Here is a 51,922-nt window from a genome sequence, read left to right as displayed (position 1 = left end):
TTGTACAGCCCCCTTGGGGTGAGACTTTTTATACTCATGCTTTAAGGCAGAGTATCACTTTAACTCGTAAAAATGGATCAGCGTTCGAAGGTTTTCACCCGACAGTTGCAGCGACAAGATATTCATTTGTCAGCTGTTCATTATGTGGCACAATGTGACCTCAGTTGCATGTTTGTGTGTGTTGCTGCTGAGCCCGCGGTGGCAGGATGACACTGGCTAAATGTTTGCAGATGAAGGCTCCCAATATTTAATCACCACAGTAACAAGGGTCACCAGGGTAGGCCAGCGGGCCAAGCAGCCCAAGGCACTGTGGGTATTAATGGGGCAAGAGGTTTGCTTCAGAATCAACCGCTTGTGGGTATGTGAGTGTGTGCATGAGGTTGTGTGTGTGAGTGTGTGTGTGTGTGTGTGTGAGTGTGTATATGTAGGCCCTCAATTGTCCCTTGACCACTTGCCTGAGGGGAAAGTGTGTTTGGCCGCTGCTCCACCAAACTCCACTGAACACAACCTTCTCCCCCTTCTCAGCTTAATCCACACAGTCACAGTGTGACAGGAGGAGAGTGGACACTTCCTGGTGAAAAACGACTGTGTCATTGTAGCGCTGTGTGCACATCCCTGTGGTCACATACTAACCGCTGACGCACCTGCACAACATAAGCTGGATAGTTTACCGGCCTTGTGGGGAACATGTTTTTCAGTGAATAACATTTGGAACGACATTGCACAAAGAGAGATAAACTCGAACCACAACGCATTATAAAAGTGAGAGGAAAAAGTAACAAGAAGTACAACGCATAGAAGGACTTTAAAGGACCTTCATTTAATTTGTTAGCTATGAAAGAGGTCTGGCATTCAGCGCTTTTATGCAAGAGTATTCAAAGCAACTTTAGATATATTGCCTTCATCTACAGAGCCATTTAAACCAGAATAGAACAAAGCAAGTCTCTCATCCACCCATAGGTACACAGGAAAGGTTTAAGGTTCACTGTTTTGCTCAAGGATGATTTGACATGCAAATAGGAGGAGCTGGGGATCAAAATCAAGTATGATTAATGGATGAGATGCCCTACCACCTGAGCCTCAGACACTCATAGATTACAGGTATATCAGTCACAAATATCACGTGGGACAAGAATATGCCTATCGAGCCCAACTTGCATGTAACCAAATATATAACCAATCATCGTAGCAGTGTTTGCAATGACAATTTAGTTCCTTCAATGTTTTTTCATGGACTTTTTACATTATTTCATCCAGCTCATTTGATCGATTTAAACTTCTGCTCAACAAGACAATAAAATGGATGGATAAATGTACTAAAACTGGTAACGGTAGAAATGTCCTTCTATATGCAAGTTGCGTTATCAATCCAACAAATGATTGCAAATAAAATGTGTTGTCACATGGTGAGCATGGACTGTCAAAGTGCATGTTGATTCTAATGGGGTTAAAACAATGAAAGTACAAACAGCATGTTGTGATTAATATCACTAGAATATTAAATAATAATAAAAAACTTTTGGTAGTCTCAGTTTCATCACATGGGTCCCACATCAGTTTATAGTCAAGAAAAATAAAAACAAATGTCTCACATTATGTGTCAGCTGGTTGGTTTTATTGTTTGTTCACTCTATTCTCATAAAACCAGCACAAAATTGTTCTTTTTATTCTCCCCCTCAGCCTTTTCGCAGTTGGGTTTATACAGTAAAAGAATACAGCCGTGGAGAGATAAGAAAGATTTATATTTCACTTTTCAAAAGAGTTTAAATAAACCTGCTTTTCATCCATTTAGGAAATTCCACAAAGCGTTGTGGGGATACTGTGGGCAGGAATACCGCAGGTCTTCAGGGAACACCACAGGAGAATATTTCCCGGAATTTGGGGCCTGTGCAACCACAGCAGCAGCAGCAGCTCGTTTTGAGTCTGAACGCAGCTCAGTTTGAGATAACGCAGGTAGCAGAGCTTTTTGTCTCCTTGACTGTTCCTCTCTGGAGGACCTTAAATGAAAACAGTGGAGTAGAGGCGGAGGAGGAAAATATCGGAGGGGAGAAAAAGGTGCATTTTTCAAATGGTGAATAATTAATCTGCCCTGACATGATGCTGCGCAGGACCACTTCCTGTGGCTCGGGTTTCAGTGTGTGAGTGTAAATGTGCTATGGGGGGAGGGTTCACTTCCTGCACCAACCCCTGATTTCGGGGGCCTTACATTTGTGGCATACTTGGAAAGAAGATGAGGTGAAAGCAGGACTTCGTGAGATATAAAAGTAAATCAAATCACTTTGGCTTTAGAGATTTGTATGTAGGGTTAGTGAGTGTAAAAATGCACAGAGAAGTTATGGATTTGGGGGTTGAGAATCCAGACACAACAGAAATACAGGTAATAAATGCAACGCAGTGGATGATCTTATAAAGCAGGATTTTAAATGATGAAGGTAATGAAGGTTTGAATAGCACAATGTTGGCATTTTACTCACTCTGCAATGCAACCTGTATTATTTCAGTGCAAAACCTTCCCCATGCCCACCTTCCCCTGTGTGCATTTATGCATTAATGCATTAATGCAGGTGCTGTTCATGCGTGTGGCCTCAGGAAGTGGTGACCGGCCAGCTGTAAGCGAAACAACCTTGTTCGGACATTATGTTTCCCCTCCCTATAAAGTTACGTCAAGCCCACCATTTAATAGCAGAGTTGATACCCCCTGTGGTTTCCAATCAAAGCTGTGGAGATTCACCACGGTCAGGTTGTGTTCTCATGTGAGGCACTTCCTCTCAGACGTCTGTCTGTTCAGCACTTTGCACTAAATTAATAAATAATCTCTCTGTGTGTGTGAGACCGGCTTGGGGCTTGGCAGTTACTGTTCTGAGGTTTAGTGGCTGCAGGTATAGCGGACCTGTTCACTTATACACTATAATGTACTCCAGATGATCCAACTATTTATAACTTTCCCAAATGCATGTGCTCACACACACACACACACACACACACACACACACACACACACACCACTCTATCATGTTGTAATCCTGGCACCTGGCTTTTAACTACGCCATCATTTCTTGAAACTAGTTTGCTGGAAACACAGACAGACACACACACACACACACACACACACACTCTTCTCACTCTCTCTCTCACCATGTCTGGGTTTATGTGTCCTTCATTGCATTTATATGTGCTTTTGGTCTCAACAAGACCTTTTGCCTCTTTTTTTAAATAGGTGGTGTTACTTTACACTTTTCCTGTTAGTTGTATGTGTGTGTATGAGAGAGACTTTGGAAGTTGGCACTAACCATCACCAAGCAGCCAGGGGAAGAGAGTTATGAGGCATTTAGGCCTGTTTTACAGGACCAGAAAAAAAACAAGCTGATGGTTCATGTGACACCAAACGCCAGACTTATAAAATCACACAACCAACACCTTCTGAGAGAGAAGAAAGGGAGAAACAGGCAGAAAAAAACAGTCAGAAGAGCAATTACAATGTTATAATTTTGAACTTTTTGCCAAGTAAAGAAAAACACACCCACACACACTGATTCGGAGGCTTTAAAAATACAGGCCAGCGATAATCACAGCATCAGCAAGACTTTGTTTTCTTACAGTCCCGGCATCTTTCTTTTCGTCTCGGCTTGGTTTTCCTCCAAGAACACTCACACTTTGTGGCGCTGCACACACACACTTTTGGCGAACGGCACTGAGTAAATAGTGAGGCATGATGAGTGTTTTTGTATTTGTGTGTGGAGGTAAACAAAAAGGGTAAAAGGGGAGGGAGTTTGAAGAAGAGGAGGAAATGAGAGAGGGGAGATATTAAACAAAGTAAAGGAGATTATAGGATAGATAAGAGGAGGAGGTACGATGAAGAGGGAGATTTGGGATGATGGAAAGACAGAACCAAGACAGACCACCTCAAAGTCATGGGAGAAATACTGAAGACGGAGAAATAAAGAAGGTGGCGAAAGAAAGAGAGAGACCACCCCACAGTAAACACCAGAGGGAAGGCTGAAGATTTCAACGTATTTCTCTCCCAGCACAGCTCCCCTTAGACCAACACTAAGACTGGAGTCGCTTTTACTGCCAAGTCATCCCTAACTTTACCCTTGTGTGTGTGTGTGTGTGTGTGTGTGTGTGTGTGTGTGTGTGTGTGTGTGTGTGTGTGTGTGTGTGTGTGTGTGTGTGTGTCTCAGAACACCAGTAAACTACGGCTCTGCTCTGGTTATTGCTTTCAACAGGGAAAAACTCAAACTTTATATAATCCAGGATGATGCAACACTGAGTGTGTGTGTGTGTGTGTGTGTGTGTGTGTGTGTGTGTGTGTGTGTGTGTGTGTGTGTGTGTGTGTGTGTGTGTGTTTGGGCAGAGTCAGGACAATTCTCTCTGCTGTTAACACAACAAGGAAACATACATTTCCCGACTGACAGCCACACTCCCATCATTGTGAATGGACCTGTGTTCAGTCAAACAATGGCCTCTCTCTCCAGAAAAAAACACACAGTGTGTTGTGCGTGACCTCAGCCTTTTCCACACTGATAGTCCACAGACGTATGCATGATAAGAGACCACTGTGGTTTTATAAGGTAAACATGGAGAAAACCGACTCAATCTCCATTGACAGACCCCCTAAAGTTCTCCATTTAAAGCCAGAATTAGAAAACTCCAAATCCAATAAAGGAACTTTGTACAAGGCGAGGTTAATTAAGTTAGGAGAAAGAGCTGATCTGTTTGAATGAGCCGTGCTGGTCTTTGATAAAGCGCGTATGTTTATATTCGTAAAACGGGGTCACTGTGATATTGTCTGGTATGTGGAGAGTTATAAGAGGCTTGCGCTTAACTCAATCTGCAAGATAAACAACCTCGGGCAGGAGCGCTGAGAGGATTCATATACCGTAAGTTTGGTCCCTCCTTCCTGCCCCCTTTTCTTGAGCTGCTTCCTCTTTTTCTCGCTTAGTACGTTCATTTCGAAATGCCGCCGCCATGTTTCTCCCCACCCGTGTTCTCCACCGTCCGTACCCCGTCTCTCTGTACTCTTCTGTCCATCCATCTGAGAGGTATTAGTGAACTGAGTGGATGCTTTGTCGACGTGAATGTGGTGGCTCGTGGTCCAGCTGGGGGTCCCTGTTGTCTGGGGACGGGGTCAGTTTGAGAGGTCACAGGTCAGGAGCGATAGGTGCAGTTGGCACCGACCTCAGGGAATGTGTGAGCGCTCATTATGTTACTGCGCCGCTTTGCCCTCACTTCCTATCTGTCACTCCTCTGTCACTCTATTCCTTCCTGCTTGCTTGCTTTCGCATAGCTCCCTGAAAAATGCTCCCCTTATTATTTCACTGCAAAGTATTAACTAAGGAGGCTGTGTGCCATTGAAGGGATAGTCCAGTGAGTTCCATTTGTTTATTTTATTCATTGTATTTCATAAGAAAATTGTGCTTTGGCGACACATATCAAATGTCATGCCAATAAAGTCTGTTGAATTAAATCGAGTGTTTACACTAGATATTAAAACGTATCCAACTGATAAACCCAGCCCAGTGTTGCCAACTCTTTTCAAATTAAAGCAGCACTTGATCCAAAAGTTGCTAAATCTAGCTGCCAACTTGGCAACACTGACAGTCACTCCTTTCAGTCCTCCATCCAAGACCACTCCGACAAAATTATTATTATTAACATCAACATAATAAACAATGAACATTTCTACTGAGTGCAAGGGCAGAATAGATGCAGGAAGACAGGCAGGTAGTCTTTAAGCTTTTGCGACAGCCACAGATACCCTGCTTTTCTTCTTTTTCTGACAAAGCATTCTTCTCATTGATTGCTGCCAGGAAGTAATGAGTATTTCAACAAAATATTATTTTGAAGATTACCAACCTTGAGCAAGACATTTTGGACTCATCAACGAAACCAAACTTGTTACTTGTTTCTATACAGCATCACATCAAGCGTATTAGATGCCTCAACTAAAAGACAGAAAAGATTGGAAAAAGGAGAATTAAATGTTTAAGATCTCACATGCTCACACACACACACACACACACACACACACACACACACACACACACACACACACACACACACACACACACACACACTAACTGCTTCAGGTTGAGATGATAATTAGCACTAATGGAAACCAGGCTCGCAAATCTAGTCTCTCTCTCTCTCCTCTTGTGTGTGTGTGTGCGTGTGTGTGTGTGTGTGTGTGTGTGTGTGTGTGTGTGTGTGTGTGCGTGTGTCTCAGTCCAGCTTCCTCTCCCCCTGTCTTTTTGTGTTGTCAACCAGCTCTTGTTACCCTGTAAAGGTGGAACTGTAGAGAGAAATGGAAATGAGGGAGACATCAAGCTGAAATAGGTCAAATGACAGGTAAGACAGGAGGGTCTCTGCTAGTTTAAACGAGCAAACAAACAACATGATGGACCAACTGTCTATATGTAGAGGAGTGAGGAACCCATCCTCACAAAGATTTACAGCTCCTGGTTTTACTAAAACACACACGGGCCTGCACCTTTGACTCTGAGATCAGTGTAAAGACTGCAAGCCCATCGCAAGGAGATATAAACTGTGATTAATGAGCGGGAGAGAGAGAGAGAGAGTGCCAGTCATCAAAGAGTTTATCATAGCACACTTATAACCAGAGACCCAGATGCCTTCACGCTGATAACAAGCGGTCATCCCATTACCTTAAACATCAAAGTGGGGCAGGAGCTGAGTCAATCTTCCCCCTCTCTCTCTCTCTCTCTCTCTCTCTGTGGAATGTATTTCCCTGTTTGGTAGGCGTGAGAAATCTCCATCGGTGTGTGTATAACATGTATATATATATGTGTATGTGTGTGTGTGTGTTTGTGTGAGTGTGTGCTTCGGAGCCTCAGAGGTGACATTCCTCCGTGTCAGAGCAACAGACTCAAGTTTAAGATAACATGGGGTGATCTAAGGGTGGGAATCGATTCCCCCCGATGGCAGGCGAGGACCTCGGGTCAGAGCTGATGGCTTTACCTTCCGCACGCAACCCGTGAAGCAAAAACACAGTAATGCTCCCATAATCATCGCTCAACAACCCTATGGAGAGATACGGAACGCACTATGAGGGGTTTCTCGGTATCTTTCATCTATGACAGTTCCAAGTGCTCCTGTAATAGCCTATTCCTGCAGGAACTGTGTCGTCTTTAAGCATTTATCGTGGGACATTTACGGGAGGGAAACTTTTGGCAAGTAAAGGCAATGGGGCCCCATAGTCCTAGTCCTGTGCTAGTCCTACATTCCCTGAATACATCTAAGGATCTATTTCAGTCCAGAAAATGCATTGATATTTGCATTTATACATTTTATAGAGATGTTTTTGGCAGGAAGGGTGCAAATGCTCAATTAGTGATTACGCTTTTGTTGAAATCAGAAGACTTATTTTCTGCAGATTGATATTTGGTTCACGAGCCTGTCTTTAAGAGAGGAGTGATTGTTGATTGATTGTATGAAATTGTTATATTTGCTCAGTTTCTGGGGATAGTTTTTATGCATATTGTTTCAGGGGGAAAAGTATTTCTGTGGCACAACCTGAACGCATCATCATTTCAATTCAACAATTTCAAATATCTAGGAAAGATTTAATATTAAAAGACAGTTTTGAGTTTAAAACCATACCCTTTAAGATGATTGTATTTCCCATTTGTCTTTGTTGTTTTAATCATGGTGTTCATAGGTTAATAATTTATTTTTCATCAGTTATGTAACCACAAAGGCTATTCAGTTTGCTTTATGACCCGCATCCACCCTTTATATCTGTTAGAGCTCTTGGGGTAGCTGCTGTACAGCACCTGCAGGAGACTCCCATGCTGACCTGTGACTTGGAGGACATCTGGGAATATCATGCATGCCTCCCACAGCTCTACATTCACGCTGTTCAAACAGACCACCGGCTAATTATGGCTTCCCCAGATCCCTGAGCTGAAGAAATCACTACAGACTAAACCCCGGGTATGACATGTTTTCTTTTGCCCCCTCTACTGTGGTTTAGTAGTTAGATTCAGCAACAAACAATGAAAATAAACTCGGCTCAAAGTACTGAGAGTACGGGACATGAGTTTGTTGCCAAAAATGCCAGGTATTTAAAAAAAGATTGTGTCAAATAACCACCCTTGTTTTATTAGTTTCTGACTCAGCCTCTTGTTATAGAGCTGAAATTTAAGCCTATAATGAATATCTAGACAATTGAGAGGTAAGAATGATACTTTCATATCTTTTATTCAAGATATTACCAAATATTTACAACACTCAAAATGTGCAGACTCCTGATCCATTCAGCATTCTGTGACATCCCAAAAATAAATAACTTTTATTTGAGGGGGGGGGAGAAGGAAAATCGAGTCTGTGTAGAAAAATAAATACGAAATACTTCATTTGCTGTGAAACATTGTCACAGGGAATGTGGAATGAATTGTCATTTTTTTCTCTCATGTTTCAAAACAGAGCAGTTCCTCAGAGCTCATTTTGTTTTTGCAACATTCATAGTCGCAGTGGTCTTTCTTTCTTCATATCCGTCCTGTCTGTCCTAAGTGCTCCCCTGCAAACATTACAGTCCTTGCAACGGGAAATATGCTGCTCTCCTCTGAGGCCTGAAGCACAGTCGCTGGCTCCTCATCTGGTCCACTGGTTCTGCAGGCTGGATGATCTGTGAAAGAAATATAAATGTGATTTAGAAAAGAAAAATGACAATGATGTAATCTGGTTGTGACTATGAGGTAGCCATAAGCAATGCAAACATCTCTATATATATTCACAAAAAATGCATATTTCCCACTTTGTAAGCAGCAGTTTAAGTTTAAAGTAGCTGGTGAAATGTTGTGGCTGTCTCACAAATCATGTGGCAAATATTTTTATATTTGTATTCAGTCTAGAGCGACCCACACCCCTTTCATTACGAAATGAAACATACTTAATGCCTTTTAGGAGTGGTTTATGCCATACAGATATTTCAGCTAAAGTATATTGGAACATTACAACTACTTTTCATCCTGGTGGTTGTGCGTAAAATGTGCATTTTGGCACAGCTCGTCTCCCTGCAGGATGTATGTGAAAGTCACTCATCTTACCTTTCTTTACCATCCACAGCAGCCCTGTTAGTGGGTAGTTGTAGACAAGGACCACGAGCCCCCCATTCTCCAGACCGAGAACGCGTAGCTCAGGCGCTCGTTCGCCACGTAGCTGCAGCTGGTCCCCCGCGCGTCCAGCTCATCGCTCTGCAGAACTTGGCACAGGAAGTCGATGTACCGGGCCGCCAGCTTCAGCGTCTGGATCTTGCTGAGTTTGTCCGACGGGAGGGTGGGAATGATCTTACGTAACGACGTGAATGCCTCGTTGAGGGACTGCGTCCGTTGCCGCTCGCGGACGTTGGCCATCACGCGCTGTGTCTGTAGGTCATCGAAGGAGGGCGCGGGGCTGCTGCTGGCTTCGCTGTCGCCGCTTCCTGCGCTGCCGCCTCCGCCCTCGCAGCTCTTTCTGCATTTCTTCTTTCCGGGGCTCGGACTCTCAATGTCTCCCTCCTCCTCTTCGTCCGCGCGCCTCCGTGTCACCCGCCGCTTCCTCGCGCCCCTCCGCGGCAGCTGACGGTCGGTCTCCTCCTCGCTGTTCCCCGCACTGTCCATTGGGGAGGAGTCCTCTTCCCGCATAGTCTCTTCCAAACCGTTTCTATAGTCTGTAGGAGCGTAATAACTCCTGACCAAAATTCAACGAACTGGATACAACATCAGCAAACACGACAGGTAATAAGAAGTGTGGCCTGTAAAGGGGAGTGGGCGCCACAGAGAGGGAGAGGTGTCTGCAAGACTGGGACGACCGGGGCTCTTATAGCGGGTATAGCGGGCAGGAGGATTTTGGGGAGCGCTGTGATTGGGTGAGGAGGGGTGTAACACAATACTGCAGGGGAAGGAGAGTTCTAGCTATAATATCAAAAATGGTGTAAAGCTGCTTTACGCCAGATTGCGTAAGGGAAAGTGTACAGAGGCGGTATAATTGAATCACAGGTGTAGATTTGTGCAAGAACAGGAAATGTTTTTTTTTCCCCCAAATGAATAATGATGTTTCTCTACAAAGCAAATCTCTGTTCAATGTCTATAAAAAAACGTTTGACAACAGGGCTAATTTGTGCCATTTTTCAACTTATTTTTAAACGATGCTTCTATACGTGGAAATGCGTGCTGGACTTCCTTTTACCTTCTCCTATCGCAAATAAATGAAAGCAACAGAGAACATAACAGAAATCCCCCACATGCCTGCTGTATGTTGTACAGGTCTAGACATGGGAGCAGTGGTGGCGGTGAAAGATATCAAACCTACTGAAACACAGGAGGTTGTCACAGCAGGAGGTCTCTGCTCATATAAGCAGAGCGAGGTGTTTATTTTCCCGTCAGCGGCCCCGCGTTGAGGTATGCGCTTAAATGGGTCTGACTCCCGCAGGGATCTGCACCGCGGCTCAGGTTTAAAAGACGGGCCGTCCCATGGTGCTCTCAGGGCGGATCCGTGCTCACAGCGGGGTCGCTGAAGGCGGTGTACGGCTGGAGCGCAATGCAAACACTGGAGGTGATAAAGATGGACTAGGTAGAGAGAGGGAGAGGCAGAGCGAGAGAGAGTTATACACTCGCACACAGAGTCTAAACACGCACACATGACCACCCAGCTCTGGGGTTTACCACGATACAATATCAAAATCCAGCAGGGATTCCTCTACATGTGGCTGAAACTAGATATGGCAACTTTTGGAGGTGGTCTGTGGTGTGAATTTTCTAAAGGGAGGCCTCGCCTCTGTTCGGAGGTTGACACACGAGGAGGTCCGCAGCAGAGGCGGTCTGGTCCCTTAACCTCCGCCAGCGCCTTTCGGGCCTGGATCTCCCTGAACAGACTCAATTAACACCTCAGTGCCAAAGATAACATCCAGCGTCACGCAGTGAGCTTTGGGTTTGCCATTCAAATCCGCCGGATCTTTACTCATTTGCACATGACACGGTTGCTAAAGGCTTTAATAAGGGGCCAATACAAATTTCAGATTTGTTCTCACTTTCTTTTGAGGTAAAGCTGCACTCAATCACACCTGATCCACGTTTGACATCAGGCCAGGTGAGACTGTGCCGCTCTCCAAGGTGCTGAAATAACACCTGGAGCTTCAGTCTTGCATAGAAATCGCCCTGTACATATAGCATATCCTCTAGAAAGTTATATTCAACGTTACTGTTTTAAATATTTACACTTTTAACATATTTGAATGCAGCCATATAATACAAAAAAAGATTTGGGGGTCATAAAACTGTCAGGGCATTGACTGAGCATGATCGTATGATCCTGTCCTATAGTTCAAATTAAATGTAGAGCAAAGAACACATACATTATTGTAGTATATAGATTTATTTTAAGGCGCAACATATATTAAGTCAAATATTTAGAGGAGGTGCTCTCGGCTTGTTTAGGTCACGCCTAATAATTTATGTCGTTGGCAAAATAATATTCTGATGTAATTGCTTTACTTTTCTGTATGATAGGAATATTCTAACCGTTGTCAAGAAAACGTCTGTGTAGTTTAAAATATGTGTTGGTTTTCTTGATTTCAGAAATTGACCCATGCACATCACAGTTTGGGTAAAGATGACATGAATGTAAATTTTGAACAGTTCATCAGATCGAACAGTTCATTAATCTAATAAACGCAATACAATCTCCAAGGAATAAAGTTCACATTGGACTAATCTGACTCAGGTGTTCTCCAGCAGGTCCGTCATGAAGGAGATGTAGACGATGGCCAGACGGAGAGTGTCGATACGGGACAGTCTCTTCTCGTAGGCGAATGTCGGAACTTTCCTCCTCAGTTCATCAAATGCCTCGTTCAGGCTAAACATCCGCTTCCTTTCCCGCACATTGGCCGCCTGCCGCTGGACCACGGAGATGATCCTCCTCCGTTTGGACTTGCTGTGATGCCCGTGCGCTCCGTGGCTGTAGTACTTCGGCGCGCCCATCACGGCGCAGATATCCGCAGTGCGCACGTCGCTTTCCAAGTCGCTCCAGGGCGAATCGCTCAGCCGCGGGCTGGGTGCGTCATTATCCACCTGCTGTTTAGCTCCCAAACTGCACTTTTGCGGAAACTCCATCAGGTTCATGTCGTTGACAAAATCTATTAACGTGGAGTCGACTAAGCGGTCTTGCATCTCCACATTCAGTCACATACAGCAGTCTCACAGAGAATAAGTCACTTTTAGCCTGCTATTCTGTCAAGCGCAAAAGTGACGCCAATCAAAGCTTTCAGGTCTGACTGACCTCATTCAGCAGACGGAGAAACCAAAACAGAGGAGCATCTCAACGAGTCCAAATGGCTCCAAATCCGGTCAGAGCACTACAGGGTGAGATCCTATTTGGCTTAAATCCAAGGACCTTTCCTGCTGTTTTAATAAGTCGCCTATGCCTCCTCACAGTGCGACATCTTTCATGTCCCCTCTACCTCTAAATCGCGTCCATTTCTAACTTTAGTCGGCCGGTGAGTGAGGGTGAATCCAAGGAGAGAAGCTTAAAAAGGTCAAGAGGAAGCCGGAGGACCCTGCCAATTGATGCGCTGTCCTCCTGGAAGCCCTTAATGAGCTTCTGAAGAACGGAGGCTCTTGACAGAGGGTCATACAGTCTTGTTTGCACTCTCCCCTCTGCTTCAGAGGCTAAATAATGACACTTTTATCACTTAAACAGGCCGGGAGAAGACCAAATAGAACATTCCCTAACAGTCGCTATACACCACGTGCTATTCTGTTGCAAATTAAAGCAAATAACTGTCCGTTTCCATGGCAGGACAGAGTCCACACTGTAGGGACTGCTGAGAGAGCCACTGCTCGGACACAATAACGAGCTTTGCACTACAGAGACCAAACTTGTTATTGTTGCTGATGATGACAGTGGAAGATGTTGAGTCTGATCATTTAAATCTGACTTGAATACTATGTTCCTTCAGGTTAAAGCTCAGTCACCCATTTCCATTGTTCACACTTCTCTGAAAACCAATAATGACAAAAATTGAGACACAATTCCCCAGAACTTCACATGCTTCATTTATGCAGTATACAGCGCATTTTTGCCGCAGATGACAGACAGGGAGACATTAACAGTGTTTGTAGTACTTAAATTAGGTAATTAGGTGATGACAAACACAAACTCTGATTTACCTAATAATTGAATAGCAGTGAGAAAGGTCACATTTGGTACATAAACAGGTTCTGTCCTGAACAAAAACAGTCTCCAGACATTTCGTCTCTTGGGGTTAAATAAGTTACTCAAGGGCAACTCAAGTGGTTTAAGGAGGAGAGACTGTGCTGTTCTAACAGTTTCTGAATTCAGCTTTTGTAGTGCTGGTGGTTTTAAAGCCCACTCATGATGATGGATTGTTCCAGAGGCATTGGAAAATCCTCACTTTTAGCTTCGCAGAACTGAGTAACTGAGTAAGTAACTGATCATGTTAATACTGTCAAAATGAACTGATCTGTATGTTTATGATCAATTAACAAACGCTCCAGGCTGTTCGCATACACTGCGCACAGCTACGAAAGTAATGCACTTTCATTTTCATACATCTCAATCAATTCATATGTAATCCACGTCATTGTGCAGCCAGGACAGGCGATATAGTATAATGGCAACTCAAACTGCTTTATATTTAAAGACAAAATGTAAAAATATTGGAGAGCCATAATCATAAGAACATAGGTAGCAAAAACAACATGCGTGCACACACACACACAAATTAGGTCTGGGAGGAAAGGCTGCTTTTGAAAGTGGACACAGTTGTGGTGGACCGCCACTCATTAGTCAGCTCATTCCAGAGAGCAGGACCACAGTATCTGAAGACACCCTCACCAGACCTGGACCTCTGCCTGATGACCTCTCAGCTCTAGAACCACCAGACATTCATCCAGGAGACCGTGTGAAACCAGATGTCAATGTTGACTTATTTGTCGTGCAACTTCCGTACTTAAAAAACAAAAACCACATCGGTAGTTATTTTAACCCAAACCCCGATCTTATACGAAACCTTACCAGGTAGTTTTGTTGCCTAAACAGGTTTTGCACTGCAGAGCCCTGTGCAGGCGCACTGATCACTCGATTCATTTAGAAATATATCATATGAACCGTTGTACATGTGAATACTTCAGTGAAAGAATTTGTCATCATATATGAATAAAACTATGTTACACTTTGTTGACAAGTATTCATTGACTCGTTTTGGATGCTACATTGATATCATTGCACCCAAACATATCAACAAACATTTAGAAATGCCTTAATATCATAGTTTGCTTTGAACAATGAAGTGATTGTATTCTGCATATAGTGAACAAGCTCTAACCGCAGTCACATCAGCACCAACATAACTTTGTGCCTCATGCATTCTTGTGTGGTTATTCCATATACACAAGAGTGTGAGAGCACAAGTGTGTGCCTTGTATACACACTCTCAACCTAAGTGTATCTTCTCCATCTCCCCGCGCTGCCTCCTCTTCCTCTCGCTCTCTGTTTTTCCCGGCAGGCAGATAAACACGATGGGACATTCCGCCCGTTGTCATGGAAATGCTGAGAAAGCACAGCTGGGCGGGAGAATATGAGGTAATCTCACCCTGGGGCTGCTGGGTAAATATTGGTCTTAAATAAGGAGTAAAACCCCAAAAGAGGCACACAAACACACACACACAGAGACACACACACACACACACCTACAGGGGTTCATCGTCAGAGTGGAAACACACAGGACAGACCTTTGCTTAGAGACTCATAATGGCCCGTTTCCTGCTCTGCTCTGTTATTATTGGTTGCACAGAGTGAAATTAATAATAGTTTGTGGGGTGACTAAATGGTTGTGGAAGTAAACAGAAAAAGGTTTTGACAGCAACAACCTCAGTGTTGAACCACAAATGTTGTCAAGATGTCTGGATGTGAAGTGGAATTTCTTCATCTTAGAACAAGACTTAATGTTGTGTCTCAAATTATATACTTTTGTAAAACTTGCTGTTTTTTTCAGCTTCAGTGAACTGGACTAACCAAGTAACTGATCATATTAACACTGTACAAATGAACTGATCCACGAGGATAAGTTCTCCTTTGGCTTGTCCCTTCTGGGAGGTCAGAAGAGGTTATGGTCGGACCAAGAACAATACATCTCTGGAGCTTTGCAGAGATTTGCATTTCAACTGAAGTTGCCATTCACTCATGATGGTTGACAGGTCACTGATATTGGCTACTAGTTGTTGCTTTGGTTGCCCGTTATGAAGTTAGACCGCTTCATCAACAATACTAATAGCTAGTTTTGGTGACACTTCTTTAATCCGCCATTCGTTTTTAAAGTGCATATGTGCATAAGTAGCTATGCAGTGCACAATGAGTACCTGGATGGTGTACTCGTGACGTTCTAAAACTTGAGTGTAGAACGCTGAACACCTCTCACCTTCAATGCTCGCTATCTTGGTGATGTAGCGAAAGGATTGAGGAACCACCAAACTGGCAAGGAAATGGCAGAGATGGCTCCTCCTTGTAGAAAACAGGGGGCACACACACAATAAATCAAATGTTAAATCATGTTAATTACTATCAGTTTTAATACAATTGTCAAGTTAGCAAACAATAACCGCCGCCAAATATTGGTGGTAATGCTCCGTCCGATTGCAATATGCCAATTAAAAGAAGAAGCAATCAAATGTTGCAATTTTCGGTAAGTGCACAACAGGCGTGTTCGACTTGAAACAACACTACTCCGTTTAAATTCACGCACTACTTTATCATCTTCGGGGCCATGATGCTAGCGTAGCTGATAAATTCTACACATTTCTGGTCAGGTTGTTGTGTCATTGCTATATTTCAAATGCAAAGTAGCACTTCAGTCCATGAATTGTAAATGCATAATCTTACAGCACACAGCAGAAAGACAATCTTGACACTAAATCGCAATTGTACGTTGCGTCCATATATCATCTTAATACCACGGTAAAATGTAAGCACCGGTAGGCGGCTTGGGAAGAACGGCTGTTGGGAAACATGATTTCATTACACTCACAGGATCACAGAGGCTGGAAAAAAGTGTGGATTATTAATATAAGTATTGTGTTTATCACACTGCTGGAGAAATTGTCATTTAATCGTTTTTTTTTTTAATATAGAGATCACTGGAGAACAGTATGTGTGCTGCTCCAGAGCAGCCAGAGTTGTTCTCACCATGTAAATCTGTCTTCCTCCTCTGGCTCCTTCCTCAGTGTGCTGTAAGAGCACTGCCAAATCTCTCCCACCGCCACTGTAAATCTGAAACGAGACACTCCTCTCTCGTTCTCTTTCATTCTTTCTCTTTCTTTCTCCTTGACACTTTTCTCCCTCTTTTTTATCTCTTGTTTTCATATACATACAGAACAACATTGGCGTAAGAGTGGAGGAACAACTGGTGTGACAAACGCTAAGCAGAGGCAGATTAATGTAGTTGTACAGTAACTGCATATGCAGACTTATATTTGCACTGTAAGCATTGTGTACATTGGCAATTCTGTCCTTTATCAGGGTCTCGCCAATTAGGCAAATTTGTAGTTGACAATGTGAGAGGGAGGGAGTCAGTGGGAAGCAGAGGGAGTGAGGGGGATGAGTTTAACTCCTGACCCATCTTCCTCTCCTTCATTGTGTCACTGGGACTCTCTTGGCTTTTCTTTCCTTCTCTCTCCAACCCAGAAGCTGACTCATTGGTTCACTTGTCCCACCTTCCTCTAGGTCACTTTAACCCTAACCCTTTAACTGCTCTTGTGAAGGTTTTCAATGACATCCACTTAAACATAGACAATGGCAGAAGTTCAGTCTTAGTGTTACTGGAACTCAGTGCTGCATTCGACACGGTCGACCATGCCATACTCCTAGAAAGACGAAACATCTGGGTGGGACTCTCTGGCACAGCACTTAACTGGTTTGAATCCTACTTGAAGGACCGATAATACTTTGTGTCTGTAGCTGATTACACATCAGAGCTGACTAAAATGACATGTGGTGTTCCCCAAGGTTCAATACTGGGGCCTCTTCTGTTCAACATCTACATGCTTCCACTAGCTCAGATTATGGAAAGCAACAAAGTGTGTTATCATAATTATGCAGACGACACACAAATCTACATAACTATGTCACCAGGGGACTATAATCCCATACAAGGGCTGGGTAACTGCATTGAACAAACCAACAACTGGATGTGCCAGAATTTTCTTCAATTAAACAAAGATAAAACAGAAGTAATTGTTTTTGGTACCAATGACGAACAATTGAAAATCACCGCTCAGCTTCAATCACTGATGTTAAAACCCACAAACCAAGCCAGAAATCTAGGTGTAGTTATGGATTCAGACCTCAACCTGAACAGCCATATCAAGACAATTACAAAATCAGCCGACTATCACCTGAAGAATATATCAAGGATTAGAGGATTTATGTCTCAACAGGATTTGGAAATACTTGTCCATGCATTTATCTTCAGCAGACTGGACTACTGTAACGGTGTGTTTACAGGTCTCTGTAAAAAGTCTGTCAGAAAGCTGCAGCTGATTCAGAACGCTGCAGCTCGAGTCCTCACTAAGACCAGGAGGGTGGATCACATCACTCCAGTTCTGAGGTCTTTGCACTGGCTTCCTGTCCAACAAATAATTGACTTTAAAATCCTACTGTTGGTTTACAAAGCACTGAATGGTTTAGGGCCAAAATACATCTCTGATCTGCTGCTACCTTATGAACCATCCCGACCCCTCAGGTCTTCTGGGACCGGTCTACTTTCTGTTCCCAGAGTCAGAACTAAACATGGAGAAGCAGCGTTCAGTTTTTCTGCTCCACATATCTGGAACAAAGTCCCAGAAAGCTGCAGGTCTGCTGAGACCCTCAGCTCATTTAAATCAAGATTGAAGACTTTTCTGTTTGCTGCTGCCTTTAATTGAACCACATTCAATTAATATATTAATCAATTTCCTGCATTTCTGCATTTTACTACTGTATTTTATTTCTTACACTGTTCTTAATTGCTGTTCAATCTCCTTTTCTTTTGCCTTATGTTTTGATGCTTTTAATGGTTTTAAAAGGACTGCACAATATATCGCCATTTCCTCCGGGACCGAGTTCGTGCAAGGCGTACACTATAAAACGCAGATCGGCAGAGATCTTTTCCAGACGTGGTTTGTGTGTGAGTAATTGCAGAATTGCGGCAGTGTGTGGTTGATTGCGTGCAGCGTAATGTCTCAGGGAGACATCGATTATTGTTTCAATGTATGTTTTAAATCTCCTTTACTTTTGCCTTTATGCTTTTAATGGTTTCATGTGAAGCACTTTGAATTACCTTGTTGTTGAAATGTGCTATACAAATAAACTTGCCTTGCCTTGCCTTTAACAGCCAGTCACTGGGGTGTTTACATGGCCGGGTTGCCTGAGAAAGGTAGGGTTCATGTGTGTGGAAGTCGGGTAAACCCCAATACCACATCATATATCGCCCTGCTCTCCCTTGCTCCCCCCCTCTCCCAATTCCCCCCCCCTTTCTCCAAAGCTTCACCTCCTACTCGCCAAACTGCTGCAAGCCCTCAGCCCCTCCTTTCCGAATTACCCTTGTTCTCTTAACGCAACCTCTTTGCTCTCCCTCTCCAGTGCCAAACTGAAAACCTCATTGCGCTGCTCCCCCACCCACCATCACCCATGTCAGCACCTTGCCTCAGCTCTCACACCTCCTCCTCCCACTCCTGGAGTCTGAGTAATGTCTGTGTTTATTTTCTGAAAGAAGGTCACCCACTCTCTGCTGTGTATTTTCAGGGTGCCATGTTTCATTTGTTTTGAAGCTCATATTTTGAACCCTGGTGTATGCCGAGAAGTCTGAAAGAACGAGGAGACTGACTGAGCTGACAACAGTATTTTGGTCACCTGTAAGTGGAGCTCCACTGTTTACGGTAAAGTCATGATTCAGTAGAATCAATTCAGTCTGGATTTCTTGGTGTTCGTACTCATCTGTACTGAGTGGATATCCAGCAAATGGAAATGTTTTTCTCTATCTGTGAATGGATCCAGGAGCCTGAAGGCTGAATTACAATTTTACAGTTTCCCAAAACCTTGAGAAACACCTGTTGGAATCATATCATGTTTAAATGCTCACTTCTCTCACAGCTTCAAAACGAAAGTGAGCAACGAGCTACAGAGGAGCCGTTTTAGATAATAGCAAGACTTAGGAAAACCCCACTCAGCATATGCAGATGATTATAGTTGATATTAGAGATAAAGTATTCATAGTTGCTTATGAGGAACCTGCGGCACAGGTTGATTTTTAGCGGCTATCATTTAAAGCCTATACCCGTTACTCCTATTTTACCACCATGACAAAGTTGTTACTGCACCTGTGTTGGATCCTTCCAACTCAGTTTCAACATGAAGAATTTCTTGAGCTCTCAAAGTCGGCTTCTGCGAGAGCTGCTCTCTCCAGCATGCATCTCCAAACTCATTGGAAGAGTCTTTCTTTTTATGCTAAACACATTTGTCACATGTAGTCTTTTGTAATTAGCGTCATCCTGCTAGCCAGAGTTGGCAGATGGTTCACTGATCAGGGGAGTTTCTTTCATCTTCACGTCAATGACTTTATAAGTGCTTTTCCAGCAATCAGCTCTAACGTACACTTCATAAGCAGCACTTTGGCCACCCAGGTTTTCCTCCCTCTCTCGCTCGCTCGCTCTCTCTCTCTCTCTCTCTCTCTCTCTCTCTCTCTCTCTCTCTCTCTCTCTCTCTCTCTCTCTCTCTCTCTCTCTCTCTCTCTCTCTCCAATATGGACCGTTAGCTCTGCAAGTTTGTCATAAAATTGAAATAATAAAATATTTAGTCGTGTCCTGGGTATTCTTCTATAAAGCTACATGACTAAATATGAGATCATTCTTTCCACACGCATACATTTTTTCTCTCCCACTTTTGGCTTATTTATTTTTCTGTGGTTTTGGGAGGTTGTGACTGAAAGTCTGATGATATACTGTGTGTGTTCCTCTTCTTACCCCTCCGCTCATTGCTCCCCTCCACATTTCTGCCCTCTTCTCGATTTATACTCAAAAGGGAGTGATGAAAAATTAATTTCTTTTACGTTAGCTTGTTGTTCCAAAGTAAATCACTGTGTTGACTTTCACACTTATGTGCATGCTCTTATGATTTGGCCTCATTCTTTCAATATTAGCTTTGTCTCTGTGGATGATGTTACTATCATAATAGCTGCATACAGTTAAGATTAAAACTATTTTCCCCACCTTTTGTCCTTTCCATATTTCCCCAGTGTTTTGGGTGTAGGAGTTACACTGTCTAGACATCTCTGAGCCTCCCATTAACTCCTGATTACAGTGAGCCCGATTAATCTCACTGGCCAGGGCAGTTCCACTCACTATTTTGACAAGTAAGGAGGGACACTTGGAAGGGAGGAACACACCCACACACACACACACACACACACACACACACACACACACACACACACACACACACACACACACACACACACACACACACACACACACACACACACACACACACACACACACACACACACACACACACACACAAATGGGCAGACAGAAAATAAGACAGAAAATCAAATAAACTGAAAAGATATGAGGACCATTATGAATTGCAATGTTATTTCTGTCTTGTGACAAATGAAGCTGGTTTTGTTCCCCCGCTTCCAGTCATCATGCTGAACTCAGCTAATCGGCCGTATAGCTTCGTATTCAAGGCACCAGTATGCTTCATCCGAACTGCTTGTCAAATGGTTAAAAAGCTTCGGGAAGCCACTGCACACACACACCTTCCATACGTCATAATTCGGGACGCTCTGTGCAACAATTTCTGCAACTTTCCAAAACAGCAATCCTACATTCACGCCCCAAACGGTGCATCGATTATCCAGCTGTGAGGAGGGGAGAAAGTCAGCAGGGTTTAAACTTCTCTCTCTAGTCGCCTCTTTTCATTCTTTACACAACTAGTTCTTTCACTTTTCACTTCCAGCTATACACACTTTGTGATTTACGACATGGTGGGACGACAAACCTCCTCTCTTCTAGCATGAACCAGCCCTAAAAAATATTGAACAATTGTTTTTACTTTAAAATGATGCAGGCTCGCAATTAAGGAAAGCTCAACGGAAGGGCAGTACCTGACACTGAAAAGAAAATATTTTGTGTTTCCACCTCTGTCCAACTGGAGAATGCGAAACACACACACACACACACACACACACACACACACACACACACACACACACACAAACAAGTAAAATGATGTCACAAGAAACACCCGTCTGTCGTTGCCAGGGTTACTGAGGGCAGGACGGTGGGTGTCGGGTACCATGGAAACAAACTAACTATGGGAATCCAACTCACCGACCAAAAGCAATGTTTACTTTTGGGGTTAACCGTGTGTGTGCATGAGCCCGTGTATACATGTGTGTGTGTGAACTCTGATCCCTTGGGAAAAAGTTTAATGCCGGAGCCCGTCTGACTGTGTGAGCTCACCTGAGGGAGCGTTTAAAAAAGAGACGCAAAGCAGAAGTGCCAAAAATCTCTTTGAAAATGTCATAAAGAGATTTCATGGATGTCAGTGGGCCTGTGAGAGATGGGCCTTGAAACGACTCAGCCCTGGCTGGGCCGTGATGGAGGATATATGGCCACAGTTGCACGGCTCTGACTGGTGGAACACTTAAGGTTTTATGACCTGCTGCCATTTGGGGCTCAGGGACAGAGCAGAGTGCCGACCACATAACTAATTAGGCCTGGCCAACGGGGGTGTGCATGGATGGGGATTTGTGGATTGTGGGTTGAGGATGTGGTGTGTCTTCATGGGTGAGCCAGTGAGTGTGTGGCATGGGTTGTTGTGTACGAGAGTGTGTGTGTGTGTGTCCTGAACCTGAAGCATTGCGTCAGGGAGCCGTTTGTTCTCCAGAAAGACTTCAGGGGTTCTCTCATGTATGAGCCGCCGGGCCTGGAAACTTTGACGCAGGAGATAGACGCACACACAGCCATTAACACTAACACACATCAGAGACCACTCCTTGAGCGGCAGACAGAGGTGAATGAAAAGATAGTCTGGGCCGCTTAACAAAAACAACACTCCTCCTATTGTCCCATATCTCTCGCCCTCCCTCGTCTCCTTCTTCTTCTCTCCAGTGGAGGATCATGAAGATAAACGACCGAGCCTAGATATGAGAGTCCAGTGGCAGGAGGAGGAGGAGGAGGAGGGGGGGGGGGTGTCAGGAGTGGAATGTGTGTGAACTGCACACCGCCTTCTATAAATCAGGGAGACAAGTAGGAGGAAGAGAGAAAGCAGGATAGGGGAAGAGGGGGGGAGTCACAGGGAGTGATAGGAGGAATGACAAGATAAAGGAGTGGTGATGGAGGGAGGGGGTACAGGTGCACACGGGCTGGGGATGCATTTGGGCAAAAGAGTGATAAAGGCAGGGGGGGGGTCATGGGAGGACAAATGACGATTAACCATTTAAAGTCCACTTGAACTTTTCAGACCACCGTCTTTAAATCTCTACAGTTGAAAGTTGAGGTCATTCAGAGCCTTCTGGGAGCGACATGTAATGACTTTGTAGTCACAAGTACGTTGGAATGTCCAAAAAAAGTTTTGAAAGCTGTTAAACATCTTCTGCTGAAGTCTAAAATCTTGGTAACCATGAACTTTTATTTATTTTGTGTGTGAGGAAGTTCATTAAGAGCTCAAATGTTATTTCAGCACCACTTTATGAAGTATGTATAGTTTGTAACTATGCCTTTATGAATGGTAAATGAGTAATTTACGATTAAAGATTAGCCATACGGCATAGGAACAACTTTTGGGTTGCAAAGTGGTAAAAATACTTTGGTAATAATGCAGATATAAATATTGGCAATCTATTAAAATGGAGCGACATGCTTTCTTGATTATGAGTTCGATGGGAAGTTTGACACCACTCATGTCTAAAAATATAAACAGTTTCTTGGCTGTGATCAGTTTGTAGGTCAGCAGAGACTCAAGGAAGTTAGTCCAGTATAGACAACAGCAGTTACGAGATGTAACGTGTCAATTAGCTAGCTTTAGAGGTGCTAGTGGGCATATTTATTCAACATTGGACAGAGCCAAGAAGCTGTTTCCGGTCTTTATGCTGCGCTAAGCAGCTGCACATTTACTGTACAGACATGTGATATCTTCACATCAAACACTTAATCTAATTAAATAAATACTTGTGGGCATCTCAACTTACTGTAAGCTCTTAAGTCTGCAGTTAAGTCAAGTCATTATTTAAGGTTTTAAACTGTAAGGTACACGATCAGGTGTGAAAGATGAAGATGAGCCATGTTAATTGCAGCTCCTTATCTGTCCTCTTTAGGAGGCTCCCGATAAGCTCCCCAACTCCTAGCACCTTACATCTAATGAGACTCCCCACTGAAGGCTCCGTGTGTGTGTCTGTGTGTGTGTGTGTGTGTGTGGGGGGGGGGGGGGTGCAAAGAAAACACTAAGATCTTTAGGCCATCTCTCAGCACTTTATCACCTGACACCAACCGGTCAGCACGAAAGAGTTTGTTACATGCCACGAAAAACAGGAAATATTTGTATTAATAATCGTCAGGGATAAGTTCTAACAAATGCCGCAATGTTGTGGATTTATAAAGTGGAGATGTTTGCAGACCCACTTTGCCGTCAGTTATTTTGAATAAACAATCAAGAATCATGAGCATTTCAAATGATTCTGAATGAAAAATGGAAGCAGGGTCAACGTTTCAAATATATAGAGCGCTTTAATTGGGATAAGAACTGAATACTTAATGTTCATTTCTGTTGGTTTTCATTCAAAGACAGACAACCCACCTTCACCACACGAGAAAAGAAGTTTCTTAACCTGAGCTCATTGTCCAGCCTTCCTTCTTCGGTATACAAGCAGGAGAAAATGCACGTGGATACAGAGCAGTAATATCAACTTCAGCATTTCCAATTTGGCTCTAAACTCAATGCTAAACCCTGGCCTACTTACTCTCAGCAGTGTTTAACATACGACCAGGTTTCTCTCCTGTGTTTTAATGTCTTTGAAGAAGTTTTGCTCCCCCCACAGGCTGTGTGAGAGAGTTGCAATCCAACGAGGACCGATCTGTTGAGTCTGCTTCCATCCTTTCCCCACAAGCGACAACATGCGACCGTCAAAAGGCTTCTTCTGCAAGCCTGACCCTCCGATCAAATGATTTCGGAAGAACCCACCAGAAATCCGGCTTGCTAAAAAAAGTGTGTAATTGTTAAGACACGTCTGTATATTCCTCCAGAGCCATTGTTGTCATTACTGTTGTATCACCTTTGAATCTCACACACAACTGAACCAATTTCCAAACAGAATATATATATATTTTAGCTGCTAAACGTCACTTTTCCTCTTCTTCTTGGACTTCAGGGGTTCAGAAACTTCACTAACACTAGATGTGACATCTGAACCAGTTTCGTGTCTCCTCTTTTTGCTTGGTTTGTCACTGAGGTAACCGCTGGAGTCACTGCCGTGGACCTCCACGGTAGAGAGCTCAACCACCTCCTCCTCTTCTTTCACATGTTTCTTCTTCTTCTTTTTCTCAACAGTTTCATTGCTATTTTCTTCAATGATTGTTCCGTTCAGCTCTGGCGTTGTGCTGCCATCCACTCGGCAGGAAGGTGTACTCGTCACCTCCTCCCCTCTGACTTTGTCTCTCTTCTTTTTCTTCTTCTTCTTGGGGGTGTCTTCAGGAGACTCCTCGATGGGTTCTGGGTTCGGTTCTGCCTCTGGTGGTTCTCGCTGGTCTGCAGGGACGCCCGACCCGGAGCGCTCACTCACAGCCAGCAGCTCTTGCACCCTGAAACACACACAGACAAAACACAGTAATCAATAAAGGGTTCAACCACACCTTTGAAAATATGATGTACCGGTAACCAGTTCGCACAGCAAAAAATGGTGAGACGAAGAAAAGTGTTACCTGGTCCTGTCCAGCCGCCCTCTGATCAGCAGCACCCCCGCAGTGTCAGCGTCAAGAGCAGTCACCTCGAACTCCATCTCTGCACCGATTCTCGGCCCCGCATCCCGCCAGGTCTCCACAGACACCAGCTTGGGTTTGGGGATGCTGGCGTTGAAGCAGCCGTGCACCAGGCAGCCCACATGGCTCACTCCTAGTTTATTCACTTCACCCTGGGAATAGACACAACATATAACTACATGCATGAAAGTGGACCACAGATAAACAATCTTCTTAGGTCATTTTCACAAGCCAAAGTCCATTTGGCTTGTCTAGTTTAGAGTGAAATTTATGCTTTTGGTTAGTTTTCTCTTTAGTCTGGTTTGGTTCATAAATTAAAGCACGCCAAATAATAAAATGAATTTGCTGAAGGGTGTGTATGAAGTAGCAGGGCTAAAGTTTTTGCACTTTGACTTGGCACGGCTCTACCGTGCACATGAATCCCTTCTCCAGTTTATCTCAAATTACTTAATAAATGTTTCTACTTTTGTGGGCTTTATTTAGCATATTCTGTACGTGCTTCTCGGGCCACATGTCAAGCAAAAAGTGCCGCACTGGGTTTCTCTTAGAAACAGTTTGAGACCACGTCTTGTAAGTGGCCTCGGACTAGTTGTTTTGGTTCGCACCAGAGTACGATTATTGATTGTAAGATATTTTGGGGCGACCGTGGCTCACTGGGTTAAGAGGGTCGTCTGGGAACCGGAAGGTCAACGGTTCGATCCCTGACTGGGACGTGTCGAAGTGTACCTGAGCAATACACTGAGCCCCCGGCTCCCGATCAATGGCAGCCTACTGCTCCCTATATACAGGGATTTTGTGTATGTGTATGTGTAAATGTATATGACAATAAAAATAGTTTCTTCTTTTCTTTAAGCCCTGTTCCTAGAGAGCAACACAACAAGGCCAAGACACATGTCAACACTACGAATGGCTGTAAGCCACTCTGGATAACAGCATCTGCCCGAGTTCTAGATGTAAATCTCACCAGCAGTTTCTGTCCTTTTTCGGGCTGAAAGACAATAAAGTTGGCCTCTACGTCCATGTGGATGTAGCCGCTGTCGTCGTAGATGTTTCCATGCTGATCCACTATACTGATGTTTTCATAAGCGAGGGGTACTCCCTTTAGACTGAAAAGGTCAAACAGGCCAAGGTGAATTAGTTTGATACAGAACAATACAATATATTATACATATATAAATTGTTGTCACACCAGTTCCATTTAAAAGGAAAAAAAAGCAACTCACACTGGCCATTTAAGGCCACCTTATTACATTAGATCACTTTACATTAGACATTAAATCAGGTGTGTTTATCTGATAAAACCAATAGAGATCAGATGGTAAAGTGGTGGGAGCAGGACAGACGACCACCTTCTCTTGTGTGTATTTACAGTCAAGGCTGACATCCCGGACCAAGTAGTGGAATGTAACTAAACACATTAACTTCCTACTCTATTACATTTATTAGACTGTTTTAGTGTGTAACTAGATAGTTAACAGATTAAAATTTACGTAAGAAGTGTGATGCAATTACATAAATACACTATATAGTAGTACAATTAGCTTCACTTCCACGGCTGCGATGATAAATGTTGCAAACACAGTAATGCATCAATAATAATCCACATATATAGTATTACACTTACAGGGGGCAGTCTGCTGCACCATTAATACTTTTACTTTTGATACTTTTAATGCATTTGGCTTGTAGTGAATGAGAAAATAAAAATAGTTGTTACCTTCGGGAGAACTTGAGCAGCTCGGCCTCCAGCTCCTCCTGTATACCGGTCCTCTTCTTGTTCAGGTACATGGGCGGCAGGGCGATGTGTCTCCGGTGCGTGTTCATGACCAGACACGAGTACGGCGCTGACAGCAGCTCGGAGGCGGCTGCGAACGACGGGACAGAGCACGCGACGGCGCCCGCGTGTCTGCCCTGTACGAAGGACTCTTCTGTCGGTTGGGCTTCAGCACTGGCGGCGGTTATTTCACCGGACATATTCACGTGTTTTGGGTCGTCTTTTGCATGCTTAAAGTTCGCCATGCCGTTTAGAAAGACCGGAAGACCGGAAAATACGCTATTTCCGGTTTGGAGAAGGCTCAATAGCTGTCAAGATATTTCTTTATATTGCCGCCTGCTGGTCAGGAGGCGGAATTTCAGTTGAAAAATAATTAAAATAGTGACTATTAAAAAAATGAATCTAGTGACCTAATAAATAACAGTTATATCTGCATATTTAAACAAGACGACTTAAATTAAATGTTAAATAAATAGTTGTATGTAATAATCATTGCATTCTTTTTTTTAAATAAATAAGGCATGATAGTAACCGAACATATTTATAACTCATCTCGTTAGTAGGCCTGTATGCATACATCAAAATACCAGCAATGGTTACATTATTTACTAATAAACATGGAGCTGCATTTAAATATTGTTTGTTGTTGTAGATGTTTTTACAAACCTGTTTGATATGTCATATCTTAATCCATCATACTGTTTTCAAATGCTGTGAAATGAAAGTACCAATGTCTCAGAATTGTATTTACTTACTATAAGTTAGCATAAAGGCACAAAAACAGTTCCCACCCAGCCAACAAGGCAAAGCAGGCGAATGACTCTTAGACCCCCAGAGGCCGCTGAATGCCCCAGGTTCAAAGTATGGCAATTGGTTTGTGGTAATGTGATTAAGTGTTAATAAATCTAGATTTAAGCTAATTATTTTAGGTGATGCTTATATTACTGGGTGCATGTAATCAAATTTAATTTGGTTAAATCAGACAGAAACGCTGGTGGCATGTAATATTCCATCATAGTGATATTGCACACACTGCACAGGGAATATGAGGAAGAGAGAGAGAGTGAAACGTGCCCCAGCAGGGCACACCCAGCAGGTAAATCCGGTGACTCTTCCAGTACAGTCACTCCTTTAATGAACATTCACAGACAAAAAGCGTCACATACTCTTCAGGACTACGTTTTAACCAAATGTGTTTTTGAAGTGAAATGCTTGGGACAGTATTTTCATAACTGACATGGATCTTTCCTGTTTTGGAAGCCACTAAAAAATTAGGCGTTTCCTCACCAACATGCCCTTTGTTAACTGCGGGGTCACCAAGGATTCTGTAAAGCTGTTCATCTGATAAGAGACGGTCATTGATTCTGTATCCCGTTCTCATCTGTGATGGCACATTAAGATCATTAGGGTGACCTACGGTGTCAATTAGAGCAACTACTGCACGCAGGCACGCACACACTCTCACACAGTCCAATATAGTGTTACTGTATTCTGACAGAGCAGCACCACAGGAGGTCACATGATTCAGCATGTCACACACACACACACACACAAAGACACACACTGTGCAGATCTGGTGCTCTTTGGCGCCATCGCCCCACTCCATACTGTTGTCACAGTGATAAATTGTGATGTGGTTTCTGAGTCAGCAAGACCAGTTAACACACACACGCGCACACACACACACACACACACACACACACACACACACACACACACACACACAGCAGGGCTTTCTGGAGTAGGCAAACACCATAAGGAGGAAGGTTATTGAGCAGCATGATGTTGCCAGAGCAATGGTATATCTTCATTAGACGTCACAGCTGTGTGTCTGTCCGTGTGCATGCATGTGAGTGTGGGTAATCGTGTTTATTGTTGGTTGAGAGGTGGTTTGATAGGTGCTGTCAAACTGATTTACTCCATCACTTAACTTTACAATGAACCTTGAGCAGAGCCAAAGGTATCCCTGAGTTAAACTGTGGTCGCATAGGAATGCAGTGCTTCCTAAATATTGCTTCATATTGATTATGTTGACAGCGTGCTCTGCAGGTTTTCAATGTGTGATATTGGACACTTGGTTTTTAAGATTTACAAGCATTTATCAAAAAATAAAACGTTGAGTGTTTTGGTTAGAATGCTGTGAGTAATAACTCACAACACTTGCTACAACATGTAACGTATTTTTCTTTAAGGCCTAATCTGCATATGTTGGGACGATAACACCAAACTCATCTTGCTGCTCTCTGTGTACAAATGAGTCAGTCAAACATTGCTGAACTAAAAATATTGCACTAAATTCCACCGAAATAGTCCATCACTCAGATTTGTCATACGTTTAATTAAATTCACTTTATAAGAAGCATTTATAAAAATATCTTTGCTTTATAGGTAAGGCTAGATTCCTGATATACAAGCATGGATATACAATACAGTACATTGCGCATCACTGCATTTCATATCAAACCATTCCATTATTGGACAATACATACAGTTATTAACTTCAGGCTACCTCAATATCTGCATTCCATAAACCCATAACATGACACAGAGAGAGAGAGAGAGAGAATAAAGACACTGAAATAACAGTAGCTCTTCAAGTGAATCAGCTGCATGCTCGGTTTGTGCTCATCCCTTTGAGGCATCTCATTGGATACAATCTATCCTTCCTGCTCAGTAGCTTTAAGGTCAGATGAGACCACGCAGATGTTTGCCACCTGAATTACGACCCAAGCGGCTGCTCTCCGTCCCGGCTTTGGTTTGAGTTTATCTGGGGGGGGGGTTTGAACCCGTGTTTGCATAATCATTCAGAAGCATAAACGCATCCATCTTGTTGTCAAAATGTCCTTCTTTCACTCCGGCGGCAGAGGAAAAGGGTTCCAAGTTGAGAGACCTGGCTTCACCCCCTGCACTCAGGATATAGTTACAGCGTATGTCGCAGGATGTTTAGAACGAAGTACATGCTGTATTACAGCAAGCGATTCATGAACTCTATGTGGTTCAGTGTGTGCAAATCGCCATTGGTGATACATTGTCATGGTGATGCTGTGGTGTGTCCGTTGTAAGAGATCTGAGGAATGCCGTTGCTGGAGTTGTCCAGGATCTCCTGTGAGGGGACACACAAACACACCTAACTTAGCACACACTGCCCAAACACAATCTTTCACGAAACATACATTTTCCTACAACTGTTAGAGCCTAAGGCCATACTGTTGACAAGCTGAGCAACAAGAAGCTCTCTTCTGCCGTCACCTCCTACCTTCTCGGTCATCTCGTGCGAGTGGTGTAGCGAGTGTTCCCTCTCAAGGAACATCCTCTGCTGCTCGGAGCTCGCCAGGCGACAGGTGAGCCACGTGGATAAGGTACAGGAGGAGATCCCTGGACAAGACAGGAGAAGGGGAACCAGCTGAAGGAATAAGGGATGGTTCTTTATTTTAAGGGAAGAGTGGGCTGTCCTGGCTTTAGCATCTTATACTATCTTAGCCATGCTAGTGTCGTGCCTCTAGAACGCCAATGTCTCTCTATTGGTTTGTCCATCATTTGGGTCCAAACTGAAATATCTCAACAACTATTGGATGGATTGAGCTGGAATATTGCACAGGTCACAAATAAAGAGCTGCTTTACTTTTAATTGAAACCTTTGAAGATAACTATTCTCTTTGAACACTTGAACAAAGATATATTCCAACACCATTGATAGCATACACATGGCACATACAGTATTAACATGTGTGTTCAGCTGCGTTGCATTGCATCACATGGTGTCATGTTTTGTTTACCCAGGCAGGCCAGAGTCATGGCAGCCAGATGGATCGAGTGCATGGAGTCTGGTCGTTTTTTCAGCGCCCGGACAAACTGGAAGTTGAGGATCCCACCAATCAGACCACAGATACAGCATGCCGTAAACAGGATCATCTGAGGGAAGAGAGACGGAGAGAATGGTTTATGTTGATGCAAACGGAAGACTTGATATCTCATCAACACAACTGTAAGCAAACTGACAAAATGTGATGAGTTGGGAGATATATAAACTACCATTGAGCTTCCAGCTCCATCATTCTGCTGTTTTGGATGACAGATGCTCTGATGAGGAATGCGTATCAGTCAAAATCAATCAAATTTCCTTTTCGAAAATTGGATCGCTCTCAAAGCACATGTCTCTTCCAGGAATATTGCACCGCTTGGAAATCTGCTTGCGTACTCACTTGTTTTTGTACTCGTGTGTGTGTGTGTGTGTTAGATGGTTGGTGAGATTTTCCTTTCAGTATTTAATTAATCACATTTTACAGATTACCTCCTTAGAATAGGAAAGCAGCTGGAAAACTCCAACCCAGTATGAAAATCTAATTTTCCCCAGCAGGATCTGATGGGAAAATGACCGCAGTTCCGTTACTTTGTAATCAAAATAACAATATCCAATCGATTTATTTCTATTCTCCGTTGATTTTGCAAGCATGCGTGTGTGTGTGTATTGTGTCAAGAGTTCAGGTTATCTTTCATTGCTCCCAGTACAGATGCCTTCAGTGCCTTTAACCGCATGGAAAAGGGCTTCTCCAATTTCATTCATTACCCGGTGAAGTGTGGAAAGTGGCTGGCAGGACTCCGGCGCCAAACTAACCCAATGCAATCATCACCCCGCAGGCAAACAAGGAAAGAGGGAATGGAAAGAGATGAGGAGAGGAAGACGGAGAGAGTCAGAGCATCGAAACGACTGGGGAGAATTTGATTGAACAGAGAAGGTGGATGAGAAGGTGGATGAGAGCGATGAAAAAGGGAAAGACACGAGGTTAAAGATGGCGACGCAGACAATAGGCGGGGATGGATAGGGTGAGACAGAGGGAGAGAAAGGTTGAGGGACGTCTCTGTTACAGCAGATTGTGCTGACATTGATCCATCGTTAGCGCCCTCCCCGCCGGAGACAGAGAGTTAGAGAGAAACACGAGGAGTCGGACACAAAGGGACTGCGACGCGATCGCTGAGCAAAGAAAGACGGAGAGAACGACAGAGAGAGAAGAGGAGAGGTGACTGCTCGTCTCCTCTGGTTTCCTCAGACGACTTTTTCAGAGCACACTGTACGCACCTGCAGGCCTGAAAACACACACACACACACACACACACACACACACACACACACACACACACACACACACACACACACACAAGCACTTTTGGGTGACAGGTGTTAGGCTGTCTAACCCTGGACGCTTACAAGTAAAGACTATGTGTAAATGTGCACGACACAGACAGTACTTATATACTAGCATTCTCCACAGTGCACATTCACAAGAGTTCATGTGTACGGATTCATATTCTATGAATGATGGGTGACAGCACACGATATCATCGCGTCATCTCATTGAATTGGACGCGTATTTGATGTTGAAAAAAAAAGATCTTTCAAAAGAAAGACACCTTTAAATACACAATAATAAATACCGATTCATCTTCATCATCGCTCAAAGACTCGTTTGCCTGCGCTAAATGCCAACCATCTCAAAAATGGTGTGTCTGGATCCACTTTGAATTTTGTCTGCAAAGGACACGCTGTTAACATGATTACAGTCTATAATAATGTATGTGACTCAAAAGTCACCGATCTATGAGAATCTTACTTCCTAATAAGGTCAAAACTCCAGCAACACAAAATGTGGAATTATTCTTTTACAACACTTTGACTCCCCAATGTGTCACATCACTATAGCGCCTGTTCTGTTTGCTGCAGCAGGAAAATACAGTTTATAGAAAGACACCACGAACTAATATGAAAGGACAACAAAAGAGGCTCGTGGGAAACAGAGGAACTAAATATGTACATGTACTTACAATAAGACCTGTCCTCTTGCGAGCACACAGCACTCCGCACATCCCACAGACCAGAAACTGGAAAGAGAGAAAGAACAACAAATGAGTAAATCAGCAGTTTCAGAAGTTGTTGTCTGATAAAAATGGCTGGTTAAGAAATCTATTTTTATGACTCCATCCTCCCCATGCTGACAACAGGAAAGGGGTGAATGTATTGTGTACACTCGGTGATTCAGATGCAACTTTCTCCCTCTAAAAATAGAGTGTGTTGTTCATCTAGCAGGAAGTCACGTTGTCCTGGATGCCAATGATTGAGACTGAACAGGAACAGCACGGTGGCGTATTACGCTGACATAGTACGCTTACAAATGGGACAGCTCAATGAGAAGCAAGGGGGAGGGGGAGGGGGAGGGGGGGGGGGGGTTACATTCCTTGACTTCTTCTCATTTTCAATCTTTAAGTTACAGTATGAATGTTGAAGTTGTGAATACATTTATTGAATATTTGGAAGCAATCTAAAATCATTTTCAGTTAAAGTTGAAGGTTTTGACCTTTGACATTATTAAGAGTAACTCAAGGTGCTTTCAGCCCTATCTTGTTGACTTCTTCAGTGGATGAAGTCTGCTATATTGACAACTCTAGGAATGTGCCTCTAAAGACAAAGGACTGGTTGGATTCAACAAAGGTCGAGGCGTTTGATTTTGAAATTACACACTCAAAAATCTTTGAGAGTTAACAGATGACCTTCCAGTTATCAAACGGTTGCCCAATAACTTGGGAAAATATTTGAAGTAATTCATTTAAGTTATCTGACGTAGAAAGAAACATAACTCTAAATGTCCGGACACATATAAGGAATGAAGGAGGATCACTTTCCAGCAGAACACTTGGACATCGGATGTACTTTGAGAACAGCGGTCAGTCGGTCTTAATGCCTGTCACTTCCTGATATGAGATATTTGGATAATCACGAGTCACAGCTGCTGACTCAGCAGAGAGATTTCAACAGCTGTGAGGTTGAACACAAACGCTGGACAACAACTTTGCAGCAACTTTATACACACACAAACACTCAAGCCTACAACCTATTTAATATCCCCAATTTCTTTCTCGCCACATATTTCCACATACATTACATTACATTACATTACAGTCATTTAGCAGACGCTTTTATCCAAAGCGACTTACATAGCGCAGGGGGCTTTGACTACACTTTGCAGAAGTACAGGTACATTTCTCTATGACTTATATTTTCCCGAGCTCCAGGCACTTAGGAGGAGCGAGGGTATGATTGTGCGTAAAAGCTTTCACCCTCCACGCAACAACTCAAGCATGAATGAATGAAAATAATATTTAACCGGCACCAGAGGAATCTAGGAGGCCAAATTACTCTGTGCTTAACATCTAATGGACAAACACATTTAGTTACATAAAAGACCAACAGAACCAAAACATTGAGTCTTCACCATCCTGGGTCTTAATACATGGGAGCCGAGCCACAACTCAGTTAGTGATTCATATTCGATAAACAACCACAGTATGAACAAAAATCTATGTAATAGTCTAATTTTAACTAAGGCTTTTTACTGTGCTCTCACACAAACAATATATATATGTAGCGTCACAGAGTCTTGAACCATAGAAAAGCCTGGAAGACTTTTAAAGAAGTCATATTTTTAAAGTGTTTTTAAATGATATGTTGTTGAATTGTGAGGTTAGTTAGTTATAATTGTTACAGTTTTATATGTATTAGTATAGCAGTTACATGAAACTCACTTTATTAAAGGAATTAATTACAACCCAACTTCTGCTAACATCTTCCAGTCAAAAACATAACAAAACAGCAATAAATCTGAGCCAACAGATATTACAGAGGGAAGTTTTTGAGATACATTCAAATGTGTATAAGGAAGATAGTTCCCCTGAGTTTTATCTGTACCACTATACCCTTCACATCACCCCTGGAGACTCATCCTCTCTGGAAGTAAATGAAGAAAAGTAAGGACAAAAGTTGTTCCCAGAACGTACACAGAGTCCGCTCCACACCGGGGACGCGTCGCCCTGCTGCGGCTTATGATGGCCCCGGACCCAGCTAATGCCAACGGCTCCCAGGACGATGCTCGCCACACCGAGGCCCACCTCCACCACGGACAGCAGGAGCAGGCTCCACAGGATCTTGCGGCTGGAGCACATCCTGCCCCGGGCATCGCTCCAGCTCCAGCAGGAGGCGGACAGGGGGCGAGACGGGAGTCCGCTTCCTGGTGCTCCGAGGGCGGCGCGGCTCTACTGCTTCATATGCCCGGCTGGAAAAAGAGGGATTATCCAAACAAGTAGGTCCGAAGAAGAACGGTTAAAGTACACAAAACTGGAGGAGGAAAGCTGGCTCTGCGGTTGGATGTTGTTTGTAAAGAGAAAGCGCTTTGCTGAAGTTCCTCCGCTTGCTCAAGTGCGTCTGTGTCGCCTGGCGCTGTCCAAGGTAGCACCACTGCAAACATACACACACACACACACACACACACACACACCACAAACTCACGCACGCACTCACGCATCCGAATTCGCGCGCACGCATATACACTTTGGCGATCCAGGGCGAAAACGAATGTAAAACCTACACAGGGTTTAAAGGAGAATCAAATGGAGAGGATAAAGAAACAAGCTTGAATGGAATATAATACAATAATTAAAATGACAAAATAAGCCAACATTTGATTTAATAGAAACGGTGAAACAGAAAGCCTCAACCTTTTGTAGAAACTTACTGGATGTAATATCAACATTGGGATGTTAAAACTCCAAGCAACTGCAAAAGTCACGTGCAGCTTTTACAGATCAGGACTGCTCATAGATTGTTGTCGTCATTACAGCAACTACATGTTATTCAATAAGTTTCAACTGTGAAATCTAAACTGAATTGCATATTGAGCCCTTAAAATAGCATTTAACATTACATCATTTAAAATAGAATACATATACAATGCATATACAATTTGTTCAATGCATTAGACATATTCCACCAGTATTATCATCATGCCCGCAACCACATACACATTAATAGTGACATGTTGTTTAAAATGGAGGGAACTCATTTTGTAAATTGGCTGTTCTCAAACAGACGGTATTAAAGGGGTTACCCAAAATACAAATCAAACAAAAAACATATTTTCTCAGTTACATACTGGTATCTAGCCATGCAGATAGTTGGCTGTGGTTTGGTGTCATTAGTGGCAGCGCAGCAATCACAGGCAGAGTCAGTTCTGCAGGTTTTTAAGGGTTTTTAATCAAACAAACCTCAACCAACACAAAACAACAGAAAACGTATAGCTCAGTCCAGAGCTCGATCAGTTAACTATACAACTAAACTAAATCAGCCGGGCCGCTAGCCGACTTACCGGGCTTAATCTTCTTCCACCCGAGGAGAAGACACTCTTCTCCCCTCGTCATCTTCTCTCTGCTCCGTTTCCCTCCTTGCCTTTTGTTCCCCTCCCCGATGAGGAGATCTGGATCAGGTTTGTCTCTTCCCACACCTGATCTCAATGCTCTCCTGAAGGAGTGGGTGGAGCCTGGCTGGAATGTAGATGCCAGCCACTACCCTGCCCCTCAGGCCCTTACAGTGTCATTTTCACCTTTTGAGATTATTGTCTCACCAATATCAAGTTAAATGTAATTTGCAGTTCAGCAGTGTCCCCATCACACTGAATAATCCACTGAACAGACAACTAAAACAACGTTAAAATAATATAAATAATTGTAATTTGAGTGAACTGACCCTTTAATGGCCATAGTGCACACATGATGACACAGAATACAGTTCAATGTACAGTACAGCTCTGAAGCTTCAGTGTTTCAATCAAAACATCACATTTCAATCCCTTTTGTCTGTGACCACTGTGTCACTGTGGGTTCTTATGGGTTAACCCACAGTGACACAGTGGTCACAGACACTTTAAATATCCTGGAAAGTTCCTTATACAGTATTGTCCTTGATTTTAACTTTGACAAATGCTTTGACAACATGTCCTACATCACATCTAAACTGTTCTGACCATGTTTATCAAACTAATTTATGTCTAAAAAGTTATGAAAATATAGTGACAGATGTGTCACATCAGACTTTTAAACTTATAATAGTCTCAGAAAAACCAATGCGACGTATTTGTCACAATAAGATAAATAGTAATGAGCTGCTCAATTAATTTAGCAGATTCAATTATTTTTAATTAAAATATGTTCTGCTGTTAAATTCAAAAGACATTTCAACAAATATGAACATACATTATTGTGAAATTCACTCAATTATTCGTAACATGTATTACGAAATAATTTTTGCAAATTAGTAAATAAAACACAAACAAACAAGATTTAACTTGGCACGAGACTAATTTGGTCCTATTTTAAAGTAATTTCATTATTTATTGCAGTATTGATTAGACTGAACGATACAGTGTTCAGGGTGCACTGAAGATCATCCAAGGAGAAGACATTTTTGTCTTGTAAAACAAATCTGAAAAAGATTTTTTGGTTCAACCTAACCAGAAAAGTTATACTTTTGATATGTGTTGTAGAAATGCAAACAAAAAGGCATAACTGTGTTACTAAGGGAAAAAAAGGCCAAGTTGATTGATTTTCCAATGAGTATACAGTATGCGTAAATGCTTCATGTGACATATATGTAACATTTCAGATCTTTGCCTCTAGGGGGTAGTATTTAAAAAGATTTTCATGAATGTATTCCATGTGGTCCATTTAGTCTGTTTTATATCCCCTATAATTTTCCTTTACGGAAAAATTGGTTTAGGTTCTTACATGACAACATTAAAACATTTGAATGAAGGTATGGCATATTATATCAGGTGTAACATGTACAGTACATAACATGACGAGTGTGTGTAAAATCAAGATATATTTATTTTAGGATTATGTGCTACTTTATGGGCTGAGGAAATTCTCCCACACTTTGCGAGCTAAATAAACCATTTTTATCGCCCTGTTGGATTATCTGAATTAACACAAATAAACACAGAGCTGTTTTCTTTGTGATGAAAAGCTCTGGAGATACATTTAACCATGAGCGGAACCAAAAGTTGCACAGATTTCAATTTTTTTGAGGGTAACTTAATTGATAAGAATGTAGGATAGGCATATATAGCATTATGCTTCTGCCGATTCCTTTTGTTTACTAGATTGTATAGAGGCTTTATTTATTGTGTTGTGTGTGATGGCTGAATAAAACACTACTACTACTTTATAGACAGCAAGTATTTCTCTGAACAGATTCAAATTTGTGTTTTTCATCAGTTCAGAGGAACAGTACATCAATAACAGCATTACAGTAAGAACCACTTGTACAGATCAGGTACAGCTCTGTACATCTTTTTCATGCCAATGTGACGACAGGCCTGGCAGATAGCGTGTGCAAACTCATGCTTCTCCTCAGTAGGATGACGTCTCGCAGTAAAGAATTGCCGCCAACTAAAGTATCTCATGTAAGCCTCATTATCCTTATCCAGCCCCAGGAGGAACTGAGCCAGTGCTAAGGCGTCAGGAAAGTCGTTTACATGTATGAAGGAAGTACCTGGGGCAAAATCCTCATAGTTCCATCTCGGTGGGCCCAAAACTATTGGCACAGTGCCGACCGCAAGAGGTCCATTAAACGTTTCTGTGATGTAATCTCTGTGAATTGAATTCTCAAAGGAAAGGTAGAATTTGCAGCTGCTGACAGTCAGGAAATAGTTCTCCCCGTTGGTAGAAGAGCTGTCAAAAACCTCCACCTTGATGTGTTTTATAAGCTCTCTGTAATAGCTGTATCCCTCCCCTGATTTTGTGTGGAGGTCGTTGCTATCCACAATCCAACAAAGCAATCGTTCCTTCTTGGGAAGTACGAAATCTTCATCTGAATTCTTCTTGAGAGAAAGTCGCCAGCGAACGTGGATATCCGCATCCTTCCTGTAGCTCAAGGTTAAGTTAAAAAGGCCTTGAATGCCTTCTATCCTGCGTGTGTTGTTAGGCGAGTCTGTGTTGAACCAGATCCACCTCTGAATCTTGGTTCTGGGTGAGGTGGGAAGGTTGGAGAGGTCATCCTGGATAGCTCTGTGAAACACTAAAACTTCATGAGCTCTGGAGTATAAAGATCTATCATCTGTGAGGTTGCAGCCGTCGATTTGGAAAAGCTTCTTACAGTCTTGAAGATCAAACCTTTTGTTTTCAGGCCAAAACCACAGCAGCATTAAAGGCTTGTCTGTCTGTTGTTTCGCTGCCACTGTCGTATGCCGCCCTGACTGAGCCGGGGGAGGATGGAATTTTGGAGATGGGGATGACCAACTATACATCAAAACCAAGACTATGATTGCAGCCAGCAGCAGAATCACTGTCAGGGCGGCTCGTAAAACATAAACAACAGAGGCCATATTAAACCTGCAAGGAGAGAGGAATTGTCATAATCATTGGCAACACATTCACGGTCATTTGTTAAATTCTCAAAGAAGTAAGAGAGTAACAGAGTTTAAAGAAGTCTAAACAGAATGAATTCCTCAGGTGAAGTCAATGAAGTTAACATACAGCTGTATTTATTAATGATGAAATGACAAGTCATCATCTCCTGATTAGATTACCTGCCACATATACACCAGACAATATTTCTCAAGTATGATGACTAAATATTACATTCGTATTATACTGTAATACACCAACAGATAAAGATATTTCTTAAATTACATTTACTTGTCTCCTATTTTATATTATAGGTTAGGGGGCAAATAAATCAGTCACCCACATGCAAAATAGACCATATGTAAAAAGAGATCTAAAAAGTGCCAACATGTTGCAGTGTCTGTAAACTTTCATCATTCCAGTATAGATGTTTTAAGTCCCGACAGACACCGATTACATCCAGGAAAAGACTATATGATTCGAGAAGTGGACAAATTAGTCTCTTATCTTTCTTAAAATGTCTGATTTCAGATGACTCATTCAGGCTAATTAGGAGATTATGCTGTGATATTTCATCATTAACTGTCTATTAAATACAGATGTGTTGTGTTCATATTATCACTTTGACCTGAGGAAGACCATCTATATGGTTGAAACATAAGCGCCCAACAGTCAGTAAACATGAAAAAACAACTATTTTTTTGGTGCATAATTTGGTCTTTCAGTTTCTCTTCATCAGGCTACATCAATGAACATGACTAGTTACCTTAAATGCACATGGCTTGCACCGTTTGAATATTTACATCACGACAGAAAGCGGAAGTAGAAGTAGTTTTGAAGCATGCTATATTGTGTGTATATGTATTTAAACTAGGGCTGGGCAAGTTAACGCGTTATTATCGCGTTAACGCATAAATTAATTAACGCCGACACTTATTTTGTCACACATTATCTCAGTTTTTTATTTATTATGAAGCAGAAATTTTTAACACAAGAACAGGGCCGCTAGCGGTGAACAGCTGTTTGTGTGGCGTCTCTTCCGTCGCTTCCTGTTTCCTTCACCTACATTCCGCTGGGTCCTAAGTCCCTCCAGGTACAGCTTCTTATCACCCTCTATGTACCAACGTACATTCATAACAAATACCACACATATTACACGGTAATCAGCGTTGCATCCAAAATACCAAAAAAATAGTCCAGCATTTAGAAAATGTAAGATTCGACTTTGAAATAATTTATTTTCATCAAAGTTAAATATTTTGTTGCAATGCGTTTTGAAAAATGTATGTTGAAACATTCAAAATTCCTCTGGGATCTTTATATTAAGTCTTTATTGGACAATAACTATGTTGATCAGCACAAAGATCCAAGATGTTGTTGACTGTAAAATTACCTGAATTAGTGACATTCCCATATACGATCATTAAATAACTTCATTATGATTATATGAAGTTATGTACAAAATAATGTTAAAATGATTACATCTACAGAGTAAAACAAATGTAAAATAATCATTAGTCACCTTGCATCGATGATTACATGACGTGGTTGAGAAACTAAGAGTGTAAAGGAGATTATCAAAATGAATTAATAACGTTAACAAAATCAGCCTACCAGCACCTCTAAAGCTCACCAATTAACATGTTATATCTTGTTTATTTTGCCTGTAGCAAGCATAAAAACAGGATTATGTGCTGTGATATTATTATTTGTAGACAGGCTAGCTGGTTCTCCCTTTTTCCAGTATTTAAGCGAAGCTAACTGTCCACTAGAGAGACAATAAATTCCCAAAATGTGCAATTCAATTGGATCAATTGGCTTATTTCAGCCAATTGATCACAACTTTAAACAGAATACGGTGGGCAGAATACTCAAGTATCTGTTTGCATGTAAGAGCCACTATCATAGGATGTTCTCATTGACGTTTTTATGTAAAGTACCACTCATAGAGGTCATGAATTACATGGAAATCCCTGTCTCTTGACATGTGGTCGCAGGCGAGGCAGATAGGGTGAACGAATTCAATCAATGGTGACTGCCGATGGGGGGCAACTGTGTAGAACTTCCTCCACTCAAAGTAACGTGCGTACGCCTCATCCTTCATGTCCAGTAGAAAGTCTGCCAGTGACTTTGCATCAGGGAAATCATTTATGTGGATGAAGGCTTCGGCGGGCAGGAACTGCTCGTAGTTTTCTCTTGGCGGACCCAAAACTACAGGGACCGTCCCCGCCACAAGGGGCCCGTTAACCTTCTCTGTGACGTAGTCTCTGTGGAGCGAGTTCTCGAATGCGAGGTAAAACTTACAGCTGGCAAGGGTTGGGTAATAGTGCTCATAACTCAAAGGGTGCCCTCCATGGGCTCTACCAAACATGTGGATCTTGATGTGTTTGGATAGTTCATGGTAATATTGGTCTCTCACAGCTGTTCCAGTTGCGCGGACTTGGTTACTGGCGATCCAGCACACTAGTTTGTCTTTCTTGGGCAGAACAAAGTCATCTTTAATTTCTGTCTTTCTGATCGTGAGGTCATTCCTCACGGTGATGTCAGCGTCTCTTCTGTAGTTCAGCGTTAAGTTGAACAGGTGCTCAAGACCCGGTATCTTTATTGTGTTCGTCGGCGATTCCACATGTAACCAAATCCACTTCTGAAAAGCTGGACGTGGCTCCCGGGGCATGTTTTGTAAATGAAAGTCGATGTCTTTGTGGAAGAAGATTACTCCCTGTGCTTTGTTGTAGAGCGATCTATTATCTGTCAGAACACAACTATCAATGTTGTAGTAAGTAAAGCAGGTGTTGAAATCAAACTTCAAACCGAGAGGCCAGAGCCACAGCAGCACTATGGGCTTTTCATTTGGATCCACTTTTTGACGATATTCCTCATGAGCTATTGTAGGGGGGCAAACAGGAGATGGAGGCTCAAAATACAGACAGAATGCCAGAATAGAGCCAATGAGGCAGATAGCAGCTATTTTTGGGAAGTCTAATTTTTTCTTGGAAGCTGGTGTCGTCATCTGTGGAAGTAGAGAGTGAAGCATACACTTAGATAACTTCCTCAGGAGTTGCAACAAACAGAGTTAAATTGAAGTTGAAGGTAGTATAAGTAGGAAGTATAAAGACTTCAAAAGCTCACACAGATTAGGGGGGGGGGTGGTAATTTGTGGATGGGTCCAACAAACAGCAACCTTTCAGCCAGCACACCCCTGTATATTCCCCATGTGAAAATAGAAGTCAATGTTGATTTATTTGTCAGGTAACTGGCGTACTTCAGTAACGACACTTCCGTAGTTATTTTAACCCAAACAATGGTCTTTTCCTAAACCAAACTAAGTAGTTTCGTTACCTAAACCTAACTTTTTGTTTCCTATGACGATGGTAATTTATTTTGAAAAGATAGTATAATATACTATATATACAAAAACTATAGTTTGTTGTATTAATGAAAATATGGAACAAGAATAAAGACAATTCTTGACATTTTATTGCAATTTTACCTGTTATAACAATATCAAACTCTTATGAAGAGGAGAAAAACAACTTGCTCAGTTTGCTGCAGCAGTTGAGAAATCGCTCTTTATCGCTCATCTCCAGCATAATACTTTTCAGCAAATGCTGTGTGCTTGTTCTGGAATTGACTTTCAACATTACATTTTTTGCACATATCAAGCATACAGGTAAGCCAGCATCGTTGGCAGTGAAAGCAAATGAATACGTCCACGCAGAATTAAACTCTCTATTTTCCTCCGTGACTTTTCTTTTTTTGAATTCATCCATTGATAGTTTACCGAGGGCGGGGGTCTGCAAATCATGATTAGTCGTGATGGGAATCCCGGCTCTTTTTAGAGAACCGGCTCTTTTGGCTCGGCTCACTAAAAAGAGCCGGCTCTTTCGGCTCCTAAATGGCTCTTCAGATTTTTTGGTGCTTAAATTAATTTATTACCAACAATAATGTAAAATGATGCGCAATATGAATTACTAATGTAAAAATGATTCCTTGGGAGAGTGTTTTCCTACTTGGAATTGCATACATTGGATTGAGTGCATGAATAAACCTTCTGAATCCTTTGTCATCCACAACTGAAAATGGTTGGAAATCACATGCAATCATTTTGGCCAGTTCTTCATCAATTGTCTTCTGTCTTGCTGCGGTCATAGACTTTTGCAAAAATTGGCTCATAGAGCTCTGGGTTGTACTTTTAGGTGGTTGTGGTGGTGTACTGGACGATACTGTAGACACTGCAGTTGCAGCAACAGTTGCAGGAGACATACTGGCACCTTCATTAATATCAGGTTCACTTGCTTGTTCACTTGTTTGTGGAGCCAGCTCGATATGAGATTTTAGTCTTGCAGACTCTACATTCTGCCTTAGTTTGGTCAATGTAATTGAAATGTGTCCAGATTTTGCGGCGTTTCCTGTTGACACTCATTTTCTCAATTTCTTTTCCCGCGTGTTTGCCACAGACGGTTCAAACGCTTTTATTTTATTCAAGAAGGCTGAGAGGAATCTACCGTATGTGGGATTATTGATTTTTCGTTTCGTTCTGAGAGGCTATGCTAAACTAGTTTACCAGGAAATCCAACAGCAGCAAACAAGCTACAAACTCTCCCTGCAGCGTTTAGCTGTTACCAACTGATTCAAACAGGACGAAAGCAGTCGCCACACAATCCCCATTTCTCCAGACCATAAAACCCCAAACAGAGAATCTAATGTCCGACCCTAACCCTGCGATGACGGAATGCTTATAGTCGGACAATGCGTATAGTCTGAATCAATGTAATTATCACAATGACAAGAACAAACTCACAAGAACCAGTCACATATATTTATATGACAACAAAGCATGACAAATCAATCCAGCAACACTGCAGCACTACAACACGTATTCCACCGCACACTGAAGAGCACGAGCCATTCAAATATTATTCAAAGCAAAGGGAACAATATTCACCATATCATAAAAATGACAACATAGAAATGCTGCTGCAGATGTAAAAACACAAAAGCAGTTCACTGACCACAGCTGCTGTTCACTTAAAGACAAAGTCCATCCTCCTTTCTTTGTTAACAAAGAGTTTAATGACGCGATTGTACAGAACATCGGTGCGGGTCAGTTACAGCCAGAGTCCTCCTGTGAAGGTGTTCGTTGAGTTGTATATCCACTCGGGTCTCAGCAAAAGTTTACAAAAGCACATAGCTTGTGAGTGTCCTGTGGTGCTATGGTGTCTTGTTGCTGCCTTGGTTAGCGTAGCGTAGCTCCAACAGCTCGAAACACCAAGAGCTCAGTTGCAAATGAAACGCATTCTTAGCCATAAAATGTGCAACGCTTCTCCGCCGCTGTCAGCCAGAAATACCGTTCGTACAAATCCTTTTCCATGCTGGGTCAGGGCTGCTAGCTGTGGGGTTGACCGGTTTATTGTGTTCTCACAAAACTAAGCCTATCAATGTGCAACATCAAATTGCTACAAAGTCTTACATGAGGAGCTCCCTGGTATATTCTCTGTATTGTATCCTTGGCTGAAAAAATGTTGAAAATCTCTGCTTTAATATAACAAATTTGGAGCGTCGGCCAATTTTAGATGCTGATCATTTGTTTTCTATCTGACAATATTTTGCAAAGTAGTAACGATAGATGTTAAATAAATATAGTGGATTTAAAAGTGCAATGTTTTCCTCTGTAGTAAGTTGCTGTACATACACATAGTTACTTTCGTTAAAATATAGTCGTGCTGGGCAAGGTAACGCGTTATTATCGCGTTAACGCATTAATTAATTAACGGCGGCAATTATTTTATAGAGCCTTAAATCATTTTTTATTTTGAAAGTCCGTTGCTCACTGGCAGCAGTGGAGGAATGGAGACTACTGGACATCGCTGCGGTAAAGTCAGCAGACACTCAGATCTCAGATCAGAGATAGTAACATTTAAATAACTTGTTCTTCCACACACAACTCACACAACGTTATCCAATAGTATCACACGGTAACTTGGCATATCCCCATGTTTCACTGCCAGTTCATCACGTTACAGCTTGTCCACCAGGTTTAAGTCAGCCAGATGGGTTTTTGACTGCACTATTAGAACCAAGGCGATGCAGAGTGTATTTTTTTAAAACATGAATACTTCCAACATTCATTGCTTATTTCCTGTTGCATTTTTTTTTGTTAAACATTTATTTTTCTTCTGTCAAGGAGTGAGAGTAAGACGGGAGAGGTTGTGTTTCACTTCCTACTGATGAATAAGGCAAAGCACCCGAACCTGAGAGGATGGTGTGTATCAGTGTGCGTCTATGTGTGTGTATGGAATAGGGCTGGGTTGGCAGAAAAACGAGGGCAAGGAAGGGGTATACAAAAAGGAGTGTAGAGACCCCTGCAGAGGAATGGAAGGACGACAGAGGACACAGGCACATCAGAGGAATAAGGGAGAGAAGAGCTGAAGGATGAAAGAGGAGGAAGAGATAAAGAGCGATTTTGTAATCAATCAATAGATTCTTACCGTGTGAGCTTATCGGAAAACAAAAACTCAGGCTGGGCCAGTTGATGAAGTCCAAGCTGCTGCTCCAACACTTTGTGTAATCTGTAGTTTACAGCTGTTTTACGGCGTTTCCTGTTGACACTCATTTTCTCAATTTCTTTTCCCGCGTGTTTGCCACAGACGGTTCAAACGCTTTTATTTTATTCAAGAAGGCTGAGAGGAATCTACCGTATGTGGGATTATTGATTTTTCGTTTCGTTCTGAGAGGCTATGCTAAACTAGTTTACCAGGAAATCCAACAGCAGCAAACAAGCTACAAACTCTCCCTGCAGCGTTTAGCTCAGGGGTGCCCAATACGTCGATCGCGATCGACCGGTCGATCGCGGAGGTAGTGCGAGTAGATCGCATGCCATTCAAAAAAAGTTAGACGTCCTCATGGCATTTGCCACTTGATTTTCGAACACACGGGTCACCACGTATGCGCGGTCAACCGCGCGAGCTACTGCAAAACTCCGGCGAGCTAATTAGTCAGCCTTCCAATTTATTTCCACTAAAGAAGCTACATCTGCAGCGCTATGATTTGGGAAACGTCCAAAACCTTGCGTCAGAACTGGAGACGCAACGGAAGGCGTGTGCGTAACTTGACAGTGCGCGCTACACAGAGCAGATTGACAAGTGTCTGTCAGGGTTTGACAAACGCTTTCCAGACTTTGCTTTACTCGAGCCAGTTGCTTCACTTATGTGCTGCACATTTCGGGAAGATATTGAGGTTGATTCACTCGCATCAAAAATTGCAACATTGTTTCACCTGAACTCGTCTGGAGTGGAGGATGAGATTTTGACACTGCAGCTGAAGTCCAGGGCTCATGGACAGTTTTCTCACAGAGGAAAAGTACCCAAACATGAGGAAATGTGATCCCTTTTTGACTGAATTATTCGGCTCTACTCATTTATGTGAGTCAGCCTTTTCATACATGAAGAACATTAAGTCCATACACCGTTCCACCATGACTGATGATCATTTGAAGTCTGCTTGAGGCGGATACCAGCAGCTACTGTCAGGACTATGCAACTCTGGCCAATCCCATTCAGTGCAAGTCATCAGAGTAAGGGAACGACCAAAAATATACAGAATATATGTATATATATATATAAATAGATATTCAGCATTTTTAATGTAGGTAGATCATTTTGACTTGGTCATTTTAAAAGTAGCTGGCAAGCCGAAAAAGTGTGGGGACCCCTGGTTTAGCTGTTACCAACTGATTCAAACAGGACGAAAGCAGTCGCCACACAATCCCCATTTCTCCAGACCATAAAACCCCAAACAGAGAATCTAATGTCCGACCCTAACCCTGCGATGACGGAATGCTTATAGTCGGACAATGCGTATAGTCTGAATCAATGTAATTATCACAATGACAAGAACAAACTCACAAGAACCAGTCACATATATTTATATGACAACAAAGCATGACAAATCAATCCAGCAACACTGCAGCACTACAACACATATTCCACCGCACACTGAAGAGCACGAGCCATTCAAATATTATTCAAAGCAAAGGGAACAATATTCACCATATCATAAAAATGACAACATAGAAAATCAAACAGTAGAAACGCTGCTGCAGATGTAAAAACACAAAAGCAGTTCACTGACCACAGCTGCTGTTCACTTAAAGACAAAGTCCATCCTCCTTTCTTTGTTAACAAAGAGTTTAATGACGCGGTTGTACAGAACATCTGTGCGGGTCAGTTACAGCCAGAGTCCTCCTGTGAAGGTGTTCGTTGAGTTGTATATCCACTCGGGTCTCAGCAAAAGTTTACAAAAGCACGTAGCTTGTGAGTGTCCTGTGGTGCTATGGTGTCTTGTTGCTGCCTTGGTTAGCGTAGCGTAGCTCCAACAGCTCGAAACACCAAGAGCTCAGTTGCAAATGAAACGCATTCTTAGCCATAAAATATGCAACGCTTCTCCGCCGCTGTCAGCCAGAAATACCGTTCGTACAAATCCTTTTCCATGCTGGGTCAGGGCTGCTAGCTGTGGGGTTGACCGGTTTATTGTGTTCTCACAAAACTAAGCCTATCAATGTGCAACATCAAATTGCTACAAAAGTCTTACATGAGGAGCTCCCTGGTATATTCTCTGTATTGTATCCTTGGCTGAAAAAATGTTAAAAATCTCTGCTTTAATATAACAAATTTGGAGCTTCGGCCAATTTTAGATGCTGATCATTTGTTTTCTATCTGACAATATTTTGCAAAGTAGTAACGATAGATGTTAAATAAATATAGTGGATTTAAAAGTGCAATGTTTTCCTCTGTAGTAAGTTGCTGTACATACACATAGTTACTTTCGTTAAAATATAGTCGTGCTGGGCAAGGTAACGCGTTATTATCGCGTTAACGCATTAATTAATTAACGGCGGCAATTATTTTATAGAGCCTTAAATCATTTTTTAGTTTGAAAGTCCGTTGCTCACTGGCAGCAGTGGAGGAATGGAGACTACTGGACATCGCTGCGGTAAAGTCAGCAGACACTCAGATCTCAGATCAGAGATAGTAACATTTAAATAACTTGTTCTTCCACACACAACTCACACAACGTTATCCAATAGTATCACACGGTAACTTGGCATATCCCCAAGTTTCACTGCCAGTTCATCACGTTACAGCTTGTCCACCAGGTTTAAGTCAGCCAGATGGGTTTTTGACTGCACTATTAGAACCAAGGCGATGCAGAGTGTATTTTTTTAAAACATGAATACTTCCAACATTCATTGCTTATTTCCCGTTGCATTTTTTTTTTGTTAAACATTTATTTTTCTTCTGTCAAGGAGTGAGAGTAAGACGGGAGAGGTTGTGTTTCACTTCCTACTGATGAATAAGGCAAAGCACCCGAACCTGAGAGGATGGTGTGTATCAGTGTGCGTCTATGTGTGTGTATGGAATAGGGCTGGGTTGGCAGAAAAACGAGGGCAAGGAAGGGGTATACAAAAAGGAGTGTAGAGACCCCTGCAGAGGAATGGAAGGACGACAGAGGACACAGGCACAGCAGAGGAATAAGGGAGAGAAGAGCTGAAGGATGAAAGAGGAGGAAGAGATAAAGAGCGATTTTGTAATCAATCAATAGATTCTTACCGTGTGAGCTTGTCGGAAAACAAAAACTCAGGCTGGGCCAGTTGATGAAGTCCAAGCTGCTGCTCCAACACTTTATGTAATCTGTAGTTTACAGCTGTAGATGTCTCTTTACTGGAAATGGTCAAAGGTCGATGCAATAGAGATGCAATATAGATGCAATATGAACCCGAGGTCCACCCACAACTCATACAACTGTATCCAATCGTATTACACAGTGGCTTGGCATATCCCCAAGTTTCACTGCCAGCTTGTAATTGTATATGGCTTTGTTCAACAGGCCTAAGTCAGCCAGATGGGATACCTGGAGATAGAAGCAAAGAGGTGCTTCTATCTCCAGGTATCTCTCTCACTTAGTCTCTTCATTGCTCTTCCTCATTTTTCAATGTCTTCTTCTTTAGTCCACTCGTCCAATCCACTCTGCTCTGCTTTCACATCCTGACTCAACATCCTGACTCAAAGCTGTAGCTAGCCCTCCCCCCGTCAGCTCTTGATAGCATACCGAACTTGATAAGCATACAATGAGACAGTGTAGGTCACATAGGCGGTTCACTTCAATTACGTCCGTGGCAGTTAGAAAGGAGAACAAAAAGGATCGACTAGCTTTTAAAAAAAGAGGATGCTGTATGACTAATGTGTGTGTCTGTTAGAGAGAGAGAGAGAGAGAGAGAGAGAGAGAGAGAGAGAGAGAGAGAGAGAGAGAGAGAGAGAGAGAGAGCCTATATGCCACTCAATATTCACTCTTATGGCAGAATATCCCATTTTTTGTTTTTTTTCACAAAACAGCTAGCCTGGCACTCTCCATAGTTCAATAATATGAACCAGAAGTGCTTCTACTAGATGTTTTAGAAATTATGCTGATTTACTTTCTTGACCAGGAATGTAGCTGAGACAATTGATACCAGTCATGTCTGTATACTAAACATGAACCACCAGCTGGATGTTAGCTTAGCTTAACACAAATAGGAAACAGGGAGGAAACAGCTGTCCGAAAAATGCCGACTAATCAATCTATAAATATATATTTAATATATTTGTTTAATCCTTGCAAAAAAACAACTGAATGCAAAAGATGTAATGTGTAAATCAAATAGCGAATGCAGTGAATAGAAACACACTTCTTTCTCGCATTTTCCCTCTTCATTTCAAAAACAAGAATATTTTCTAAATTGTTCTCAAACAAATGAGGGAGACTTTGTGTTGACATTGTTGAAATATCCAAACTAAGTTTTGTATCTATTTCCTGTATTTCCTAAGTTGTATGTCTCTCAGCATTTGATCTGCTGTGTGGGCATCAGCCCTGCCAAGTAAACAAGGCTCTTATTAACTATTAAACACTTCACAGCAGGGACTGCAAAACACACACACACGCACACGCACACACACACACACGCACAAAGATACACAACTGCAAGTAAGTTGGAGGAGTGTGTGAGAGTCCCAGTGCAGAGTCAGGGGCCTCTTTTTTTTCCTTCCAGTCACAGTGAAATTGGATCTCTCTCTCTCTCTCTCTCTCTCTCTCTCTCTCTCTCTCTCTCTCTCTCTCTCTCTCCATCCTCTGTGAGGAGGTTGTACACTTCAACACCAGCCGGTCTGCGGCCCTCTTGGTCTCTAATGGACGGACAGAATTAAATGACTTAGTAAGCAGAGCGTGAGCCAACCTGATTCAGCTCCACTACAGACATCTGAGACCTCAAAACATGCTAATGTACAATACTGTGAGCGGTTACAGAAACCGTCTTTTAGCTGATTTAATGGAAAATGTTCAGTGAATCTCTTCACTAAAAGTCCTGGACCTTGACCTTTGACCTGTAATAATCACATTATCATCAAAGGCCAAAATACCACTCCACCTGTTCTTGTTGTCCTCTGAAACCTCTTTTTATTTGTTAGCATGTACGTTTTGGGGACTGTTGAGAAAATTATTTTATATACAGTTTAATTAGCAACTAGTTTATATACAGTTTAATTAGCAACTAGCTTATATGCAGCTTTAATTAATCACTAGCTTATTTGTAGTTTTAATAACCATTAGCTTATGCAGCTTTATTAACCACTCATACAATACACACAGTACACGCTAGGGCAAGGGAGAAACAGTGGAAGATTACTGGCTTAACTGCGCCACAAGGAATAGGCCGCCATCTTTAAATAGATAAGGGAGGAACAATAGATAGTGAGATACAGGGACATCGCCCCAGCAGACTCCCCTCTTCACACAACCTCTCGCCTCAAAATCTCACTACACACTGATAGAAGAAACGCCTTCTGGGAGGGGCCAAGGTGAACGGACGTTCAGGCCTCCATCCAGGTGTCATAACGTACAAACGTGCCACGCCTGCATCTTTGACTTTGACCAATGTACATCAAGGGGAGGAGCCCTATATTAAGCTTCACACTGCCGTGTCAAAGTGTGACTCATGGTGAATCTCTGCAAAGTTCAACCATTAGCACCCAAGCTTGTTTGATTGCTGGGCTGAATAACTCTGTTGATAAATAAATCTATTGCTTTGATATAACTATACGCCTCTTGAGAGCTTTCGTTATCCTCTTAAATCCGCTCTGAGTGAAAGATAGCTTTATTTTTCACAACAGGACAGAGAATGGAGAAAAGAATGAGAGTTACAGGATATTTTGATCCCTCTTCATTTCATCATGTCATGACTTCTGTTTTCAATGTGGCACCACAAGAGGGCCCTGTCACACAGCCAGAGCCTGTCAATATCCACAGTAAGACCATTCGTGTAACAGAAGCTCCAGAGCAAAGAAATATCACCATCTAGTGGAAGAATGTCTCATGTTAAATTAAAGGAATGTGTGCATAGTGTTGTCAAGCGGAATTGCATGTGATTGGTGTTTGCAACTAGTAATTATTTTCCATTCAATAATCTATCAATTTTTAAATTGTTGATAGAAAAAGGTCTGTGAGAGACGAGTTCTTAAATGTCTTGTTTTGTCGGCCCCACAGGCTGAAACCCAAATATATTCAATTTACAATAATATACAACAAAGAAAAGCAGCAAATCCGCACATTTGAGAAGCCAGAAGTAGAGAAACTGATTAATTGTTGCTTGATTCATTTACTGTTGTTTAAACGGCCATTTGTTTCCGCTCTATTATGTGCTATTGTCAGATTTTTATGAAACGAATTTGCCTGCACAATAAAAAACAACAAACAAAACATCACACTACTACAAACAAAACTCATTCACTGCTTGCTTCACAGTGAGTGTCTTAAACACACAGAGCATACAAAGCAGTAAGTTTAAGTATACGCATGTGGTGGA

At 42.4% G+C, this 51,922-nt stretch overlaps 5 protein-coding genes across 5 annotated transcripts; all 5 read right to left on the bottom strand.

Moving 5' to 3' along the window:
* Positions 1-8,204: 8,204 nt before the first annotated feature.
* On the bottom strand, positions 8,205-9,766 carry twist1a (twist family bHLH transcription factor 1a). Its single transcript, XM_079288571.1, has 2 exons — positions 9,069-9,766; positions 8,205-8,647 (listed from the first exon to the last, which is right to left on the bottom strand). Exon 1 carries the CDS (start codon positions 9,642-9,644, stop codon positions 9,096-9,098), a length of 549 nt encoding a protein of 182 aa, XP_079144697.1. The 5' UTR covers positions 9,645-9,766; the 3' UTR covers positions 8,205-8,647; positions 9,069-9,095.
* A 1,951-nt stretch (positions 9,767-11,717) lies between these two features.
* LOC306791733 (fer3-like protein) lies at positions 11,718-12,167 on the bottom strand (the record flags this gene model as incomplete). The annotated part of the gene is made up of 1 exon (XM_079288600.1): positions 11,718-12,167. The coding sequence occupies one exon, from the start codon at positions 12,165-12,167 to the stop codon at positions 11,718-11,720; it is 450 nt and encodes a 149-aa protein (XP_079144726.1).
* Positions 12,168-23,756: 11,589 nt separating this feature from the next.
* On the bottom strand, positions 23,757-27,056 carry polr1f (RNA polymerase I subunit F). Its single transcript, XM_079287458.1, has 4 exons — positions 26,746-27,056; positions 25,993-26,134; positions 24,972-25,180; positions 23,757-24,851 (listed from the first exon to the last, which is right to left on the bottom strand). The coding sequence occupies exons 1-4, from the start codon at positions 27,045-27,047 to the stop codon at positions 24,386-24,388; spliced, it is 1,119 nt and encodes a 372-aa protein (XP_079143584.1). The 5' UTR covers positions 27,048-27,056; the 3' UTR covers positions 23,757-24,385.
* Positions 27,057-29,833: 2,777 nt separating this feature from the next.
* tmem196 (transmembrane protein 196) lies at positions 29,834-34,794 on the bottom strand (the record flags this gene model as incomplete). The annotated part of the gene is made up of 5 exons (XM_079287967.1): positions 29,834-29,905; positions 30,059-30,177; positions 30,579-30,714; positions 32,623-32,679; positions 34,630-34,794. 5 exons carry the CDS (start codon positions 34,792-34,794, stop codon positions 29,834-29,836), a joined length of 549 nt encoding a protein of 182 aa, XP_079144093.1.
* A 3,134-nt stretch (positions 34,795-37,928) lies between these two features.
* On the bottom strand, positions 37,929-41,704 carry LOC306791153 (4-galactosyl-N-acetylglucosaminide 3-alpha-L-fucosyltransferase 9-like; the record flags this gene model as incomplete). The annotated part of the gene is made up of 2 exons (XM_079287780.1): positions 37,929-38,879; positions 40,994-41,704. The coding sequence occupies 2 exons, from the start codon at positions 41,702-41,704 to the stop codon at positions 37,929-37,931; spliced, it is 1,662 nt and encodes a 553-aa protein (XP_079143906.1).
* Positions 41,705-51,922: the final 10,218 nt, after the last annotated feature.

This window comes from Melanostigma gelatinosum, assembly GCF_949748355.1.
Source record: "Melanostigma gelatinosum genome assembly, chromosome: 17".
Lineage (NCBI taxonomy): Eukaryota > Metazoa > Chordata > Actinopteri > Perciformes > Zoarcidae > Melanostigma > Melanostigma gelatinosum.
This window is presented reverse-complemented; position numbering and strand designations above follow the sequence as displayed.

Excerpts from the sequence above, each read along its gene's own strand:
- twist1a (XM_079288571.1), bottom strand. The coding sequence starts at position 9,644 with ATGCGGGAAGAGGACTCCTCCCCAATGGACAGTGCGGGGAACAGCGAG.
- polr1f (XM_079287458.1), bottom strand. The coding sequence starts at position 27,047 with ATGGCGAACTTTAAGCATGCAAAAGACGACCCAAAACACGTGAATATG. Across the intron at positions 25,181-25,992 it reads AAAAAGGACAGAAACTGCTG|GGTGAAGTGAATAAACTAGG; the intron begins GTGAGATTTACA and ends GTCTATTCCCAG. Across the intron at positions 24,852-24,971 it reads GGGCGGCTGGACAGGACCAG|GGTGCAAGAGCTGCTGGCTG; the intron begins GTAACACTTTTC and ends TGTGTGTTTCAG.